The sequence below is a fragment of the Zalophus californianus genome, chromosome 8, assembly GCF_009762305.2.
Source record: "Zalophus californianus isolate mZalCal1 chromosome 8, mZalCal1.pri.v2, whole genome shotgun sequence".
Taxonomy (NCBI): Eukaryota; Metazoa; Chordata; class Mammalia; order Carnivora; family Otariidae; genus Zalophus; species Zalophus californianus.
This window is the reverse complement of record NC_045602.1, coordinates 40,253,280-40,320,318: the sequence shown is the minus strand read 5'-3', so window position 1 is coordinate 40,320,318 and position 67,039 is coordinate 40,253,280. Positions and strand designations below refer to the sequence as shown.

Below are 67,039 nucleotides of genomic sequence, written 5' to 3'. Positions count from 1 at the left end.
GTCCCAAAGCCCCTGGTGCTTTCAGCCCTAAGAAATCTCAGAGTCTTGACAACTTCCCTGCCCCGCCCCCCGCCCCCATTAGGTCTCTCCAGGTTGTAGTGTCCCTGCGGTGCTCCTTGACGTGAGCAATGTGGGTGCAAATGTCAGACTCTTTCCCCAAGAGGTTGACCTCAAGAGTTGAGGACGCACCTGGAAGGGCTGTCCCGGCGTAGGGAGAGGGTGCGAGTTCCTTTATTCTCTCTTCCAGTACCTGCCAAGAACCAGAGGTTTGAAATCAGCGGGGGAAACCCAAACGACACAACTGTAGGGGGATGTAGAATAGGGGCAGCGCGTAGAGTGTGCTCGATCAGGGAGGATTCCTAGAGGTGAGTCTTGAACAGCACTACAAGATCTAATTTTCTGCCCTGGGATTGGCCAGCAGGATCATAGGAAGGCATCCTAGAAAAGCAGTTCTCATATTTTCTTGGTGTCAGGACACTTTCACACTGCTACACATTATTGAGAACCCTAAAGAACTTTTATTTATGTGGGTTATATTTTTCCACATTTACCATGTTGGAAATTTATACTGAGAAATCTTTATATATTGATTCACTTAAAAAAACTAATTAACCATGTTTACAAATAAAACATGTTTACATAAATAACTTTTATGGGAAAAGTTTATTTTCCACAAAAAATTGCACAAGTAGTACTGTATTGTTTTATATGCAAATCTAATGTCTGGATTAATTGGAAACAGCTGGATTCTCATGTCTACTTCTGCATGTAATCTGGTGTTGGTTGAAGTATGTGAAGGAAATCTGGCCTCACAGATACTTAGTTGGAAAAAGGAAAAACATTTTAATAACGTTTTTAGATAATTGTGGGTATCCTTCTTTGATACCACCCCTAAACTTAAAAGTGGTAGTTTTTTAAAGGTTAGTCGGATGTAGAATCTGAAACCATATCAATGAACTTTATGCTCTGTCACATTAAAATTTTTGGTATATCTTGCGCTTTGAATGGAACTTTTACAAAATCATACATGTAGGCTTTGGAAAACATTGGTTCACTGAGTTATGCTGCTCTTCTAAATGCAGAGTCTGTTAAATGTTGGAGAGCTGCCGAGCTCACACTGGCGGATACAAGTTTTCCAAAATTCTAATTTTCATTTGAAAGTTCAAATTTATTCATTGGCAACAAATACTGTCTATTGTTTCCCTTCAAGGAACAGCCACACGTCTTTGATTTTTGAAAAAAAAACAAAACCTGCCAAATGTGCCAGTTTAAATAACCATAGTTTGTCCAATATCCACAAGTAAAATGATGTTTAATTTTTAAAAAAGAAAGAAAAAAAGATACTCAACATTTATTAGGAAATTGCAAATTAAAACAATGAGATAACTATTAGAGTGGTTGAAATCCAAAGCACCACCACCAACAAATGCTGGTGAAGATCGGAGCAACAGGAACTCTACTTCATTGCTGGTAGGAATGCAAAATGGTATACCCACTTTGGAAAACAGTTTGACAGTTTCTTACAAAACTAAATATGCGGGCGCCTGGGTGGCTCAGTTGGTTAAGCGACTGCCTTCGGCTCAGGTCATGATCCTGGAGTCCCGGGATCGAGTCCCACATCGGGCTTCCTGCTCAGCAGGGAGTCTGCTTCTCCCTCTGACTCTCTTCCCTCTCGTGCTTTCTATCTCTCATTCTCTCTCTCTCTTTCAAATAAATAAATAAAATCTTTAAAAAAAAAAAAAAACTAAACATGCTTTTACCATATGATCCAGCAATTGTGCTTCTTGGTATTTACCCAAATAGTTGAAAAATTATGCCCACACAAATGTATAGCAGCACTATTCATAATTGCCCAAACTTGGAGGCAGCCAAGATGTCTTTCAGTAGGTGAATGGGCAAACAAACTGGCACATCCATACAGTGGAGTATTCAGTGATAAAATGAATGAGCTATCAAGCCACAAAAGGATGTGGGGGAACCTTAAATTCCTATCCTTAAGTGAAAGAAACCAATCTAGAAAGGTTACATACTGTATGATTCAAACTGATATCCTGGAAAAAGCAAAACTGTGGTTTTAAGGCAAAAGATCAGTGGTTGCCAGGAACTGGGGGGAAGGGGGAAGGGATGAATAAGTGGATGAAACTATTAGAGACATGAAACTATTCTGTATGGTACTGTAATGGTGTCATGGTGCGTACATATGATTATATATTTGTCAAAACCCATGGATGTGAGCCCTAATGTAAACTATGGACTTTGTTAATAATAACGTATCCATTTTAGCTCATCAGTTGTAAAGCAAATATACCATACTAGTGCAAGCTGTTAATAATGGGAGAAAAATGGGAGAGTGCTGAGAGGTGTGAGGGAACTGTCTGTACCACTCCAAAAAAATAAATTCTGTTAATTTTAAAACATTACTTCAGCTCACAGTTTAACTACACAAGTGCTTTTTCTCAGAACAGCTGTAAGACATTCATCATACTTGGGTATGCAAAGTGTAGTGTGTGTATTTCCCATTTCTTCCCACAAAATAGTTAAGGGTGTGTACTCCAGTGTCAAGAATTAATAAAATTAGTGGGGTGCCTGGGTGGCTCTGTCAGTAAGCATCTGCCTTCGGCTCAGGTCATGATCCCAGGGTCCTGGCATCGAGCCCTGCATCGGGCTTCCTGTTCGGCAGGAAGCCTGCTTCTCCCTCTCCCGCTCCCCCTGCTTGTGCTCCCTCTCTGGCTGTCTCTCTCTCTCTGTCAAATAAATAAAATCTTTTAAAAAAAGAATTAATAAAATTAGTAATTTGTACTGCTTCATTAGGGATGTTGAAAATCGCATATTTTGAAAATGCAAGTGTGCAGCCAGGTGGAATACAAGGACTACTACTACAATTTGGTGCCATTGTCTCATTCCTGCTAAGTTGCCAACAGTTTTATTACCCACAGTTGCTTTTATCATGAGTGCAAATGGCAACATTTTGGTTGTGACAACCAAAAATGCCTCCATATGTTGTCACATGTCCCTTGGAGAGCAAAATCAGCCTCGCCTCATAGAGGACTATTGCTCCAGGAGAGTGCAGTGTCTGAAGGGACAATGGCCACAGGTGGAAACTTCTGGCTCTGAAAGCACAGTCAGAAAGGGAAAGAGACATTGGGAGTGATGGGGGGTGACTGTCACAGATGGGGTGGCCAGCAGTGTAATAGTCTACAAAGGGTTTGGAGACAAAAGAGGCCTTGGCAGTGGTGAGAGCTTTCTGATCCTTTAGGGAGCAATTCCAGTTGTACCTCCTGAATGTGCCTTTTCCTTGTTTTCCAGCCCTTCCCCAGAGAGGTACAGGAGTAAACTGCCACTTGGGCCATAAATAAGGTTGAGATAGATGTCAGTGCACCCCCAAAGTTTCCCTGGTTGCTTTGCAGGCTGTTAATATTCCTCTTTCACTATTTTCTCATTCTATTTTCTCTATTAATCTCCTTTTTTATTTGCAAAGTGCTTTAGCAGAAATACAGAAATATATATCCGGATTACTTAATCCCAATAATAACCCTGCAAAGCAGCTTTAATTCTTCTTCCCATTTTGCAGATGAGGAAACTGGAGCTCCTAGAGGGAAGTGGCTTGCCCAAGACTACACAGCCAGGGAGTAGTAGAGCTGATACCCAAACCTTTTGGTCACAGAGGGACTGAGAACATTCTTCATCACACCATGATTCCTTCTTTGGCTACAGTGCCTACCACCTAGCATTTTTCTTTGCAAAGTGACTGATACTCCATTTCTCCATAGAGACTTCCTTGATCTTGCACCTTGCCCATAGTACCATTTCTTTTCTTTTCTTTTCTTTCTTTCTTTCTTTCTTTCTTTCTTTCTTTCTTTCTTTCTTTCTTTCTTTCTTTCTTTCTTTCTTTCTTTCCTTCTTTCTTTCTTTCTTTCTTTCTTTCTTTCCTTTCTTTCTTTCTTTTTCTTTCTTTCTTTCTTTCTCTTTCTTTCTTTCTTTCTTTCTTTCTTTCTTTCTTTCTTTCTTTTTCTTTCTTTCTTTCTTTCTTTCTCCTTCCTTCCTTCCTTCCTTTCTTTCTTTTTCTTTCTTTCTTTCTTTCTTTCTTTCTTTCTTTCTTTCTTTCTTTCTTTCTTTCTTTCTTTCTCTCTTTCCTTTCTTTCTTTCTCTTTCCTTTCTTTTTAAAGTAAGCTGTAGGCCCAATGTGGCTTGAACTCACGACCCCAAGATCAAGAGTCAGCATGCTCTTCTGATTGAGCCAGCCAGCCCCCCTTCCCACCCCCCCACCCTGCCATATTACCATTTCTGTTCATTGTGCATTGTTTGGTGCCTTACTGAATGGCTCGTCTTGTGAGGGTGCTAGCAAGGTGGTCTCTTGACAAAGGGAAGCATTGTGATATGTATACAGGTGAGGCCAAGCCTGCAGGGATTCTGCACGGTGAAGAGGAGGGTGAACAGGTTGCAGTTCCAACTGTGGGTGCTGGAGAATCTCCCTAATGGGTGCTGGGTTTAGGTGAAGGGTCAGCTCCCGCAGGGACACCAATGTATGTCCCAGGCTGGCAGTGGCATACTAGACCCCAGTAACTCCTCAACAACCTGATTTCCACCCGGGAAATCCTCCTCCATGTCTTTCTGTTCTCCTCAGCCATCCTACTCTGGCCCTTTGTTTCTTGGCACCTTTCATGTTTCCCTACCCACCACTGCACTTAGCATCTGGAATTCTTAATAACAGTAATCATCATAGCCACCACGTACTGAGGGCTCTTTCGGTACCAGGCACAGACAGCGAGGTAAGTGAGGTTTAGAGATGTCACATCAGCCTGTCCAAGGTCACACGATTATTAAGGTATAGAACAGTGTGTCTAATAGAAATATAATTTGAAGCACATTTGTAATTTTAAATTTCCTACTGGCCAAATTAAAAGAAAAGAAACAGGTGAAATTTAACTTTTAAAATTTAACTCAATATACCTACAACATTATTTCAGCATGTCATCAGTATGTAAAATTACTGAAGAGATATTTACATTCTTTTTTGCATAGTAAGTCCTTGAAATACTTGGGGCGCCTGGGTGGCTCAGTCAGTTGAGCATCCCACTCTTGATTTCAGCTCAGATCATGATCTCAGGGTCATGAGATTGAGCCCTGGTGTAGGGCGCCACACTCAGAGGGGAGCCTGCTTGAGATTCTCTCTCCCTCTCCCTCTGCCCCCCCATGTGCGTGCATGCGCGTGCTCTCTCTCTCTCGCTCTCTCCAGTAAATAAATTTTTTTTAAGATTTCATTTATTTATTCATGAAAGACACAGAGAGAGAGAGAGAGAGAGGCAGAGGGAGAAGCAGGCTCCCAAGGAGCAGGGAGCCTGATGCGGGACTTGATCCCGCGACCCTGGGATCATGACCTGAGCCGAAGGCAGACGCTTAACCATCTGAGCGACCCAGGCGCCCCATCCAATAAATAAATCTTAAGAAAAAAAAAGAAATATGGTGTGTACTCTTCCATCACTTCTCAATTCAGACTAGCCACAGTTCAAGTGCTCACCAGCCACATGTGGTCAGTGGCTACTGTACTGGACAGCACAAGGACAGATCAAGGATTCTGACCCCCCTCTAAGGATGGTGAGAAGTGGGGCAGCCGCATTGTCTGGGAAAGCAGGCTGGTACTGTCCACCAAATTTCAGGCTTGCAAAATATAATAATCTTATCCAATTGAAGATAAGATTTCATTATAAAGTAGAATAAAACATATCAAAACAGAGGTCCAAAATTTGTTAATTCCTTTTAAAAAAGTATGTGTTAGAGAAGCTGACGTTTCCCTCTTAGAACTGACACTGATACTTCAGGGTTGGGACAGGAATGTTTGTTCCCTTTTGCATGGCCCTGTTATTCTTCTGTCTTGATAAATACCATCTGGGAAGACTAGATTTTCTGTGGCCTGGAGCCAGGTGGTGGAAAAATCCTTTGCCCTGGGGCCCTTCTCGGTCCATAGGGCAGGCCTCTGACCATTTCTCACGGGGCTCACCAACCCCTCATGGTGGCTCCTGAAGGGACTATTGAACTCTGGAAGGAAAGAAGGGACTGGTAGGCCGGCATTTCCTGGTTCCAACAGTGGACAGGCCTTCCTCTGGGACACTGTGCCAGGCACGCTGCAGGTGCTATCCTTTTACACCTCCCCACCATCCTCTGAGGTCAGCGTTAGCACCTGCAAACCCCAGAGAGTGAAGAGGTTCATTCAGGGTCACAGAGCTAGTCACCCTGAACTTTCTGACACCATAGCCCCGGATTACAGCAGTCCAGCCTTTGGGGATTTTATTTTATTTTATTTTTTTAGAGAGAGAGAGAATGAGAGAGAGCATGAGAGGAAGAGGGTCATAGGGAGAAGCAGACTCCCTGCCGAGCAGGGAGTCCGATGTGGGACTCGATCCTGGGACTCCAGGATCATGACCTGAGCCGAAGGCAGTCGCTTAACCAACTGAGCCACCCAGGCGCCCCCAGCCTTTGGGGATTTTAATACTTTCTGCCCACCCACGAACATGGGAACAGGGGTTGCCAGCAAGAAATTTTCGTATCTGTGTTCTGTTTCCATGTGAACTACCCCTGGTGGAGTACTTAGAGTTGACTTCAGTCTCTAAGATTTGAGATCAGATATTCAGGACATGGGGAAAAAAAAAAAAGAAAGAAAGGAAAGAAAGAAAAGAAAAAGGAGACAGCCTCCCTTTCTATATCAGGAGGTCCAGCCTCAGGAAACTTAGGAGGGCTGCTAGAGCTTTTTCGTCTTGTTCCTGACGAGTTCGAAGATCTTTGGTGCCGGGAGCCCTGTGGCTTTAAGCCCGACCTGGTTTGTTTGGGAGGAGACTGGGAGGGCGAGGGAGGGTGCCCGCCTACCTGGGGGAACCTGCTCGAGGTGAGGCTGGAGCGGCTCGGGATGCGAGGCGGGCGGGGGCAGGCTGAAAGTCGGAGCAAGCAGGAAGTGAAGCGAGGGCCGCCCGGGAGGAACCAGACTAGGCGAGTCCCGTCGCTGACAGGCCCGAGCCGCTGGGAGACATGGTGAGCGAGCTGCGACCAGAAAGGGGCTGATTCAAAGACGAGCCAGAGTGGGCTGGGGTGGGGGTGGGGGGATCGGGGGAGCTGGTGGCAAAGTCAGAGCGCGGGGCCAGGGCTGACTGTGGCCGCTCTTCTTTGACAACTTGGCTGCGTAAAGCTCCGAGCTGCCTGGACGGGTATTCCTGCTCCTGGCCTACTCCCTCCCACCCCTGACCTCCGTGCCGCCCCGGAGCAGGGTTTCGGTGAGGGGCGCGGCGGGGGGGGGTGATCCGAATTCCAGGCGGGGAGTTGCTGAGAGGCCCTGCATTTCCTCCTCCAGCCCGCCAGCCGCCGGGTGTTGTGACACCCCTGGGCAGCACCTCCGAAGTTCTCGGGGGCACATTCCAGCCCCGCGGCTGCCTTTCACTTTATCCCTATATAGAAACTCCAAGAATCTGTCTCCCTGCCGAGTCTAAGGAACCGGCGGCCCCCTCTCTCTAAACATGAGGAAGCAAGCTAAGGGTTTCTAAAAGAACCAGAAGTTGGTTCTCTGTGATAGTCCGTCTAGTTTGGACCCACGCTCCCCGGCCTGTTTCGGAGGTTGGGTGGGTCGGGGAGGGAGGAGCCTAAGAGTGGTTTTTCCCTCCCCGTTCAAAAACCTTATCATCAGCCAGGGGGTACTTGCCCTCCATTTCCCCCAACACCCAGGCTGCTGTTTTTATTTAATATCTGCTTAAGCAGGCAGGGGTGGCCTGGTGCCTGCACATGGTGCTATGTGGTGGTGAAAGCAGAAGTTCATGGCGCAAGGGTCCTCCCTGGTGGGGGAGGTCCTGGTGGGGGCCTTGGAGCCTGGTTGCTGTTACTCTCCAGCTGCTTGCTGTCTTGCAGTGAGAGGGGCTTGTGCCAGCACAGATATTTATTTATTTATTATTTTTTTTCAGCACAGATATTTTTAAAGAGTACCCTGGTAAATAGTGGTGGGCTTCTCCATCCTGAGATGCCAGCTTAGCAGTCCTCTGACCCCAGTGGAGGAGCAAAGCCACCCTGGAGTGGGATTTAGGGCTGTGTTTCTTTTCCTCGTCAGGGGCTCCAGAGAACCTGACAAGAAACTTGATCTAGTCTGTCTAGCATCAGCACTCACCTTCTGGGGCTTCAAAATGCATTTGTTTTTGATTACATGAGTAATACATGAAAACATTCTCTTTGTAAACAGTTGAGGCATTAAAAAAAGCTAAAGTCCATCCCAGGCCTTCCCCTCCCCTGGCCTCTGAGACTGAGTCTCAGTTCCTCCACCACTTGGCCTAATTAACCCCTGTGTTGCCGCCCAGGAGGAGGCCAGTGGAGGTGGGGGACATGACCATGTGCGGAACCTGCAGAGTGAGGTGGAGGGCGTCAAGAATATTATGACCCAGAATGTGGAGCGGATCCTGGCCCGAGGAGAAAACTTGGAACATCTCTGCAACAAGACAGAGGATCTGGAAGCCACAGTGAGAAGGGGAGCCCACGGTTGGGGGTGGGTAGAGGAAGAGAGGGAGGGAGGATTGTTGGGTTTTGGGGGGGCTGGTGTTGTTGGGGGCAAAATGAATAGGAGGGAAGTCTGTCTTTTCACTTGTTTTGGAAATTGACAAGCAAGTCCCCAGTTCGATTCTGCTCTACTCCACTGATACTGGTACTGGGGTCCAGGGAATGGCTCCAAGGACTGGCGGGGGAAGGAGGAAGATGGGTGGGGCTGACTCTTGGAGGCATTTTCTGAGACAGCTAAGATGGCCCAGTTAGCCCTCGAATTCTTAGGCTTCTCTCCCATGAAACTGATTTTTCCCTTTGAAGGCTGCCCTTGACAATCATTTGGACCTGACCTCCCAAGGACAAAAATATTGGCTCTGGAAAATCCTCCTAGGGCCTTTGGCCTTCTCTAGGAGTTACTAGGCAGGGGGGCGGAAAACTGTTAGAGTTTTGCTGAGTCTGCTTTAAAAAGAAGCTGGGAAGAGCTGTGAAATTCTTTGATCCAGGGGTCCTCTGCTAGCTGAAGGCTAGAATAATATCTCCCACACATCTTGCTAGACCTCATTCCTCTCTCTCTCTCTCTCTCTCTCTCTCTCCAGCCAGGGGCTGAAGCCAGCTGCTCAGGGAGGGAGTAACTCTAACAGAATAGTCCAACAAAGGTTGGAGGCTAAGGTTCCATGTCCACAGGGAGAGATGCTGCGGCTTTCTGAGTCCTAGGCGTCATCTTGGGTATAGTCTCCCCGGGACTTAGTGTTTCTTTCCAAAGCCTAGGCTGGGGAGCACGGCCCTGGGAAATGTAATTTCTGCAACTCGAGTTGCAGAGGAAGAGTAGCAGTTTCTCTCACCTCCAGCCTCCCTGCTGCCCTGGCCTGTCCTCCAGCTTCAGCGGTCCCCATGGGGCAAGGAGTTGTGGACCCAGGGAGATGCGGCCACCTGGAGCTTGCGCTGCTCGGCCCCAGTGTGCGCCCTCCCAAGGGCGGATTGTGCAGACAGTGTCGCATCCCTGGGTGTGAGCATATGTAAAAGGCCCCTCGATGTGCGTGATGGTGCAGGGGTAAGAAGAGAAGAGGGGAGGCAGGGGGCCAACGGGAGCCCAAGAATTCTAAATTTGAGCCTGGCCCATCAGAGTGTCATGAAGGTGTATCTGTCAAGGTAGAAGGACAGCACAGTTTTTTTGTGTAACAGTCTGTTCCTTCAACTGCTCACTTAAATATTTAGATGGATAGCATGTGGGCCTCTGTTTGTCCTCTGGTTCCGGTGGGAGGAGGCACTGGTTCACTCTGCCTTGTCCCCAACAGTCGGAGCACTTCAAGACCACATCGCAGAAGGTGGCCCGGAAGTTCTGGTGGAAGAACGTGAAGATGATTGTCCTCATCTGCGTGGTTGTTTTTATCATCATCCTCTTCATTGTGCTCTTTGCCACCCATGCCATCCCAACCTAGGGAGCCCCTCGCCCCCGTCCTCCTCTTCTGGGCACCCCTCCATAGTGGGTGCCAAGAAGGGCCCTCTCTCCCGTCATTGCCTGCAGGGAGTGCTGCTGTGTCCTCCCGCCCCTCACTCTGAGGCCCCTCTGCCACACTGTCTGCCTGAGGCACCTTGGACCCCTGGAAGGAGAGAGCTGGACTGTGGCTATGTTTCATGGGCCCTCAGAGCTGGTTGGAGAGACCCCAGAAGGCCCAGCCTGGGGCTGGGAAACTGATGGTGGCCGGTGGGCAATAAAGACCTTTCAGTATCCCTACACATGTGAGGTAATTTCTTCCCTTCCATTTTGCCTTTGGCTCTTCTATTTCTTTTCTCCCTGGGGACACCCTCTGGCTGAGATTCTCCTATTTGAGGCCCCATGGTTGGAGGGGTAGAGAGTGTAAGTTTGGAGAAGAAAGGTGGGGTCTCCCCATCCTTCTCTATTTCTCATTCTTTGTCACAGGTCTTAGGAACCAGAATTTTCTGAGGCTCTTGGCATGTGGAAAAATAAACCGTTTTAGGGTGGTATGCAAGACTCCTAAGTGTGTCCCCCTGGGGTCTTGCCATGTCCATTTATTACTTTTCTGCTGGAAGTGTTAGCCGAGACAGGCAAGGGCCTCTTTCCATCTCTCTTCTGTGGCCCTGTTGTAGTCAAGAGTGAGGGGTTGGAGGAACTGGGCCACTTTTCCTTCTTTTTGGTTCTGCAAAGTTCTTTTTATTTATTTCTTTTTAATTTTTAAATTTACGTAATCTCTACACCCAACATGGGGCTTGAACACACGACCCTGAAATTAAGAGTCACATGTTCTTCCGACTGAGCCAGCCGGGTGCCCCTGGTTCTGCAAAGTTCTATTTGTCTTTTGTCTGCCCCTGCCCTTTTGGGACTTAGCAGGGCCTCCGGGTCTCAGCTGAGGGGGCGAGCATCTCTCCTCATGGCTCGTGGCTGGGCCCAGTCAGTGTCACAGGACAGGGCCTATGGCCCTCCTTCCCCTCCACGTACAATGGGCCTCTTTGTCTTTGGGCTTCTCTCTTCTCCACCAGGTTCCACCTCATTGTCACTCTTTCCTGTCTTGGTTTGGGGAAAGGATTCTTGCCGTCTCTGTCCCTGTTTCTCCTGTGCGCTTTCCAGTATTGAAAACAACCTGTATAGAAGGGATAGGGTTGGGAGACAGGATTTGGGACTCCTCCTGGCAAGTCAGGTTCTGGAATCATACTCTGAAAACCAGGGAGGAAAAAAAAAAAAAAGGCACAGAAAAGCCCTCAGGGCAGACTTTGTCCTCCTATGTCCTCCTATATCAGACTGTGGCCATCTTCTCTCCTCAGGTCATTCCTGGACTCAGAGTCCACAGTACTGGGGTGAAACCTCTTCCTTGGGATCTAGATCGCCCAGATTGGGAATGTGGGCTGTACTGACGTAGGCTCAACCCAAGGAGGGAAGCCCTCAACCCCCTTCCCCAAGAGGGACCACAGTTGAGATGGTGGGGGTGGCATGGGGTGGGGTGGAGAACAGGTGTCTCAGACTCCGCTGCAGAGGAGAGGGGGAGAATGGGTAGATTCAGCTCAGGAAGGCTCTGGAGGGGTGGCTTCGCCCATCCTCCCTCCCACTGAGGAACAGGGTCATATGAGGGCAGGGCTGCAGCTGCCCTTGTGGTGAAGAGGGCAATACAGAACAGCCAGAACTAGCACCTTCTCCCTGGGGGTCTGTTTTCTTTTTGAATGGGGGTGAAATTCACACAACATACATTGTATAAGTGTACATACAACTGTAACAGACAGTGGTACCATTTTCTTTTTTTTTTTTTTAAGATTTTATTTATTTATTTGAGAGAATGAGAGAGAGAGAGCACATGAGAGGGGATAGGGTCAGAGGGAGAAGCAGACTCCCTGCTGACCAGGGAGCCCGATGCGGGACTCGATCCAGGGACTCCAGGATCATGCCCTGAGCCGAAGGCAGTCCCTTAACCAACTGAGCCACCCAGGCGCCCTACCATTTTCCGAAATATACAATTCAGCGGCAGGTAGTGCATTCACAATGTTGATTGTGAATAGTTTCTTTCGTTCCAAAACTTTTCTTCGGGGAGTCGGGTTTGGGTTACCGGTGAACGCACTCACCCAGGTGGCAAAGACCCGGCCCGGCTGGCTGTTCTAGGCGTCTCTAGCACAGTGCCCAGCGTTGGCACGGATACAGAGGCTCGTGGAACGAGCGATACCTCCGCTCCGGAGCCCACTCCACTGTGCGCGGGTCACAGATTGGGCCCCCGACGTGTGGCCAGCGTGCCGCGAGAGCACCAGGCTGCTCAGGCGTGAGGCCCCCAGTTCCGGAGGCTGGGGGAGCCGTGCGAAGCTGGGCCGGGTGCCGGCAGCTTTCGCTTTGCGTCGCCCCCCGCCCCCGCCCCCGCCGGCCGCGGCCCCGCCCCTCCGCTTCCTCCCGGGTATCTGGCACCGCGGCCGCTGGGCGACAGAAGAGCCCGAGCTGGCGAGGCGGCGGCAGCAGCTATGGTGAGGGCCCGGGCGGGGCGGAGCCGGCCGGACGGAGGGCAGAGGGCGATGTGGGGGTGCGCGGCGGGAGGCTGAAGTCCGAGGGCGGGGGTGTCGTCCGGGACCCAGGCCGGTCCCCCCCCAACACCACCGCGAGGTGGCCGCGGCCAGGAGCCGAATGGGGGCCAGAGCCTCCACTGGGGGCGCGCAGGCTGGGAAGGGAAAGTTTGATCGCCTGTGTGCAGTGTGCATGACTCCGGCTTCCCCCTTCCCTGAGCCAAGTGGTTACGAGCCCGGGCTTCGGAGTCAGACTCCCGGCTGAGATCCTGGTGGTGGGCACTTACTGGCTCTGTGACCCCGGGCCAGTCACTTAACCTTCCTGAGCCATCTTCTTCGCATCTGTGAAGTGGGGTCAGCAATACCTGACTTACTGGGTCCTTGCGAGGTTAAGGGAGATAAAATGGCAGAGCCCTGCCTGGCACCCAGAACCTGCTCCTAAGGAGTGGTAGGTAATGTGATGACCTCTTCAGCCCTTCCTGGACCTGTGAGAAGCCAAGTGTGGCCCGGGAGTTGGAAACCTGAGCAGATGGGGTGGTAGAGGCCTTACCAGCGCCCTGGCAGGGTATTGGAGGGCACACTCCTTTCCCTGCGGAAAGATAAAGGGAGATGTTTACCATAAAAGTTCCCCTGAAGTTATCAGACTATGGCACAGTCCTGGCTCTCTCCTAACCTCTACCGAGGGACACATTCTTAAGGTGAGTCATCCCCCACTCCAGCTGCAGACTCTGGCCTGTGTCCCCACTTGCCATCTCTAAGGCAAAGGTGTCAGAAACAGGTGGTGCCAGTAGCTTGCCTCCATCCCCTGGACTCCTGGGAAGATAGGCTGGGCAGGAAGCAGGCTTGGTGCTTTAAGCTTCTGCCCTGGAGAAACTGGCAGAGGTGTGACAGATGTGGCCTGGCTGGGGGTCGTGATGCCTGGATGGCCGCATCTCTAGGGAACCGGAGGCAGGAAGAGGAAGCGGGGCAGGAAGATTGCACTGAGCTCTAAGGCCACGCCAGGAAACTGAGGGAGGCTCCAAGAATGGGACAAAGCTCCGAGCCCACTTCCCAGCATGCAGGGCAAGGGATCAGGCAGGGCTAGGGGTGGGCTTCCAGTCAGCCTTGAGCACTTGGGGAGAAGAGGAAACTCCTGAAGTGAAGGCTGAGGCCAGGATAATTTATGGGGTTTCATCTGAGGCCAACAGTGGATCAGAGCCTGGGGGGGTACCTTGATCTTTCTCCCCTCCCGGCTCCTAGCCCCATCCCTCTGTTTCTTTCACACCTGCCCCTTTCTCTGGCCCCAGCTCTTTCCCTTTCTTCTTCCCACCCATTTCCCTGCCTGGTCTTTCTTCCTCGTCCTGTCTCTGATTCATTCAGTCAACAAGCATTTCTTGGGCATTTCCTCTGTGCCAGATGTGGTGACAGGTATAGGGGAGAGAGCAGGAGTAAATAGTGATGGGAAAGATGAAACCTGAATGGGTAAGGGCTTGAATTCATTCATCCTATAGATGGTCCTCTCTCCTGCACTGTCCGGTGCATGTGGGTTTTGAGCCACGGGCTTCCCTCATATAGCACACAAGTTGACTTGGCCGCATTAAAAAGTCTGGGGAGTCTTTGGCCAGCCAGCTAAAGGATTTGACCCTCCTTTACCTGCATTCACTTTAGCACCGTGGTTAAGAATGTGATTCTTGGAGTCTACACTGGTTCCACTCCCGGATCGGCTACTTACTGGCTGTATGACCTTGGACAGATGATTCAACCCCTCTGAGCCTCAGTTTTTTATAAAACTGGGATAATAGCATGCCTTCAATGGATTGTTGTGAGGATTAAATAAGATCAGGTGAACAAACAGCAGGCAGCACCGTGCTTAGCTCAGAGTGTGTGCCCATTGGATGGTGGCTGTTTTCCCCGTCAAGACGTAGAACCTTCTCAACAGCCTGCAGTACCTGGTGGACGTAAACTCCATGCAGATTATTGAAGGCCCAGGTGATGTTCTGTATTTAAGTTAGAGACAAGTGCACACGTTTGCAATAAGGAAGAGCTTGCTTGGCTGGGTATTTTGTAGAATTATTTAAGAGGTTTTACTGACCACAGGTATTGAACAGTTCTTGAGATCTGACTGCTTAAAAAAAAAAAAATCAGCGAGGGAAACTTTGGCTCCATCCACAATAATAGCTATTATTTATTGAGCATTTAGTACGTGTCAGGTATTGTGCTAAGCACTTTGTAACAGGTCATATGCGTTAGCTAACATGCTTGTTGCCACTTTACAGATGAGGAAGTGGAGGGTCGGAAAGGTCTCGTAGTAGGTGAGGGGCAAAGGCAAGATTTGAGGGAACCCAGGGCTGCAGTGCAGAGCCCTGGCCCTTAGCTCTGAGCTCGGGTGAATGCTGACCTAGGAAGGAGCTGGTACACCCCTTCGCTGCCCCCTGTCCTGTGACTAGGACAGTGTTGACAGCTGCAACAGGGTTTGTTTGGCACTCGCCAGGAGAGAAGGGAGACAGGAGAGTTAGGACAGGGAGGTTGGGAGAGATTTGTCTTCAGAGGAACCAAGGGTATGTGGCCTGGAAACACCGGAGCTATTTGAGGGTTTTAGGCGGGATATTCTGTACAGAGGGTAACGGTCTGTGGAGAACATTTCCCGTGTAACTGCCACCCCCTGTCTGCCAACCACGCGGCTGCTCTGCACTCCACCGCACCCCCTCAGCCCTGCAGACCCCGGGCAGGGCTGCAATGCACCCCTCTCAGCCGCCCTCCATCTCTCTGCTCTCTGCTCCCCACGAGCCTGGCAACTCCTCAAACCTTTGCTGGTGGCACCCTCCGGCCCAGGGTTCTCTGCTGCCAGCCATACTAGTCTACCACGGATAGAGAAATTCTTTTTTTTTAAGAGTTTATTTATTTTATTTATTTGACAGAGAGAGAGAGAGAGAGAGAGAGCACAAACAGGGGGAGCAGCAGAGGGAGAGGGAGAAGCAGGCTCCCTGCTGAGCAGGGAGCCAGATGCTGGGCTCCATCCCAGGACCCTGGGATCATGACCTGAGCCGAACGCAGAGGTTTCACCGACTCAGGCACCCAGGCATCCCTAGAGAAATTACTCTGAAGCCCCCCTCCGCTGTCCCCCTTGGCTCAGAAGTCTACACTAGGTCTTGTTCCAGTCTTCCCTCCAAGTTAGTGTCCTCTTCTGGACTTTCATTCTGTGTGTTCTCTGGCCCCACCCTGCCCCTCCGCCCTTACCCTCGGCCTGGTCTGTCTCTGTGGAATGCCCCATCTCCACCCCATCCTGCAAGGGCTCCTCCCCCCGGGAATCCGCTCTCTGAGGGGGGCCCCAACCCTCAGCGTTGGCACCTCACAGCACAACCCTCCACTCTTCCCTAACAGTGTCACGTATGTCTCTTTCCCCCAGCCTATAGTGAGCTTCTTAGGAACAGGCACAACTCATTCAGAAATGTTTTTTCCCGTGTCTACTGTGTGCCAGGCACTATGCTGAGTTCACTACTGCTGGAGGGAGCGTGGCCCTGTCTCCTGGTCCCTTATCTCCATCCCCATCCTGTATAGTTCTTCATTTCTCCCCATGCCAGCAGAGACCTGTGCATGTAGTTTCCTTTTTCCTCTGGTTCAGGGAGGGCCAAGGAGGGCCAGGGGGTTAAGCCTGAGGCCTCTTTGTTCCCTGGAGCGAATGTGTTCATTTTGGCCCGGTCCCACCTCGGTCCGGACAGACCTGGCTTCGCAGCAAGAAGCGCAGCCAGGTCTCCTGGAGAATGTGACCCAATGCCATCCCGTGTTGGAGCATCAGGGAACAACAGCTGTGGTTTTCATAGCGGAAAAAATAACATTCAGCATCCCACCAACCTCTAGCTGCCATTGTCATTTGGAAGCTTTGCCCATTCTCAGGTTTTGGCCTTGGCCCATTATGAAGGTGGGGATGCCTGGAATTGTGTGAACATGGGCCCTGGGGGTTTGTTGACTACCATGGTAGTAAGAATAGTGCTGATGATGGCTGACTGAGGAAAATGTACAGATGAGCGCAGCCTCCCTGCTCTCTGCATTATTGCTCCTTGTTCCCCAGTCACTGCTCCCCAGCCTGGGAGTGCACCCCTCTGGCCTGGTTTGCCTGCCCCCTCTCCAAGCAGGTTGCTTTTCTAGCTCATGGGTAAATATTGACCTACTCGGGTTTCAGATGCCTGCCCCTCGAAACTCCTGCTGGGCTGGATAAACACACTGGCATAACATCCCTTGAAAATAAGAGTTGCTTTTGGATAGGCTATAATGTGATTGACCCACTCACTGAGTCCTTGTAATGGTCAGCACTGTGCTGGCCCCCCTGGGCCACCGGGATGGGAGCAGACAAAGGTAGTCCCTTCCTCTGGGGCTTGTGGTCCAGTTGGGGAGATAGGACTCATATACAGGGAATGCCTGGAGGCTGTGTGCAAGGCAGCTGCAAGGATCCTGAATGTGAATTCTTGCCTGAGTAGGAGTGGCCCTCTGTGACCACCAGATCTTTCCCCTTTCTCCGGTTTTAAGTGGAATTCAGTCAAGTGCCAAAGTGTCTGTTGCAGACAATGGGCAATGTGGTCTGGCAGGAAAGGGAGCTTGGCCAGTGCTCTGTGGGGAGGAGATGAGAACAGGGATGGGCTGCAGGGGACTAGGCTGGGAGGAGGGAGCTGCTGTGGTTTGTGAATCTGCTGGGATTCAGCTCCCTGACTCATCCCTGGACCTGTTTCTGGACTTCCAGCTCTTACTGGGGCCTCCTGCCTTGGGTCTCTCTCAGTTGCCTGTCTAAAGGCCAGTCCCTTTCTTGCTTGTGACACATGCTCTCTTCCTCTCCCCTGTTCTCTCAGCACTCCCCACCCCTCCCACGCTTGGACCCTGTGCCTCCCTTCTTAGTCCTCTGAAATGAGCTGGGTTCTTTTGTCGGGTGTGGTTGCTGCTAAAGCTGAGAGGTCTAAGAGTTGGTCTCATCTCTGTGAGTTGGACCCCAGGGAAGATCCTGGGTAGCTGGAAGGCTGAGGCCAGAGGCCAAGGAGGCTGAGGTTTCCAGGCAGACAGGGAATCAATTTTGAGCACTGATGTGGGAGTAGGGTCAGGAGGCAGAACTGGCCTGACCAGTCAGAAGGAGGTCTGATGTTTTCAGTTTGTTTCTCTGTGTGTGTCTGTGGGGTGAGGCAGAGGTTATGATGCGTGGTGGTCCAAAGCCCAGGGTAGAGGTCATCCTAGAGCAGGTGAGGAAAGTATCTGCTTTGTGGGGCAGGGGTGGGGTGAGATCCTGGGAAGTTTCCATCCAGGGGCATCTTAGAGGAAGCTGAGATGCTGTAGCCAAGGCTGACCTAGGACCTGCCTTGGTGGGCATAGAGAGGAACCTGTGAGATCAGAGGCAAGCCACACACACTCAGGAGACCAGTCCTTCACTCTGTACATATCATACCCTTACCTGAAAGATGCTATTCCCCCTCCCCATACATGCCCCCTCCCCCCTCCCAACACACACAGTGGGGGCAAGGAGGCTGCTAGGTCTCAGGATCAGATGAGGGCTGGCTGGGGGCCTCATGCAGTTCTGACCTTGGGCTTGGTGCCCAGGCAGGGACAGAGTTGGAACGGTGCCAGCGGCAGGCGGACGAAGTGACAGAAATCATGCTCAACAACTTCGACAAGGTCCTGGAGCGCGATGGGAAACTGGCAGAACTGGAGCAGCGTTCAGACCAACTGCTGGACATGGTGTGAGGCCTGGGGAGGCAGGGATGGGGGTGGGAGAGGCCAGGGGGAGTCCTCAGAGAGAGTTCTCAGGCTGTGCTCAGGGTCTCCAGGCCCTTGGTGGGGCCTGAGGCTTGCCTGAGGGCCAGTGTGGGGCCTATGGGTTTGCATAGCCTAGATAAGCTCCAGGTAGGCCTCATGAAGTCAAAAGACCTTGGTTTGAAGCCGTGGACCTTCCTGAAGGTTGAGGGCTGGTATTGTTAACTGAAAGTGAGCCTGTAGGGGTACGAGTCAAGGGCTACACAGTGTCTGAGACCAGGAGTCAGGTTGGGAGGGTCCCAGGGTGGACGATGTGGAAAAGGGGAGCCGAGAGGCTGGGAAGATACAGATTAGGCCTTGCTGTGGGCAGCGGGGGCGGTGGGGGGTTGGGAGAACCTGGCCCTGGGGTTCCGGGGAAACCACTAACTCCCACCCTGTGTCGGGATGTTCACAGAGCTCAGCCTTCAGTAAGACAACCAAGACCCTGGCCCAGAAGAAGCGCTGGGAGAACATGCGTTGCCGGATCTACTTGGGGCTGGTGGTGGGCGGTGGCCTGCTCATCCTCCTGATTGTGCTGCTGGCCATCTTTCTTCCACAGAGCAGTGGGGGCAGCAGTGCCCCACAGGCCCAGGACGCGGGCGTTGCCTCAGGGCCTGGGGACTGACCCAGCCAGGCCTGGAGGAGAGGCCGAGTGGCCGCACTGGCTGGTCCTCGTCTCCAGAGAACCCTGGCGTTTGCTCCCATCTGAGCCACCCAACTGAGCACTGAAGAGCGACCCTGATGCGTGCACCTTTGCATCTCCTATCACGCCACAGACTGGCCCTTGCGGGCAGCCTGCTGCACTGGCCACTGCCAGGCCAGCCCCACCTGGAGCTCAGTAAAAGCTGCTGTTTGGTTAAAAGCTGCTGTTTGGTTAAAAGCTGGTATGTGTGTGTGTGAGTGTGTGTGTGTGAGTGTGAAGCTCTCCATGTTGGTTCATCCTGCTCTGCCTCCACTCTTGGGGTTGCTTAAAAAGTCGGTAGAAGGACTTCACCCCTGGGAGGGGGCCTCTTTCCTCTTCCTTCTGTACTTGATCCAACCCTACCCAGACATAGCCTTCTGGAGTGCAGGTGCAAAGACAGAGTGGCTCCCAAACCAGACCCTTCACAACCAGGGCCCTCTGAGCCTGTTTCCCTCAGAATGAACTCTATTCTTTTTCTGATGTCTTGAGGATGCTCAGAATAGGACTCCAGAAGAGGAAAGCGCCTCAAAGGTTTTTTATCTCACAAGGCTCTCACTTAAAAAAAAAAAAAAGATTTTAGGGGCACCTGGGTGGCTCAGTTGGTTGGGCAACTGCCTTCAGCTCAGGTCATGGTCCCGGAGCCCCGGGATCGAGTCCCACATCGGGCTCCCTGCTCAGCGGGGAGTCTGCTTCTCCCTCTGACCCTCCCCCCTCTCATGCTCTCTCTTTCGCTCTCTTTTTCTCAAATAAATAAAACAAAATCTTTTAAAAAATTTTTATTTATTTGAGGGAGAGCAAAAGAGAGAGCGAGCAAGCAGAAGCGGGGGTGGGGGACAGAAGCAGAGGGACAAGCAGGCTCCCCGCTGAGCAGGGAGCCCAATGAGGGACTCAATCCCAGGACCCTGGGATCATGACCTGAACTGAAGGCAGATGCTTAACCACAACTGAGCCACCCAGGGGTCCCAAGCCTCTTATTCATTTTTTTAAAAAAGATTTTATTTATTTATTTCACACAGAGAGAGCACAAGCAGGGGGAGTGACAGGCAGAGGGAGAGGGAGAAGCAGGCTCCCCGAGGAGCAGGGAGCCCGATGTGGGTCTCGATCCCAAGACCCTGGGATCATGACCTGAGCCAAAGGCAGTTGATTAACCAACTGAGCCACCCAGGCGCCCCCCGCCCCCCACCAAGCCTCTCATTTTTTAATAGACGTTTCCCTCTCTGAACACTCTGTCCTCAATTTCTCTCCTACATTCTTCCTCAAACTTTACACTTGATTACAGATGAGGCCAATAGCAGTGAAAATGGGAAGGGCTTCTCCGGTAATGCATCATTACAAAGGATAGCCTAGAGTTTGCCCTGTACGCAAGAATTTGGCCTTTTCAAAGCTCCAGGGCCACACAGGGCTAAGCTGGCAGGGCCTCAGGGTCACAGGAAAGATGACTGGGTAAAGGCCATGGAAGAAGGAAAGACTGCGGGATCTGGGCAGTCTCTGCCTGGGCTACTTGACTGCACATCAAAGTCAAGTGTGGGTGGAAGAGGAATTCAGAGTAAAGTGTGTAACAACAGAAGCAGTTCCTTGTTAGGTAAAGTGAGAGCTTCTGACGGAGAAACAACAAAGCTGAGACCTGTGTGGAGCTTTACCTCTCACAGAGCTTGTTACTTCCATGGGGCTCATTACCATCTTCTTTTCGGAAAGATGGGGAAAAACACTTGGCCCTGTAGTTGGTCAGCAACACCACTTAAAGGCCATGTGAATTTGGGCAAGCCACTTCTGAGGCTTGGGTTTTACATATGTAAAAAGGGACATAACTCCCAGAACAATTGTGAGGATTACTTATATTGTGTGTAAAACATCCATCAATGTAAATGGTTCTAGATGCCAAATAAATGATAGCTATCATCCAAATCATTTAGTGCAGTTCTCAACCCTGCCTCACATTAGAATCACCTGCAGAACTTCTAAAAATACCACCCCTAGGCCTAGATCAGTGAGTACCAGAGCTAAGATTTAAATCCAAGTCTGTGAGATGCCTGGGTACCACCCATTAGCCCCTGGCCTACACAGCTTCCTTATGGGGCCTAAATCGGTTAAATCAGACTCTTTGAGGGTAAGTCTCTGACGCAGGGTTGTTTTCCCCTAAAGCTGCAACCCCTGGTTCTCTCTCCAGGATAGTCATGGCTAGCCAGGGAGGCAAACCGCTTATTGAATTCAAGCCACTGATTTCACAGAAGCTCGGGGAGAGGCTGCTTAAGGGGCTGGAGGTCACATACATAGTCCCATGTGAGGGTAAGGCCCCAGATTCCCCAGCAGGGATCTTCCCTCCCTCGGTGGGGGAGTTCTGTCCCACCCCTTATTGTGCCTAACACAGAAGAGGTAAGTAGGAAATTTTTGTTTTGCGGGTGAGAGGGGAATCAAGAGCCAACTCCTGAACCACTTAGCAGCAGGTGCAGAAGTGCCCGGCAGAGTAGTTACTCAGGCCAAGTGGAAATGACCCGGTAAAGCCAGATTCCAAGTGGCAGTGTGGACTTCCGTGCTTGTTCCAAACGAATGTACCGGGACCGGGCAGAACAGCGGGAAACGCCGTGATTCCAGGTTGGCAGTACCGTGAGCCCCTGCGCCAGCGCCTCGCTCTCTGGAGGGCCTCTAGCACCTGCACGTCCTAGGCCCTCTGAGCCGCAGAACGGACTGACACGACCCCTACAGCCCCGACATCTGGCTTTCCAAGGCGCTGTGGACGCGAAGCTCACGTCACTCCCAGATCGCCTACCCTAGGTTCGGAGTCCAAAACAGATGTTTTCTGTCCGGCCCCAGCCACTGCCATTGGCTTTAGCCTTTGGTCACCTGATTCGTTCGAGCCAACGAGGGGCAGCAGAATTAATACTTCCGCTTTCAGTGCCCCCCCCCCAACGAGCCTCTGTGCCCACCTTTTGGGTGCTCTGATTGGTCTTCCTCTCTCAGGCCCGCAGCCTATTGGCCAGCGCCGCGGGGCCGCAGTCCAGCGGGGTGCAAAGGCTGTGTCAGACAGCCCTGCTGCCATGGCGTCCTATTTCGATGAACACGATTGCGAGCCGTTGGATTCCGAGCAGGAGGCCCGAACCAATATGCTTCTGGAGCTCGCAAGGTGGGTGCACGGTGCTGGGAGGTGGGGGCAGGTAGCAGGCTTCTAGGCTGGGGCTGGCTGGAGAAGGCGGATTATATGGGGCAGAGGTTCTGGGGAGGACGGATGAACAATCTGGAGAGTTAGTCCGGAGACGAGATTCGAGGAAGGTCGATAATTTGGATCATCCGTGGTTGGGCCGGGCAAGGGGATTGTGGGAAAGACTGGAGCTGGCGAATAGGGGGCAGTCGGGAGCGGGACGGTAGCTGGTTCTAGCAGGTACGGGAGAAGACGGGTCATGGGGCCTGGGGAGGGGCCTTGGGGGTGTGAGTAGGTACCTTCGTTAGGAACAAGCACGGAAGTCCACACTGCCACTTGGAATCTGGCTTTACCGGGTCCTTTCCACTTGGCCTGAGTAACTTCTCTGAGCCTGTTGCCTCATGTGTAAATTGGGACTAAACAGCTTGCATGCTTGGGGTTGTCTTATAGCAACTGTAAACCATTTCCCACTGTGCTTTTTATCTACTGAGCACTTTTGTGGGGTAGCTGTTAGTACTAGCTGTTCAGGGTATTTATCTGTTAATGCCTAGTGGATTGTGGGGGCAAAGAGAAAGGATGGTTTTCTTTGGTTCTGAACACGCGTCGTTCTTCCCAGGTCACTTTTCAATAGGATGGACTTTGAAGACTTGGGGTTGGTAGTAGATTGGGATCACCACCTGCCTCCACCTGCTGCCAAGGCTGTGGTTGAGAACCTTCCCAGGACAGTGATCAGGGGCTCTCAGGCTGGTAAGAACACTAATTCTTTCTGCTGTTTGGGGCAGGCGTGCCAGACCCACCCCCTCCCAAGCTAGACTGGTCTAGCCCTTCAGTTTTCCAGGTCAGGTTGGGGCAAGAATGTCCTTCAGGAGTGGGAGCCGGGAGGTAGGGCCTGTAGCAGCTCTCCTGATCAGCACTCCCTCCTAAAGAGCTCAAGTGCCCCGTGTGTCTTTTGGAATTTGAGGAGGAGGAGACTGCCATTGAGATGCCTTGCCATCACCTCTTCCATTCCAACTGCATTCTACCCTGGCTAAGCAAGGTACTGCTTCCTTTCTCTCAGCCCTCACCCTGCCCTGGGCCCAGTTTTCAAGCCTCTTTCTGTTTATGGACTTTTAGGGGATCAGAGAAGGGAGAGGGGTAGGGGTAGGAACTGGGAGCAGGGGATGGATATTAGCTGATGAAGACCAGACCTGGGCTGGAACACTGTGCTCCTTTTCTCAGACAAATTCCTGTCCCCTGTGCCGCCATGAGCTGCCCACTGATGATGACACTTATGAGGAGCACAGACGAGATAAGGTAGGGGCTGGTGGTAAGTGGAGAGGTTGGGTGGTAATGGGGACCCCCCCCAGTCCCTGTCCTCAGTGTTCTCATTTCCTACCTTAGCAGCCCTGGGTCGGCCTCAGGGTCGCTGGCTCTGGTCGTTTTCCTGGTGACTTTGGCAAGGGACGAGAGCCTAGGCAATGTACATGCTAGGGGCCTGAACAGTGATAGGCAGCCCCATGATAGTTGTCCCATCACTCCACCCACAGGCCTTCAGGTATGGCTCATGCCCAGTGTAACTCTCTCCTTCAGGCTCGCAAGCAGCAACAAAAGCACCGACTTGAGAACCTCCATGGAGCCATGTACACATGAGGTGCCTGGGGCGGAGCACCTGTCTGCCACAGCATCTTCCTCTTGCACCTGAATCCTCATTAAAGATTCCTTTACCCACCCTGCACTGCATTGCTCACAGGCCTGGGCAGGGCCTCTGCACCCTCCATAAGGTCCCTACTGCTATTGGGGAAGATAGGCGTGAACCACGGAAAGCACCAGGCTGTGTGTCCCTTCCTGCCAAGCCTGCTGGCCTGAGAGCAGTGGAACCCAGGTCAAGAACCTGGCCACTAGACCAGCCAGTGCTCGGGCCTATATGCTCATCGTTGGAAAGCAAAATGGGTCAGGGTCTGGCATCCAATGGCTACTTACAGATGGTAAAGAAAAATTAGCCTACATCTCTCTCCCCTGCAATTTTTAGTCAACCTTGGAATCCCACAGGCTTTCTTTAGCTTCATTGTGAAAATTGCTTCTAGCATTTTCAAGTTGTTCTATGAATGACCCCACCCCCGCCAATATCCCTTACCAAGGAAGCCAACTTCAAACCACACTCTGAGTGGGGGGAGGATCACGTCAATTCTTCAGACAGTTTAAAGGCCTAGAAAGGGTTTCAAGCCCTTGAGGGGTATTTGGATGGCACCAGGCATCCTTTATTCTTGGCAGCCCTGCTCTCAAAGAGCATTGGGCACTCAGGACTCTCCCTGAGGGCAGGGGTTTCCTCCCATCCTTTGCCTAGGGAGGCTTAGGCCCTCCCTTGATTCTTTAGAACATACTACAAACATGCAAATTAGAATTCTTTTAATAGATTAAAAAAAAAAAGTACTAAAATACCCATGTGGTTCTGCTGTATTATTTGCCCAAAAGAAAGTAAGGGGCAGAGTGAAGAATCCCAGTGCACCTCAGTGGGCCCAGAAGTGGGCCTTCCCACAGACTTCTGTCCCTCTTGCTGTTCCCAGCCCCCAATTTCTGCAGCAGGAAACCCCAGTGGTGTGGCCTTGGCACTGGGGAGTAGAAGGCACCTGAAGGGCCGGCTGGGTGATTGAGGATATGTGACCTTTAAACATAAAAACAACACTGCAGAGTTGGAGAGTAGGTTGTGTGTGGTCCAGGCCACCGCCAGGCCTGCTCCCCTATGGCACAGGTGGGCATGGGATGGCCACTCCTCCAGCAGCAAGGAAGCCTATATCCCAGCAGAATACTTTCTCAAAATTGTTTTTGGTACAAAATAAATGCAAAGTTAAGAGGTGGGGAGCTGCTGAGGCTGGGCCAGCCACCCTCCCCAGATCTCAGATCATGGTGATGCTTTCGGGAGCACAGTTGAGGTGAGTAGAGGTGCTACAGCTCCCGGAGGACTTGCAGGCCCGGCCAGGGGCAGGCTGCAGCGCAGCCACCAGTGTCTCTGAGGAGACTGCCCCAAACTCATAGCTGAAGGTGCCGTAGAAAATGAGGATGTCAATCACAAACACCCACTCGCACAGGGCTGCCCCGTGCTGCAGCTGAGAGCTCTCATGCATAAAGAAGACACCGCCTGGAATGGGGCTAAGGAAGTGTTCAGTAAGACACGTGGGAGCTGGTGACAGTTCTATCTTCCCAGGTAGATAGCTAAGCTGGGGCAGCCGGGGCAAAGAGCCGGGTCTCCCCACCGGGGAGGGGAGGAAGGAAACCGCACTGGGCAGTATTTTCTGGATATATGTATGCGAGGCTCTCCCCCACCCCCCGGGGTCTCGGGTGGGGAAAGTCTGGGCTAGAGGAGGAGTTCCTGGCTGCACTGTCCCGGAAGGATACTGAGGACTAGGGTGACAAAGGCGATGGCTGCCAGTACAATCCGCAGGTAGGCCATGGCCAGGTCCTGGGGGGCAGTGGCCCCATGGTAGGAGAGGGCACAGTGCAGGCAGACGAAGAGCAGCCCGGCGGGGAAGGCCACACCAGTTCCGATGTAGTGCAGAGACTTCGCATGATCCACCTGGGCCCGGAGAGAGGGGCTGATCTGTGAGGCAGCCCCCCCTCCACCACCCCTCTTTCCCCTGCCCCCTTCCCTCCCAGCCCCTCTCTCCCCACCCTCAGCCTTGAAGGGCTGTCTCTGCAAATGGGGTCAGCCTTCACAGGACTGAGGGCACAGGCAGGAGCCAGGCCCCGTTAGTAAAAGTTCAAGAGGCAGGCAGGCGGGCACACCTGGAAGTTGCCGACCACCACGAGGCCCGCAGCATTGGTGCAACCCGTGATGAGCGTTGTGGTGTTAACCCAGGAATGACGACTCTGCTCCAGGAGCTGCCCGTAGAGCAACAGGCAGATCAGGACCACTGGGGGAAGAGAGCACAGGTGGGGCCGGCACTGGGGCCCTCCTCCCCCCAACTCCCCCACCCCTATCCCCGCCAGACACTCCTGAGGGCTGAAAGGGAAGAGAAGGGCAGGGTTTCCTCAGGCTCTGGCCAGCAGGGTGGCTGTGTGGGAGCCTTTGGCTCTTGTTAAAGGAACAGGAGAGAAGTGGCCCCTCTTGCTTTAGCCCTTGGTGGGGTGGGCTACACTGAACAAGGGTTTCCTGGGCCTTCCTGGGGGGGTGGGGAGTGGGTTGGACTGGGCTGGCTAGGGGGGCTGAGGGCACAACTCACCCATGAAAGCACCCATGTTGCCAATGAGGCTGAAGAGGCAGCTCTCTGGGGGATATGTGCCACACTTGCTGGGGGCGGGGGGCAAGGACAGAGTGAGAGAGGGGCAGGAGTACTAGCACCCCCATTCTGGCCCATCTGTCTCCTGCTTTATCTGTGCCTGTTCCTTAGCAGGCAAGCCACTGATTTATGAGAAGGACCAGTTGTGTATCACAAACAACCGGCCCCAGGCTGGGCCCTCCCCCAGAGCAGAGCTCATGTGTATGATGGGTAAGGGAGTGCCCAGGATTGCTTGGCAGGGCCTGAGACTCCTTGGACTCCCTGAGATTGTCAAGGCCTGCAGCCAGTCTGGCTTCCCTTGAGCCAGAACTGGGGCTGGGCAATCAGAGGGCTTGAGCTTCAGGTGCCTCCACTTACTAGCTCTGTGATCTGGACCGATGACACACCTCAGTCTGTTTTCTTGCCTACAAGACGGTGAAAACAGGAGCTGCCCTGGTGCTGGCAGGATTAAATGGCGCCATGCACGTAGAGCACTCAGCACAGTGCCTGGCACATAGTGACTGGCACGGAGAATCGTTCTTAAGTAATCTTAATACACTCATTATTCCTGAGACTGAGGAACAGGTCTTTGCCTGAGGGGCTTGGGTCTCCCTGACCTGCCCAGTTTCCAGACTTTACCTGATGAGGGGAACATCGTCCAGGGTGCAGCAGGTCTTCGGGCCCCCTTGTTCAGCGGTGTCAGGAGAGCAGGATTCGTTGTAGGACCTGGTAGGCAGGACAGAGAGTAGCCTGGGGAAAAGGGGGTTGCCCCAGCTTCTGGGCCTGTAGCCTCAGGCCCTCAGAGACCACCCTTCCAGACTTCCCTTGGCACGGACAGAAGAGCCCACTTCCCAGAACCCGCCTGAGACAGAAGCCAAAGGGGTGAAGGGATGGTGCGAAACAGGTAGATGGGCATGGAGCCATGCCTGGGGAGGGGCAGGCGTTGCCAATGTCAGATAAGAGCAGTGAGGCCCAGGGTCTCCGTCTGGCTCGCAGCTGCCCCGACCCAAGAGGGAACAGAGATGAAGGGAGCTTTAGAGGAAGGCTGTCTGCAGAGTGCGCCATACCAGTTCTCCACAGGGCATGCGTGGCGGTTCATCACGGCCATGGCATACCTGCGGGAGCAGAACTGTCACCCTACACCCATGGCCCTCCCAGCCCAGCTTGCTCCCATGGACTCGTTTCTCTTGATTCTGGCCCCATTCAGCCTTTGTTCTTGCTGGGGACTCAAGTTAAGGTGGCCCTGAAGATGCCACACGAGAACCCACAGCATGGCCCCACACTCGAGGACCTCTGGAAGTGGCCCTGGCTGGAAGGTCTGTCAGAGTCACCCAACTGGACGGCAGTGGTGCCAGCTTGTCCGAAGGGGCTGTGTGCCCAGGCACCAGGCCAGGCTTTGGAGACAGCTAGCGTGATCATGGGTACCACGCTGGAGCCCCCAGCAGGACAAGGGACTCTGTGTGTGCCACCGAGCTCCTGTTGGGTCCTAGCCCTCCTCAGCCTCAGCCCATTTTGTCCCTTAGTCGCCCTCCCCCTCCTTACTCACACAGTCCATAGGCCCGTGATGGAGAATGCTGACAAGCTGACAGGAAGGAGGATCCAGGCGGTCATGAGGGAGGGGAGCCAGGGTGGTGGTGGTGTAGGGGGAAGGCCAAGAGGTAGGTGGGAAAAAGGGGGCCGGCCCAGCTACCTTAAGATACTTCGTCAAAACCATCAGCGGCCCAGGCCTGGTGGAGAGAGACAGGTCAAAGTCCAGGGTCCAGTGACTGGCCGCAGCCGGTGGGGGGAGAAGGTGGTCAACACCTGATTCACAGCGCCCACATTTGGGGCTGAGCCCACGCCAGAACGTGGACACCTTCTGGCCTTCACCGTGGGCCTCCGCGTTCCACCCGAATGCCACCGGTGCGCCCCAGACGCTCAGGCGGGGCCGAAACATCTGGGGGTGGGGGAGTCCTGCTCCCACGCTGGGGGGGGGACCGGGCTGGGGGAGGGGCTGCAGTCAGGGCCGTCCAAGGGGCCGCGCCAAGGAGAGCCTGCGGGCGGGTGCGGGGCCCAGCGGAGCGGCGGCCGTGCGCAGGCAACACCTGACTGCCGGCGCCCCGGGGAAAAGGCGGGTTCGCGCAGGAAGCCCAGCCCGGCCCCCGCCCGCGTGGGCGTACGGAGCCCCCCCCCCACCCCCGGGAGCCGGGAACTCGAGCCTCCCCAGCGGATCCTCCCCGCGAGGGCCCGGGACACGAAGGGGCCCAGTACGCACCTCCCCGGAGCGCCCCGCCGCTACCGCCGCCGCCGCGCCCTGCTCGGCCCCGCGTGGCGCCGTCGCTAGCTGCGGCCCTCGGAGCAGCCCTGGAAGGTTTAAAGGGCCGAGCGGCCCCGCCCCTGGCGCCCCGGCCGCGCCGCGCCGCCCGCCGGGACGTGGAGTCCGCGCCGCCCCGGCCCCCGCGCCCGCGCTCGGCCGGAGACTACAACTCCCGAGCCCCCGCGCTCGAGTGGTGGTGGAAGCGTGGGCGGTGCCCCGACTTCGGGGCCCTGAGAGCGGAGGGCTGTGGCGTGGGACTCGGGCGGAGGCTCCGATTCCGAGAAGCCTGTCGTCCTGGGTATCTTGTTTCTGCGGTGGAAGCTTCAGGGGAGCAGGAAGCTCAGGGGCCGCCCCGCTGTGATTGGCATCGCGCGCAAAGCTGGAGGAAGACTCCCTCCGCCGCTGGGCACATTTTTGCAGCCCGGACCGGCCGACAGTAAGACTTGGGGGAACCTCCCTCAGCGCGCCGCCCCTTGCCTGCCTCTGTCCTAGGCGAGGAGGGTCCGCGAAGAAGGGAGCACAAAGCCTTGGCTGTTAAGTTCAAGCGCCCGCGATTGGGCTTATGCTTCCCTCGGCTCAGCAAACTCTGGAGGGCTACTTTCACGAGATACTTTTTATTTTCAAGGGTCCAGGTACATAGAATACTGTCCAGAAGTCAGTGTCCAAAACCTGTTTCCTGGCTGATGAACACTTACTTGAAACAAGGCCACGGAGACCAATGGATATCCATGGTCACACATGGCCAGGTATTGGTAAAGAAAAGACAGACTGGAGACCCAGAGCAATTTGGGAAGAGGAAACAGGATAGTGTGGGAATAAATTACCATCGGCTTCACCAAAATGTACAGGCCAAGGGTGCCTTCTTGGACATTCTTTTCATGATAAAAAGGGTGGGAAAACGTTTCACATACCTGAAGTGTATGTGGCACTCTAAGAAGCCCGTCAGGTGCTGGCATCCCGTGACAGAGCACCAGGGCTGACAGCCGGCTACCCGAACGGAACATGGGCCCAGGCTGCCAGGAGCAGGGGAAGCTTAGGTCTGGCAGCATTGGTGCATCAAAGGTGATGTGCAGAAACGGAGCCCAGTATCAGGAGGAAAAAATGGAGCAGATAAACTGCTCAGGGGCTTGAAGGAGCAACCTTTTTTGGACCAAATGGAAGGTAAAAACGGAAACCAGAACTATTGGAGAGCCTTTTCCGAATCAGGACAAATAGTTTAAGCAGGGCCAAGAAGTTTGGTTGAGCAGGGGCGCCTGGGTGGCTCAGTCCATGAAGCGTTTGCCTTCAGCTCAGGTCATGATCCTGGGGTCCTGGGATTGAGCCCTGCATAGGGCTCCTTGCTCAACGGGGAGCTTGCTTCGCCCTCTCCCTGCCCCTTCCCCTGCTTGTACTGTCAAATAAAATCTTAAAAAAAAAAAAAGTATGGCTGTGCAGTGATCACTGTACAATACCTGGCTGAATGGATCAGTGGGGTTTTGCCTGCCATGCTCTGCGTCCCAGGACACGGAGGTGTTGCTTTCTAAATCAGAGAAGCACCATCTTTCTGCCCAGGTGTGTTTCCATTTGGAGCAGGCACCTTTTTCCCATCTGCCCAATGGTGCTGTGAACCCTCAGCATTTCCTACCTCACTGGAAGCTTTGCAAGTCTTAGTCAACACTTACTATATCCTGCTGAGTTGGGTTTGAGTTCCTATCCAACTGTTATCATGGGGAAGACCTGAGAAGGTACTTAGGACCTAAATTGGCTATTCTAACAAAGTGGGGGTAAGATGGGCACTACAGAACTGTGACAAAGAGGCAAATTTTGTCTTAATAGGATAATAGCAGTCCTTAAAGTAGAATTACCCCAAGACAGAACTCCCTATGACAGAAGGGCTCTTCATGGGTAGTTGGCAGGGTGGAGTTACTTACCAGATAAGAAGTGGGACCAGACATCTTTAATAGTCCCTGCTAGCTCTAATGCTACGTGAGTCTAGTTGTTATGCTCCAACCAGGACGGTTCTTAAAATAGTCAAGGCAAAGCAAGAGATGAGATTTCAAGTGCTGATCCTGTGCTGCTGAATGACTTGAGGGCAGGCATTTAATCTTCACTTCCCTATGTACACAAGTGATTTCAAAACTCTTGGCAAAAACAGTGCTGTAAAAATAGTTTATTGCTTAAAAAGAATACTGTTTTCGAAAAGTACCGCCTTCCAAGATTTTCAAATAATTTGCACACTTCATTCATTCACACAGCAGAAACATTGGAAATGAGAAAAGAATATATGGCTTGTTATACATTTAACACAACCAGTGCAACCAATCTCTCATCCTGGAGGCTCTGAGAAGGCAAAGGAGCCATATACTCAGGTTTTTACTTCTGGCGTCACTCTAACTACTGGAGAAATTTGGGTGGGTGCCTATGGCTTCTTGACCATCTGAGTCCTTAGGGATAGGATAGGAATTCAATGAGGGAGCTGAAAATGTTTCAAATAATTGTTAACATTCTGTGCTGATTATCCCAAAAGGCTCAAAGGTAGGAAAGTCATCTGTCCTCATTCCTCTTTTGATATGCAAAGGTCTCATTTATGCTTGTGAACCAGATGGGGATCCACTACCCTACTATCCATGCATCCTGGCAAATGCACAGCAGTTCGGATACTCACTACTTCAAAGGGTTTCTTCCAGCCCCATGGGCTAATCTCTAGTTGGCAGTGCGCCTCAGAGTGGACCATGGAGGTGAAATGCCCCTTTCAGAGGCTCATCCACAGGGAGAGTCATTTGTTATTGCCCACGTTGGTTCTACTGGCTGGCCAAGTGCCACAGACTCCTACTCTCAGTACAGAAAGCTTTACATTCTTCCTTTTCCTTCTTTCATTACATTCTTCAAAGATTTCTAGGCTTGTCAACTGGCTAGAACTCAAACTTTAGTGTTTACTCTTACACAGCCCAAAGCCCCTAAAAACCCCAGATTCCTTCTATTTATAGTATCACCCATGGTGGCCCAGGAAACAGAAAGCCTTAAAATCCAAGGCCTACCCTCAGTAAGTGAAGAACACTCATGGGCATGAGATAGGTCTATGAGACTACCAGACTTTTTTTTTTTTAGACAGCCAAGAATGCATCTAGTCAAATGAGTGTTCTTTCTGAAGCAGCCTGCCAGAGAGCTCCAGTCAGTCTGACACTGTTGCCACTGTACCAAATAGCATGGGGCAGTCCTCTGTAACATCTCTAGAGCCTGTGGGAAATGCTCTGTAACATGCTCCTTGATGGGAAAGCACTGATTTCTGAAAACAGCTGGAAGATGTCTGGAGGCAAGTCTGGTGAATAAACTGGATAGTAGCAGTACCATCCTGGACCCTAGAGGAGGGGTGGCAATAAGCAACGAGCCTGAGCTAAAAGGCTGTCAGCTGGCTGAGAAGCAGAGAGGCATTTCAGGCACATCCGGGGCTGTGGCAGCATCACCACCAACAGGCCTCCCCAAAAGGACAACCTCCCGTTTAAGTACCAGGCTTAGTGCTTCCTGTAGTCCTACTGCTTAAATTAGCTAAGAATTAGGCTGCTTTCTTGGGTGGAAAATATTTTATATGCACTTGATAAGCAAAATGCCTCAAGAAAGAAAGTTCACAAACAAGGAGTTCCAATCAGTCTCTTACCTGCGAGTGTGAGTACATGACATAAAAGGTTATATTAGGTACACACTTCCCTTCTCACAAACAGGAATGGAGGCCAAAATTTCAGGTGCCATGCCCCCAACCTCGTCTTCTGGTCTTGTTTCTGAATTCTGTAATAAATCCGTGAAACAGGCCATCCAGTTGTGAGCAGACCCAAAAAGTATTTCCAGACTAGGAAGCCTAAGAGTTCCAGTGAAATCCTATGTCCAAGTCAGAAGATCAGTTGAAGAGCTGGAAGACTAAAATCCCCAGGCCTCTGAGCTGCAGGAAGATTGGGGAGAGAGTATGGCACAGCCTCCTTGACTCGGAGACTCTGGAGGATAGTTAACATTTTAAGTCAAAAGGCACTTCTAGCCTGGCTGAGTAAGTGGAGGGCAGACTTTCTCCTCTGAAAGTAGAAACGAGCCCAGGACTGGCAAGTTTAAGGCATTTAACCTTGGGCCAGCTCTGTGGGCCAGGAACACTCTGGTCCCTGGCTCCCATCACAACCAGGCCCATCTAACTTATCTACCTCACTCACGTTGCCAGAATTCCTCTGGGCACTGCAAGCTGTGGCTCACTGGGTTCTAATGATGTAGTTTAAGTAGCTGCCTTGCCCCATTTCTGAGGTGGTAGATTTTCAGGGGTGTAGGCGCAAACCAACAGTGCCCTCAGGTGTCCTTTAAGAGAAAAGCCGCTGAGATAGAACAGCCAGACTGATCTTGAGACCCTGATGTAGAGAAAACCCCTGAGGCAGGGGGACTTTGGTTTCAAGAAGTCTTAGTGTTCATGGGCTCACTTAAACCCCATACTTTAAGTCGCTGAGGTTAGGTCAATTGCTGGAAATCTGAAGTGGCAGTACATAGGATGTCTTGTGGACTTCTCAGACAGACCTTAGCCTAATCCTGCATTAGGGAAAATGTTCACTGAGGTGAAAACAGTGATATTCCTAGGATCTTTTAGTCTAAGGATCTCAGTTTCTATACTCTTGGGAGATAGGAAAGGAGAAAGAATGGGGCAGGGGCAGGGCAGATGAGAGAGGCTCATTTTGCTGCCCATTGTACAGGCCTTTTTTTTTTTTTTTTTTTTGCAACTAGGGCTCCAAATAGGCAATTATTGCTCATGTTGAATTTCCCTTTGTACATACATTCAAAGACTGTTAGATCACATTTGGAGAGTCAGTTTCAAGCTTGTTTTGATAATTCACCTTTAGCCTGAGCAGGGGATGGTCTGTTCACAACTAGGGATGAGGTTGAAAACTGGAATCCTGTAGCCCTAACCAAGGCAGGTTTTGCTGCAAGAAATCCTTGCAGTTGAGTTCTGGCATCATCTTCCTAGGTCTCTTTATCTAGACAGTGCAAAGCCGTGCGGTATGAGAGAAACTTGCAAAAGCCATGGAAGGGGAGGGAGACATGCTTGCAAGTCAGTCTCAAAAATGAAGATCTCCCACTTTATTGGTATGAGAATTACCGGGAAAGAAAGGTAGAACCCCCAGAACTCCCCACCTCCAAAGTCCTGAGCAGTTGGGAGGTGCACAGTCACATTGGGAGGTGCGGTGGAACTGATGGATTCTGAGACAAAGATGAGGGAATGGAAAGAACAAAGAAACGGCTGAAAAAAAGATCTAGGAAAACATGGATGGAAGTGAGCAGAAGCAAGGAACAAATGAACTGTAAAACAACAAACAGGGTTCATTGAGCTGGGTGGAGCAGCAGTGGTTAGGTGTCCCACGGCATACGACCTCAGTAAGAAAGCAGCATGTTGGCATAAGGTTTCATAAAGCTCAGCTCTCCCTGGAATCTATGCTTCTAGAACACCAAGTTAGCCAAACAAAATTCTCAAATTCCAGAATACTAAGCTGGTCAAATCGGCCAACATGCAAGAAAGAATAGCCTGTAAAGCAGGCCTGTCCCTGCAACACTCTGTTCCTATGGATGTTGAACTTGGGTGTGTGTGTGTGTCTCTCAAGATCAGCTCAGACTGGTCCTGGCACCCCGAAACTAGGAGTGAGCTCCCTGGGCAGTGAATCCAGCCTGGTGAGAATGCCTTCAGCCTGGTCAGTGTCGCCTCTGGCGCTTTGCAATCTCCTCCTGGATGCGCAACTTGAGGGCCTCTCGCATGGGTGGATCCAGAGGCGTGTGTGCTGACACCTCCTCACTCACCCTTCCTGGATCATCGTCCTACGTGGAGGAAGAGTCAGGAAGCTCAGGGCCTGGCCTCTTCTGGAAAGGCCACCTGCCCTGTCCCTAGACAACATTCTCACAGAACTCCATTTGACTCACAGCTTCTTGCCAGTGCCTGTCATTTCCCAGGTGTCCCCTGTAATAGTGATTTTCAGCTGGGGGCCACATGCCCTCCCAGGTGCCTGCTGAGAATCACTGTGTAACAGGCATGAGTTGTGCTCGAAAGCATCGCCCAGCAGTCTGTGCTCCTATGTGGAGCCGACACTTCCCACTGGCCCTGAGGAAAACAGTGGCTCAGGCTCTGGCAGTGATTTCTAGCACGGCCAAGGACCTTCAGGCTGCAGCTGTTTCCACGAGGCATACCTGATACACGATAACTGAGGTGACCTCTCCGCTGTCTGCCTCATATTCTAAACAGAAGAGCTGATGGCCAGAAGGTTCTGGCTCGGAGCTGCCACTACTGCTGCTTTCACCGGACTCCTCACAGTCTGGGTTGCTTGGGTGGGTAGAGCCATCTGGAGGGATGAATCACAGTGACAGGGAAGAGGGGAAGGCTGCTGGAGCCCCTGCTCATATGGATGACACATGAAAACATACCGTAAAGAAAGCTCTGATCTTCTTACAGACTCTGTGCATGTGTGTTATGTGTTAAGTGCACAGCCAATCAATAGTTTCATTTACTTCTGTATCCCTGCTCTGGGGCCAGCACACTCATATCACGTAGTAGATACACAATGCACCTTCATCTAGTGAGTAAGTTTGGAAGGTAGTCGAGATGTGGCCAGAGTCCTACCTGGGTTCAAATGCAGGCTCTGCCATTTATTAGCTATGGGACCTTGGGCAAGTTAAGATCTCTGTGCCTGTCTCCTGTGAAACAGAAATGACAGTTTCCATCTTATGGGATCCATTGAAAATTAAATGAATTAACGTACCCAAGATCTGTAAAACACTTTTAAGTAACGCTAAACAAATTTAGTGCCATGTTAGCTATTGTGGTCTCTAGGTCCCTGGGAAGCTGGAGAAAAGGCCATTTTTAGTAGTGAGTTTGAGTTGCATTCCACACCTATGTCCTAGTCAACTATAGCTGTGCCAATCTCCGTCAGGTAGTGAGAACGCTAAAGCACAGCATGGTGGGCAGACCAGCAGACAAACAACTACTTGCTGGCTCCCAAGTACTTCCTATTAATAGTGATGCTTAACTGGGGGCCACGAGCCTTCTCTGTTCTTAGGGAGAATCAGTGAGCGAATGGGGAGCGTCGAGGTAGGGGTTCCGGGGAAGGACGACATGAACTGAGCCCTGGGGATTAAGAAGTGTTTTTTGTTTTGTTTTTCCCACGTAGAGAAAAGAATGCGTAGAGACAGAGAGCTGGGGGCCGAAAGAGCGCGCGGGCTGGAGGAGGCAGGCGGGGTGGGCGGCCTCACCTCGGCGTCGCGGCAGGTACACCTGCAGGTCGGGCTTGCGGGGCCGCGTCGGCGCGGGCGTGTGCCGCCTCCTCGCCTTCTCCTTGGCCGCCTGCTTCACCTTCTTGTCATAGTCGTCCCTGCGGGGAGCCGAGCGGGAGTCAGGGACCGCCGGGCCAAGCTAGGCTGGGGGCGGCGGCGGGGCGGGGCGGTACCGGGCGAGCTGGTTCCGTCGGATGTGGTGCACAAAGCCGTGGCTCATGTCCAGCCGCCCGCCAGGTTTGCAGCAGAGCCCCGGCCCGGGATCTGGTGCCGCTTCCATCTGGAGCCTTGTGCTGGGAGCCGCCACCAACTCAACGGCCCTAACGGCCACCTCCCGTCCGGCGAGTTCCGCGCCGCCCCTCGCCTGACTTCCGGCCCCGAGCCCTGACGTCCCGCCCGGAAAGAGCCTGTCGGGCCGAGCGTCGCGGCGCGCGGAGTTCCCGGCGCGGGTGCTGGGATGGGGCATGCGCGGCTTCCACCCCTTGTCGGGGCTTTTCTTTGTGACATTAGCAATAGGAAACAGGACTTAGGCTTACTGCTGATACATCAGAAAATTCAGAAAAACACAAAGCACCCATCATACCACTCAGCAATCGGTGTGGAGTCTTCCTTTCCTTTTTGTGGTGATAAAATGCTGTGAAACTCCCATCACCGGTTGCGTGACCTCGGCTACTGAACCCCGCGGAGCCTCAGTGTCCTCATTTGTAAACGAGGACATTGAGCACATCTACCTCAAAAGAGGTTGTGAGGAGGCGAATGCTCAGGCAAGGCACACAGCGGCATCCTGGCCGCACAGCCCCGCGAAGGCTGCCGGCGGCGGGGGCGCCCCTTCCAGCCCAACCAGCGCCCGAGCCCACCCGACCCTTAAGTGCCTCCGCGGGAGGACCCAGCGCTTTTTAGGATCTAAGTGTGTAGTTTTGGAGTCCTCTTTAAAAATGACAAAATTAGAATTTGTGAGTAATACAGCGACATACTGGTACATCCACACGATGGAATAGTGCTGGGCAATCAAAATGAACAAGTTGTTGATACACGCAACCACGTGGATGAAACTCAAAATACATTCTCCTAGCCAAAGGGACCAGGCAAAAAAGAGGACACGCCGTGGGCTTCCATTTATATAAAACTGCTCTGTAGTGACAGAAAGCAGATGTTTGGGGAAGGACAATCTTGAGGCTGGTGGGTAGTTTCCTTATCTAGATCGTGGTGATGGTTTTCAGAGTGTATACACCCATCCATCAGTATTTAGCAAATTGCACACTTTGAATAAACATGCATTTGATTGCATGTCAACTTCATCTCGGTAGAACTGTACAAGGTCCTGAGGGTCACAGGCCCTGAAGTTTGAACTTTATTAGGGTCAAGGTTGTCTCTCTGCCTGACGTTTGTATTTCCTGTGAGGCCGAGAACAATCCTCTAAACGCGGAATTAGAGTAGCCAGGTTGCTGCATGAAGGGGATGGTTTGGGGATGTCGCCTAGTTCTCTGGTGCGCAGCGACTGTGGAGACGACCTCCAGATTCTGGTTCCCGGGCACAACTCGAAGAGATCCGGGGCCCAATGACACCTTTTTTAATCCAGAAAAGTATGGGTAAGGGTGCAGTAGGGCCCGCAGGCTTTTCTCAGGTGCGCACGCAGAGGCTAAGAGGCCACTGGAGGCGCAGTACTTCCCAGAAGTTTCTCGCGGCGATGATGTGTCCTCGACGGCGACTCGTAGAGAGGCCGAGGGCTCCATAATAGCACGGCTCCTGATTGGCTACCTGCCGCGCGCTCCAGCGTGCCTGGAGCCTGCGCAGAGCGACTCGGCTGGTAGTGGCGATGTCTGGTCGGTCCAAGCGTGAATCTCGTGGTCTAACCCGCGGGAAGCGCGAGTCCGAGTCGCGGGGCAGCTCGGGTCGCGTCAAGCGGGAGCGAGATCGGGAGCGGGAAGCCGAGGCGCCGAACTTCCCGAGGCAGCCCCGTGCGTGTGAAGCGGGAGGTCGAGCCGGTGAGCGCGCGGGAGACCCCGACGCCCGTGGTCCCGGCTGTGCGGGTGAAGCGGGAGCGCGAGGCCGACGAGGACTCTGAGCCTGAGCGTGGAGGTGCGAGGTGCGCGGGGCTGGGCTGGGGCCGGACCGTGCCAGGCGCGGGCTCCACTCTCACGTGCTCCTTTTTCTCTTTCCAGCTTTCCCTGGGGGTGAGGTTGGCATGGGGTTAGGGGATTCACACTCATGGTGTCCGCGACCAGAGTTGACTGCATTGTAGTGAGGACAGTATTAGTTCTCCAAGGCTTTATAATTTTGCTTTCTGGCCTGGTTATCTGTGTATGATTATACTTTAATATTAAATCTTAAACTTCTTGCTTAGGGTCCTCTGTTTGACATATTTTTGTATTACACAGAGTCCAGAATAGCACCTTGCGCGTAGAAAATGATGAATATTCTTTGAATAATTAATAATTTCAGGGTAGTTCTTTGATTTTTCTTAAGTACCATGTCAGCTTCAGGTTTCCCCTTATTTGGAAGAGAAGTTGTTTCTTAGGTATCTTGCGGAACTGTGATAAGGAGATTGTTTTCTCTGAGACACACCAGGATCCCACTTGCTCTTCTGGCTTGTCTTTTTTTGTTTGTTTTTTCCCTTTCACTTTTGGATGAAATAGATCACAGGTACTAAGATGGACTGAATATAATGTACAGGTATAGTTTAAAGAAGAGTGAAAAATTACATCCTTAAATTTACCACTTGGCAAGAACTGTGAAGGGTTTGAGATTTTATTTGCAAATTACCTAGTTAGCCTGCCATGGTTTTCTGGATGTAAATGAAGACGGGACAAGTTCCTGTAGTGTCATTTCCCACAGTGCAGTTTGAAAAGAACTTTTATTTATAGTGGGTGGCCTTCTAGGAGAGGAACTCTGGCTTACAGAAGGTGAATCTTTTATAATGGTCTGTGAACTTGACTCCCCTTTGCACTGTAGGGAGGCCACAGACCGCCCCCCTCCATGCGTTTACTATACAAATATTCTTGACAAGGTAGTGTGGAGGCCGGACGGTGCCTCTGGTCACAGTGCGGGCAGAAACATGAGAGACCATGGAGAATTGTCTCCTAATGCTGTTCAGCATTAGAAGTGCCACATAACCAGTACTTTAGAAGCTCCCATAGACCCCTTTCCAGTTGTATCTGCCTGCCTTTCCTTGCTTAAGAATTCACTATTCTGAAATTTTTTCTATAATCATGTCTATTTTTATTTTTATTTTTACCTCCTATGTGTATCCCTAAGTAGTACTGTGTTTTACTTTGTGTTTGATATAAATGGAATCATACTATATGTGGTCTTCTGATTTTCCTTTTTTTTTTTTTATTGCTAGCCATATTTTTGAGGTTCATCCATATAGATGTTTATGGCTATATAGTGTTCTATTGATTACCAGAATATGTTTATCCATTTTATTAGTGGTGGATATTTGGTTCGTTTCCAGTTTGGGCCCTTTTAAATGTCGTTGCTATAAACGTTTTTAGTAAAGTACTCCCAGTGTACATGTGCAAAAGTTTCTCTCTGGTTTGTAAGTAGAGATTGCTGGGTCAGAGGTCTGCATATTTTCAGCTTTGATCTTGCTGTACTATTTTCCAGGATGTCGTAACAATTTACACTCCCACCAGCAGTACATGAGCATTTCCATTGCTCTCTGTTTTTGCCAACACTTGGAATTTTCTGGTTTTTATTTTTTCCTCTCTGGTTACGTGTGAAGTGGTATATCGTGCAAGGAAATTGGCATTTTCTTGATTTTTGATGAGGGGTTATATTCCTCATTTTCTGTTGGGTTGTTTGTCTTTTTCTTATTGCTTCACCAGATTTCTCTATTAATCTGCAAATGAAACATTTGTTGGTTATGTGTGTTTCAAATATATTCTCCCAGTTTGGTGCTTTTTCCATTAGTGGGCTTTTTGGTGTATTGCAGGGCCACCTGTGTAGGAGCTCATCCTGTTGGGTTTTTCTTATTTTTTTGTTTGTACTAGTAGAGTTGACCCTGAGTACAGGTTTCCCATTTTCACAGCCTGTGATGATTTTCCTTTCAGCAAAGAATGGCCGCGTGGATTCCGAGGACCGGAGGAGCCGCCATTGCCCATACCTGGATACCATTAACAGGTTAGTAGAACAGGGATGCCGAGGGCAGCAAAAAACAATGGAATCTATGCAGGAAAATTCTTTGAGCTGTACATCGAACAACACGTTCACAAACTTTATCCCTTTTAAAGCTTTCTGCCCAGAAAATTGTGCTTCTTGCCATATTTATTAATCTTTGCCCTTTTAATATAAATTGTCGGAGTGTTTTTTTTAAGGGTGGGAACATGCATAAAGAGCTTTTAGTTTATCTTGAATTTGTTTTGATGGAATAACAGGGTACATGGTGTTCTTAAAATGACAGTAGCAAATTTAAATATCTTTTGAGCACTCGCTATGTGCTAGGTACTACTTTAGGTGGCTGGAATTCAACAGAGAAAGGAAAAACAGATAAAAATATGTCCTAAAGCAGAAGTAGTTGCCTTGTCCTTGTTTTCTTTTCTCTGATCCCAGTTGGCATCTTAGGATGCTTTTCAACTTAGGCTCTAAGATCGTACTGTCTGATACATAGATTAGATACAGAACTTCTCTCAGTAATGGAATTACTCTTTACAAGGGGCTATCCATTGTGGACAGGTACAAGGCCATTTATGGCTAGAGAGGACTTGAAACATGACTTGAGGAACCCAGGTTTCAAAATTTTAATTATTTTAAATTTAAATGTAAATATCCACGTTGTAGGCTATTGCTTCCTTTAATAGACATTGCAGCTTTACTGGGATCATTACCAATTAATTAGAGTTAATATTTGAGGAGAAATCTCTTTGTCACTTGTGGATTCAATGGAAGTAAAGTTTTTTTGTCCCTTAACCTGTCCACTACTCATATAACATTACTTTGCAGTTGAATAAGTAGATCTATTTGTAGGTATTCTTCTAATATTCAGGCTTCCCATTTATCTTTATGGACAAAAATAGATTTTTCTCTTAAAAAAGGGTTTGTTCACTCTTTTGATGTCCTTCCACTACCTGTCTTTTTTTTTTTCTAGAGAGGGGGTGGGCAGAGGGAGAGAGAGAATCTTGAGCAGGCTCCATACCCAGCACAGAGCCTGACTTGGGGTTAGATCTCACAACCCTGAGATCATGACCTGAGCCAAAATCAAGAGTTGGACACTTAACCGACTGAGCCGACCAGGTGCCCCCATCCCCAATCTTTTAATTTGGAATGCCACTGGGGCCCTGTTACGTTAGTCCTACATTTAGCATTTCCTCCAGAGAAAGCAAGTGCAGTGGAAGGTTCTCTACTGGTTGTAAATTTTAAAAAGAGACGGTCATTGCTTTGTGTGTCTGGTAGAGATACCTTGACACTGCTTTGGGGCTTGGTGGGTAGGGGTGCTATATTGAATGTTTAGGGAGGAATAGTTAAGAGTTAATGTCCAGTGTTCCCCACAGTTTATGTATGGTCGTTGAACCATCTCTGAAGGATGCTATGTGACGTTGTGGAATGTGGAGCCAATGCTGCTTCACTTGGGTGCTTTCCTAGGCATCTCTCCCTATTAATTGTTTTTTCTTTTGTTTGGTTCTTTTAGGAGTGTGCTGGACTTTGACTTTGAGAAACTGTGTTCCATCTCCCTCTCACATATTAATGCATATGCCTGTCTCGTGTGTGGCAAGTACTTTCAGGGTAAGTAAATGTTGTGTATTATAAACTTGCTAAGTTTTCAGTGCCAGCTACCGGTCTGCTCCAGAGAGGTTTTTTTTTTCTTTTAAAGAAAGTAAGCTGCTGTCAGGAGTCATATCTGAGAATCCCTATCTTTGTTCTCAGGAAATTGGGATACTCTTAGGAAATCAATAGGAGATTCTCCAGTCAGAACCTGTATACATATGAAAGGGAGAAAACTAGTTGAGGCTGTGTAGGAGAACTTAAAGGCTGTGAGTTTTTGAATCTCTGATGTTTTCTGTACTCAGGTCTTTTTTTTGAAAATCCTTTTGCTCTGAGGGCATTCTGTTCTTTTCTGGAAATTTATTATTTCAGTTCACTCAGACCAAGCAAATGCTATGTACACAGTATACTGGAGGATTCAAAAGAAATGTAAACTACATTCCTTGCACTTATAAAGAGCTCATAAATAGTCAAGGTTAACAAGTAAAATGATCAGCAGACTCTATAAGATCATAAGGATTACTGCTGGACTGTTTGGCACTGAATATGAATAAGGATTATGGGAATTGAAATAGGCAAAGATCAGTGTTAGCTGGAGTGTTTATGTTTAATTCGCAGATGAGGTCAAGGTAGGACTTGAACTGGCAGGACATAGGGCGTTTGAATGGGTTAAGGGAGAGGGATTCTAGAAAGGAGTGGCAATGTGAACAAAGGTACATAGGTGCAGGACTGTCCTGAACGTGGGTGTTTGGAAATTCAGGACTGAATGGTGGTGGACTGTCATAGAATGTTCATGTGTGTATATGTACATATCTGTGCATGTGTTTGCATTTGTTAATACATGATACACACATAGATAATCTTAATTTTAGGTAATATGGCACTAACTCATACACAGCCGCACACACAAATTTCATATTTATGTGTATGAAATTAGTTTCCCTAACAATGTCTTATGCCAGCCAGGGAATAAAGGACTAATGTGCTATTCTTCCTTGCTAATTTTTTGATGAGAAGAGTTCATGTAAGAGATTCATTGCACAGATGGCATAGTACTTTGTTTTTGCTGATATTAACATGTTCCAGTACAAAATTATGAAAGGAAAATCAAATCTGATTTGTGCCTCTCTGGCATCTGCCCTACACTTACAGCCTTTCATCCTTCCCTACAGGCCGGGGTTTGAAGTCTCATGCCTACATTCACAGCGTCCAGTTTAGCCACCATGTCTTCCTCAACCTCCACACCCTCAAATTCTACTGCCTGCCAGACAACTATGAGATCATCGATTCCTCGCTGGAGGATATCACAGTATGTCCAAGAAGGGCTTGTTTGGAACTAGTTCTCTTGGGAGCCATCCCAGGGCTCCTGGGGATCTGCCTCACATGAGGTTAGGGAAGAATTTCAGTCCTTGAGTCTTGGAGAGGCTTCTTTTCCTTTTGGAGGAACCAGGGTGATGTGCGTAAGAAGGTCAGGATTCATTATTGTGGTCTATGGTCTGCAGCCTAGCTGTTATTTCTGCTTTTAATGTGAGAGGATTAAAGGAATATGGCTATCTTCTAATTGGGGTGAAAGCATTTTTGTGAAATATATTCCCTTTCACACTTTGGAGTAGGAATACGAATTGGGCCTGGTGTAGGACAGTGGATACCAAGCTGCATACCAGCTCCTGGCTAGTTTGATATGATGCGGCCAGAATGGCCAGTGCATCCCATCTGTGGTCTCTGGTGTGTGATCTGTGCCAAGAGTCACTGTACTTAAGTGGAGAGCATGAAAAGTCTTGGGTGTGATTAATGTTGGAACTGTTACTATTTTCCTTTTTAGCAAGTGTCTATATATTCGTGCTGAATGCTCTGTTCATTTTTAAGGGAAGCTTGGTGTTCAGTGTTTGAAACATTGTTTGTGTTACTTTTGTAAGTTTTATAGACCTATTAATAGTTGAGGTTAAAGTAGTTACAGTATTTGGAGAGAGAGAAACTGAAATACATGCAAGGTTTCAAAGTGAGTTAGTAGAGACCTCTGTTCAGCCCTTTATGTGATGACCCCGTAGCTCTAGGACTGGGTTCCTGCCCCTCCAGCCACAGGGAGTTCATGAGATCTCAGGTTTGCAGAGGTGCGGAGACATTCCTGCACCTGTGCTGGTCCATGCTGGCTCTGTTAGTTCCCACCTGAGACTCAGACTCCTGCTGCCTGCAGAGACTTGAGTGTCCTCCGGTTTCTGACAGTCCTTTGTCATGGAGTTGGCCAGACCTGAGGTCGGAGGAAAGACCTAGATTCAGTGATTTTGGGTTAAACAAAGAGATCCCCTTCTGTTTAAGTAATGTGGTGAGGGCCTATTCTATGTTACCTCAGCCTTTATACCTATTATTGGGAGCCCTTTAGGTGTGTGGTGAGACATTCATGACCAAAGTGTTTTCTGTTTTTGGGGAGAAATTGCTATTTCAAATGTATCTTATGAACTCTGTAGACAGCCCTACAACAACTTGGAATTTTCTTTTGCTTTGCAGTATGTGTTGAAGCCCACTTTCACAAAGCAGCAGATTGCAAACTTGGACAAGCAAGCCAAATTGTCCCGGGCATATGATGGTACCACTTACCTGCCAGGCATCGTGGGCCTGAATAACATAAAGGCCAATGACTATGCCAATGCTGTCCTTCAGGTAGGATCAGGATGGAAACGGTGGGGGAGAGTGGGGGAGGAGGTAACCTGGGAACATTATGAAGGTGAGTCAAGAAATGACTCTGTTCTGGTATAGTCAGTGGTTCTTGGAGACACCAGGTCTTGCAGAGAACTATACTTGACTTTTTTTTTTTTTTTTAAGATTTTATTTATGTATTAGAGCACGAGTGGGGCAGGGGGCAGAGGGAGAGAGAGAATCAGACTCCCTGCTGAGCAGGGAGCCTGACATGGGGCTTGATTCCAGGACCCCTGAGATCCTGACCTGAGCCAATGACAGATGCTTAACCGACTGAGCCACCCAGGCTTAACTATTCTGCACCAAACAACATTCCTGTGTCGCTTAAAGGGCTGCTGGCAAATTGTGAGGCCTTTTCTAGCCTTTGGGCTCAGGGCCTCTGGAGTTTTCAGGGAATAAAGGATAGAATGTGTGTGTGGCCTAGTAGTACCAAATAAGAAACACATGCATGAGATGATGGTTTTTTGTTTTGTTTTAATAGTGCGGATGTTCCTTGTGCTGGTTGTCTGATGTCTTGATCCTGCTGTTGTGCTTAAGCCCCAAAGTGGGGAATGCAGAAAGCCAGAGTTGTCCTATTTGCAATTAAATTTTGTTTTTTTTAAAAAGTATATGAGTAATATATACACATTGTAGAAAAATAAGAAAATGTTGGTAAACACAATTAAAATTAATCTTGATTGACAAAAAAATTAAAAAATTTATAAACATAAACATTTAGGGGTGGGTGGAAGATGTAGAAAGTATAAAGTGAAGGCTTCATTCTTTCCTTTCTCTAGTACTCTGTCCTGGGCTGGCTTAACAGCATATTATGAAAGGGGCGCCTGGGTGGCTTGGTTGGTTGAATGTCCAACTCTTGATTTTGGCTCACGTCATGATCTTAAGGTTGTGAGATTGAGCCCTGCTTCGGGCTCTCTGCTCAGTGCGGAGTCAGCTTGGGATTCTCTCTCTCCCTCTGCTCCTCCCCCCGCTCATGTGCTCTTGGGTTTTTTCTCTCTCTAAAATAAATAAAATCTTAGAAAAATGTGTATTATGAAATCAACACAGGCATACTTCATTATTGTGCTCCGCTTTGTTGTACCTCCCAGGCATTGTGCTTTTAGAAATTGAAGGTTTGTGGCAACTCTGTCGAAGAAGTCTTTCAACGCCAACTTCTTATCACTTCATGAATGTCACATTTTGATAATTCTTGCAATTTATTATTATATTGGAATTGCTGCAATCTCATAAAATGTTAGTGAATGAGGAGTTGCTCCTTATGAATGAGCCGAGAAAGTGGTTTCTTGTTGGAAACTACTGGTGAAGATGCTGTGAGGATTCAGGACGCCTGGGTGGCTCAGTCGGTTAAGTGTCTGCCCTCGGCTCAGGTCATGATCCCAGGGTCCTGGGATCGAGTACCGCATCGGGCTCCTTGCTCAGCGGGGAGCCTGCTTCTCCCTCTGCCTGCCGCTCCCCCAGCTTGTGCGTGCTCTCTCTCTCTCCCTCTCTCTGTCAAAATAAAATCAAAAAAAAGATGCTGTGAGGATTGTAGAAGTGACAACAAAGGATTTGGTATATTACATAAACTTAGTTGATAAAGCAGTAGTAAGGTTGTAGAGGATTGACTCCGGTTTTGAAAGTTGTGCTGTGGGTAAAATGCTGTCAAACAGCATCATGTGCTGCAGAGAAATTGTTCATGAAGGGAAGAGTCAATTGAGAAGGCAAACTTCACTGTTGTCTTATTTGAATAAGCTGCCACAGTCATCGAAGCCTTCAGCAACCTGATCATTCAGTAGCCATCAACATGGAGGCAAGACCCTCCACCAGTAAAAAGAGAGTGACTCATTGAAAGCTCAGATGATGGTTAGCATTTTTTTTTTTATTAGAGAGAAGGAGAGAGAGCGCTTAACCCACTGAGCCATCCAGGTGGCCGGATGGTTAGCATTTTTTAGCAATAAAGTATTTTTAAATTAAGGTATGTACATTGTTGTTTTAGACATAAGCTATTGCATACTTAATAGATTATGGTATAGTGTAAATATAAACTTTATGATGCATTGGGAAACCCAAAAAATTCATTTGACTCTCTTTCTTGCAGTATTAGCTTTATTGTGGTGGTTTGAAAGCAGACCTGTAATGCCTCCGAAATAGGCCTGTACCTGCGCTTGGGCCGCATCTTTAATGATTACATGTTAGTCCATTTCATGGATGAATTAGAGCTTAATCATCACCTCTTGTATTAATGTATCTAGGGCCTAGGTCTAGGCTGTAGGGTGTTTGTAGCAACTCACAAACCCATCAACAACACAAGAGAGGGTTCTTCATTTTGCATTGTCACTGTTACACTGTTATTTTCCCCCCATTTTGATACGTATAACATACCTTTTTTTTATTTCTAAAGTTGATTAGATTTTTTCATGCAATGTTGGGCCCTACGTGCTCATTTTTCTGTTGGTGGTTTATTTCACTGGGCTCTAAGAGATACATATTAGCCTTTTTCTGTTGTATGTGTTGCAAATATTTACTTCTAGTTAGTTCCTGTAGGAAGTTTTTATTTATAAAATAAGTAGATGAACAAACCCTCTGTGATATTATTACTGCTAGAATGGGATTGAATGGACAGAGTTACTCCCTCTGGAGGCTGAATAATTTCTCTCTGATACTTTTTGTAATGGTTGCTGAAGCCGGAGAGCAACCTCCCTCCACATCTTGGATGACTGAGCACTAGGAAGAACTTTATCCATACTCCCTTCCTTAAGAGAGTGACTGGTTTTTTAAAAAAATTATTCTTTGTGCATGAAGTCCTTGTTTGTTTATCTGAGCTAAACTTGTAGGGGCTGTCCTAATCCCGTCTGTTGTGACAGTGCTCCCTGTGTCCTGAGTTGTCTTCCTCGAAGATGCCGGGGTTTATTTAGTAGAAACCTTGGTCCTCCTTTTTAAATGGATTACCTCTCCATAGAAGGTTGTGCTCATAGTAAGCATTGTTGGTGAGGATTCACAACCCATCAGGAGGGGCCTGCAGGCAAACTGTATTTATTTTCGGTCTGTTCTGTGGTCTTCCTCCCAGTTTTGTAGCTCACACTAATGAGCATGTATTTCTTCCTGAACCAACATGGCTGGTCTTTATCTTTTTGCTTAATGAGTTAAAATGTATTTTTGTTTTTCTAAACCTTTTGACCATTTCAATTCTAACAGATTTTTTTTTTAAGATTTATTTATTGGAGAGAGAGCGAGATAGAGCAGGCACCAAGCAGAGGGGAGGAGCAGAGGGAGAAGTAGAAGCAGACTCCCCGCTGAGCACGGAGCCCTGTGTGGGGCTCGATCCCAGGACCCTGGAATCCTGACCTGAGCTGAAGGCAGACCCTTAACTGACCGAGCCATCCAGGCGCCCCATGTAAAAATTAATCATTTTTACATATATGTTCATTTTGTATCATTTTTATATATAATTCATTTTTCTTTCCTTTTATTTTATATTTATTACCATTCTCTTAGTAAATACCACTTTGGGAAAAACACCAAATTTTAAGATGATTGTAAACATAGTCACAGGCCTGATTAGAGTAAATAAAGGAAATTATTTAAAAAAAAGTTGTTCAGGGGCTCGTGGGTGGCTCAGTTGTTAAGCGTCTACCTTCAGCTCAGGTCATGATCCCATGGTCCTGGGATTGAGCCCCGTGTCAGGCTCCCTGCTCATTGGGAAGCCTGCTTCTCTCTCTCCACTCTCCCTGCTTGTATTCCCTCTCTCGCTGTCTCTCTCTGTCAAATAAATAAATAAAATCTTAAAAAAAAAAAAAAGTTCAGTGGTGAATAAAATCTAAAAAAAAGTTGGTCAGTGGCTAGGGACTTGAATACTTTTTTTTTAAACTTCCATGGGACGTCTGGCTGGCTTAGTTGGTGGAGCATGTAACCCTGGATCTTGGGATTGTGAGTTCAAGCCCCATGTTGGGGGTAGAGATTGCTTAAAAAAAAAAAAAAGTAAAATCATTAGATGTCTGGGTGATTCAGTCAGTTGAGTGTCTGCCTTTGGCTCAGGGCATGATCTCAGGGTCCTGGGAGTGAGTCCTGTATCAGGCTCCTTGCTGAATGGTGAGCCTGCTTCTCCCTAGGCCTGCCACTCCCCCTGCTTGTGTGCTCCCCCCACTTCTGACAGATAAATAATAAAATCTTAAAAAAAAAAGGTGAGATTTAAAAAAAAAAGTAAAGTCTTAACAAAACTTCTTCATCATGTCTACGTCAGTAAAGTGTCTGCAGAACTGGACCTTATGTGACTTAGTGCAGAGGATGTTTCTATAACATGAACTTTAAACCTGAGCATTTCCTTCTGACTCTTGAAGGCCATCACAGGCCCAGTTCTAGTAGAAGAGCTTGTCCCCAGGGCTGTGCACAGGGGCCCTGGATTAATTGGAGTGTTCGACTTCCAGGCTTTGTCTAATGTTCCTCCTCTCCGGAACTACTTCCTGGAAGAAGACAATTATAAGAACATCAAGCGTCCTCCAGGGGATATCATGTTCTTGTTGGTCCAGCGTTTTGGAGAGCTGATGAGAAAGCTCTGGAACCCTCGAAATTTCAAGGCACATGTCTCTCCCCATGAGATGCTTCAGGCTGTTGTCCTTTGCAGCAAGAAGACCTTTCAGATCACCAAGCAAGGTAAGGAACGAGTCTTTCATCTTTTCTGATGGTGGGGCAACAAGACTAGTTTGATGAGCAGATTTACTTGTGCTTGCAGCAAACTTTGTAGTAACCGGGTGTCTAGTTGATAGCGTGATTGGGTTCCTCACTCCTCTTTCATCAGCCTGCCCTGCTCAGAGTCCTGAGACTTGAGCTGGATAGAAAGTCTGTCTTATTTGGTAAACTAAACTGTATGGCTCAGGGGAAAACTAGGAGGCTGGGAAAGGCACCAAGCCTGAAACACTTGCCCCCTTTGCTTCTCATTTTGTCATGTTGCAGACTAGATATTCCGATGACCTATTTTGACTCTTTTCATCCCTCCAAGTCTAGCTAATTATTGCCGTGTGAGTAAAGTGGACATTCTGGAGTTCTTAGCGCCTGGATCTCATACAGCGTCCTCTTGCCTCCTCTCCGTTTACTCACCACCTCTTCCTGCTGCTCTCATAGGTTTTAGAGCTATGGGGATGAGCAGCACAGTTGTTTTCTTCCAGGAGATCCCATTCTAGTGGGGAAGATAGTTGTGTAAAAAGGTGACTCCAGGGTGTAAGTGCTGTGCTAGAGGAAGTGAAGTGTGCTCTGGGAGGGAGCATGGAGCAAGGAGCCCCAGCTAAGCACATGGGCGGTCGGCTGGGTCAGAGTGGAGGAGGAGCTAGCTGAGTTCCAGGCACAGCGGAGCTAGGTCAGGGCTGGGCACTCCAGGTAGAGAGGATGCTGCCAGTAGTGTGGACGTGCCTGGAACAGATGGGAGGCTGCCAGTAGCTGGGCGCTTGGAGTCCAGCGGACAGCGTGAGAGCCGAGGTGGGAGGGGGGACTGGATCATCTTGTTTAGATGCCACTGGAAGGAGCTTGGGTTATATCCTCACACCAGTGGGGAGTGAGTGAAGGCTTTTAAGCCAAGATGTGACATCAGACTTAAGTTTTAAAAACATGATTCTGGCTGAGGAGTGATTTAGAGGAGAAATTCAATATTGGCTTTTGGTGGGTGGTGAGAGACAGGTTTGAAGTAGAGATGATAATGGAAGGTCCTGGTTGGGTCAGAGAGCCCAGAGAGAGAGTAGAGATCAGAAGACTAAGAGCTTGACCTTGAGGAGTGCCAGCATTTAATGGCCAAATAGAGGAGGATGCTCACGGGACGGGATGGTGTGGCCTGAAGGGAAGGAGGAAAACCAGGAATGTGGTGTCCTGCCAACCAGGGCATGGTTTGGGTTGTACTAATTTCCACCTTCGACATGCCCCACCCTTCCTTCTTTTCCAGGGGATGGAGTTGACTTTCTGTCCTGGTTTCTGAATGCTCTACACTCAGCGCTGGGGGGCACAAAGAAGAAAAAGAAGAGTAAGTCATGTTCTTTTGTAAAAGAGAGCTCTTTTTTGTTTGCTTCCTTTTACGGGCACTTTGCAACTTCCCATCCTTTTCTTAACTGTTGATTTTTGGTGTCTTAGGGTAGTGTTTATGTACACGTGAGCTAAGTTTTATTCCTGAATAGGCTCCTCTCCATTTAAAAAAATTAGGATATGGTTAATCCAATGGCATGCTTAATACATGGAAATGGATATAATTATACTCTAGAAACCCTGACCCAGTTCCACACTGAGGGCTGGGCAGCATGTTGTCAGCTGCTAGTCTGGTAGTGCAAGAGTTGATGTGAGGAGGGCTCACTGAGTGTTTGCTTGGCTTCTAAGTTGACTGGTAAAGCAGAGTGAAAGCTGGTTCCTCCGTCTGGGCCTATACTTGGAGAAATGAGACTGGCCTTTGTACAGATTCTCAGACTTCAAGTCCTGTGTCCCTTAACATCCATGGTCGCATATCAGTAGTTAGTTTCCATGAATGCCAGAAATAACTCTCAGCTTAGAGACTGCCAAGCTAGATTAATAATTTTGGAGACTGAATGCAGTTTTTTATCTTGGCCTTTTCCTCGGTTCTGCTGGTGTTGATGTTTATTTTTATTTATTTATTTCTTGGTGTTGACGTTTATTGATGTGGAATTGTGGGCTGGTGCTCTTTCTACGAGGTGGCCCTGCCTCTTCCACCAGTTGTCTTCAACCTGCGCCCCTGAGTTCTGTTACTCGTGTCCTGTCCGGATTCTAGAACCCTGTTGTGCTTTCCCTCTTTGCTTTGGGTCTCTTCTGCTCTGTCCCTTAGTCTGGATTTTCTTTTATGTCTAGCACAAGGTGGACTCTGTCTTCCTTTGCACACAGCATATGGTTATGGGAAATTCTTTGGTCATGTCTTGTTTTGCTTGTGAATTCTTTGTGATTCATAAGTCCCTAGGTTTTATAAATCATTCATTCATTTCAGACACACTTAATTTTTCTCTTATGGGCCAGGCCCTATGCTGGAGGGTCAAAGGACATCTTGTGGAGAAGACAGCCATAAAATAATTATTTACACAAATAATGATGAAGGTGGTGGTATGTGTTATACAGGTACTTCTATGTTTAGTGAGAGCTTTGGGTCTTATGCTGGAAGATGCTGGTTTATTTCAGAAATTTAGAAGTTAGGACTGTATTTGGAAACACTTTCCAACCTGACGGAATTTGCATTTTGATTTCTATTTGTACAGCTATTGTGACTGATGTTTTCCAGGGGTCCATGAGGATCTTCACTAAAAAGCTTCCTCATCCTGATCTGGTGAGTGGGTTGAACCTGACTCTTGGCCTGATTTATCTTGTCTGAGGGGATTTAGGGTTGACAAAGAGATAAAGATATGTCAAGTCCTCTTGCCCCAGGATGAGATTCTGTAAAACACTGGCCAAGGGACAGTTCCTCAGGTTCCTGTCATGCCAGTGTGCCGAAGTGTGGGAGTTATGGGACGGTATAGTCCACTGGCTAAGTGGCCTGGCCACTGGGTGGTGCTGGCGTGATTTTTCAGAAAGCTCAGGTGAGCTTTCTAGATCATCTGAAAGCGTTTTAAATAGTCTGGTATTTAAATAAAATCTCTTTGAAGATGGAAGCCCATCAGTTTTTGCATTACCCTAATGAGGTAGGTGATGCTGCTGCCCATGAAATGCCCGGTCTCTTGGGCACCCTTTTCATTCACTTCAAAACAAAATGAAATGAATGTAACAAAAAACATTGTTTCTTTCCATGTATGTGGTGGTCTCTGTACTGCTCACACTCCTTCCCTCCTTTCTCTCCTCCCTTGTCTCTAGCCAGCAGAAGAAAAAGAACAGCTGCTGCACAATGACGAGTACCAGGAGACAATGGTGGAGTCCACCTTCATGTACCTGACTCTGGATCTCCCTACCGCTCCCCTCTACAAGGACGAGAAGGAGCAGCTCATTATCCCTCAGGTGCCGCTCTTCAACATCCTGGCCAAGTTCAACGGCATTACGGAGAAGGTAGCCCATTTGCACATCTGCCCTGCTGATGCTTCTTTCTCTCTTGACTTTTTCAATTTCTTTTTATATGTCAAAGTTGCCACATAGGTGGAATGCATTTACCATAAAGCATATTATCTCTATTGAGCTTCCCAGACTCCATTGCTGTTTCTAGCTGGTCACGCCAGCTCTTAACTTGATTTGCTGTGCCCTCTCTTGTAGTTCTCATACGTTCTTTTGACCCTAACCATCTGCCTCTGGGTAGGTTGGAGAAAGGAGGGGGTATTTAGGACAGTAAAAACTCAGAAAAGTAGGAAAAACTCCCATCTTTTAAAAAAATGTAGTGTTGGGGCGCCTGGGTGGCTCAATCTTTAAGCATCTGCCTTTGGCTCAGGTCATGATCCCAGGGTCCTGGGATGGAGCCCCGCATTGGGCTCCCTGCTCAGCGGGGAGCCTGCTTCTCCCTCTCCCACTCCCCCTGCTTGTGTTCCCTTTCCTGCTATGTCTCTCTTCTGTCAAATAAATAAATAAAATCTTTAAAAAATAAAAAATGTAGTGTCAGCATTAAAGTGGAAAAAAACAGGGCTAAGATAAAAATAAATAGAAATCATTTGTTCTGTCACGTTACTTTTCTTTTTTAAGATTGATTGATTGATTTGAGAGAGAGAGCATGCATGTGCAGGCCTGCAGGCTGGGTGGGGGGCGGAGCAGAGGGAGCAGTGATTCTTAGAGACAGCAAGTCCCGCTGAGAACTGTACTTGACTCGTTTTTTTTTTTTTAAGGTTTTATTTATTAGAGAGCATGAGCCGGGCGGGGGGCAGAGGGAGAGGGAGAAGCAGACTACCTCCTGAGCATGGAGCCCGATGTAGGGCTCAGTCCTAGGACCCTGAGATCATGACCTGAGCCGAAATCAAAAGCTGGCCACTTAACCGACTGACTACCCAAGTGCCCCTGTAATATTACTTCTTATGAAGTTGAAAGTGTCTTTTTATCTACTGAATTAATGTTTCTTGGTTTAATTCCCTTCTTCATGCTAGACAAATTTAATCCTTTTGGTTCTGGGAGAATTTACTAGGAGATTTTTTTTTAACTTAACGTTTCATTCCCACCCCTTTCTGCCCTTTCTCTTCATTAGTTAAGATTCTTTTGTTTTCAGATATTAAATACCAACAAAAAGCTCACTAAAAGAGGAACTTTATTGGAAGGCATCTCAGGATCTTCGGGAGACTTGAACTGAGCAGGACTTGGGAAGGACGGAACGAGAGCGAGGGGGTTGTCAGAAGTGGCGGTCCATTGATTGTCCCTTGTACAGGCTGCTATTACCTTATCTCCAAGGCCCAGCCTCTGCCACGCTGCTCTGGGTTCCCCGGGGGGAGTTGAAAGGCCTGCTTGAATCAGGTGTCCTTTCTGTTCAAAAACCCTGTGACTAGGGGCCTTTCCTTGAAAAGGCTGAGTTGTGAGGTAGGCAGCCATCCCAGCACTCTAAAACACGCCTCCCCTGACCTCCATCACTATTTCCGTCCAATGTCTGAGTCCGCTGTACTCTTAGCACACTTAGGAAGCACAACAAGCCCTGGGTATCTGTGGACATTGGCAGCTGCCTGCCTCTCTGTCTCTCTCTCTCTCTCTCTCTCTCACACACACAGACACACATACACACGCACAGAGATTGGTAACAGTGATACCTAAGATGTCTAATCTGCTGTTCAGACTCATTTCATTTTAGGGAGGTGAAAGAGACCTTAGGGTTTGTGTAGCTCAGTTTCTTTATTTTATGGTTTTAAGTGACAGAGCTGGGAATTTAAACTCCAATTTTTCATCCGGCATTTTCAGCCATGCCACTCTTGGTCCTTATTATCACTGTTCAAACTTAAGGAATATTGAGATTCTCTTGAGCCCTCAGTATTGATTTACATTTGTTTTTACTATGATAATACTTAAGTTAGTATAAATGTAAACTTTGGTATAAGCTCATTATACTTACAGCTTTTAAGCAAGTATAAAGTTATAACACATTTATAAGTTATGCAGACAAAATTTTGAAACCAATAAAAGTGATTAACAGTGCTATTACAATGTGATGCATAGTTACAGCCAAATTGTTCCTTGCTGTATGAATGTGGTACTGCTGTCCATGGTGAAATTCTTCACGTTTTCTGGAACTCCTGAGAAAACTTTGTGTTAGGCTGTGATATCATTTATGTGTTAAATCCTTCCCTAGTCTGAGATAATTAAAATGAATGCTTCTTGTGACCACTTGTTCATAGATTCAGATGTGGACAATGAAATCTCTTAGCATTTACCTGATTAAAAAAATTTTTTTGTGGCGGGGGGGGGAGAGGGGGAGGGTGCCTGGCTGGCTCAGTCAGGGGAGCATGCAACTCTTGATCTTGGCTTTGTGAGTGCGAGCCCCATGGTGAGTGTAGAGCTTACTTAAAAATAAAAACCATTAGGGGCGTCTGCCTTTCGCTCAGGTCATGATCTCAGGGTCCTGGGTTAGAGCCCTGCAGCCCTGAATCGGGCTCCCTGCTCAGTGGGGAGTCTGCTTCTCCCTCCTGACTACCCTCCTCCCCCCGCTCATGCTCTTGCTCACTCTCTCAGATGAATAAATTAAAAAAAATTAATAAAAAAATTAAAACCTTAAAAATTTTTTTCTTTTAACACAGTATGTTATTTCAGCCATGCAGAAGTTACTTGATACCAACAAAAAGATAGTTTTTCCAGTAGTGCTTATACCTATAGATGATCAAATATTTACCAGAAGGATGTGCCTATGCTGTGTGTAGTAGAGATGGAAAGCTTATTTTTCCATTGCTTCAGGTTACTCATCATGTGACAGGGCAATTTGATTTAAAAAAAACATAACAGTTTTATTGAGATATAATTCATATACCATACAATGAACCCTTTAAAGTTTATAATTGAATGGTTTTTACTATATCCACAGATACGTGCTACCACCAGTTAGTTGTAGAACATTTTCATCATTCATGTTTTTATCACCCTTTTGTTACCTCTCAACCTTCTCATCTCCCTGAGCCATAACTTCTAATCTACTTTGTCTCTCTGGATTTGCTATTCTGGACATTTCATGTAAGTGGAATGCTGTAATATGTGGTCTTCTGTGATTTGCTTCTTTCACTTAGTGTAATGTTTTCAAGGTTCGTCCATGTTGTAGCATGTGTCACTACTTCATTTTTTTTTGTGGCCAGATAATACCCCATTGTGTGAATACACCATATTTTATTTATCTGGCCATCAGTTGATGGACATTTGGGATTGTTTCTGCCTTTTGGCTACTGTGAGTAATGCTGCCATAAATATTAGTCGACAAGTTGTTCTGTGAACACGTTTTCATTTTTCTTGGGTGGTAATTAAGAAGCAGAATTGCTGGGCTGTATTGTAACTCTTCTGTTCAGCCATTTGAGGAACTGCCAGGCTGTTTTTCGAGGTGGCTGCGACGTGTTGTATCCCCATCAGCAGTGAATACGTGTTCCAGTTTCTTTGCATCTTCACCAACACTCATTACTGTTCGTCTTCTGGGTGAGAGGCATCCTAATAGGGTGTGACGTGGTAGCTCATTACGGTTTTGAGTTGTATTTCCCTGAAGACTAATGCTGTTAAGTATCTTTTCGTGTGCTCATTGGACCTTTGTGTATCATCTTTGGGGAACTGTCTATTCAGATCTTTTTGTATATGTTTTAACTGGGTTATCTTTTTATTATTGAGTTGTAGGAATGCTTTATATAATCTAGATTCCAGTCCTTTATCAGCTGTCTGATTTTGCAAACATTTTCTCCTCTTTGTAGATTGCATCTTCACCCTCTTGATAGTATCGTTTGAAGCACATAAGTTTTAAGTTTTGTTGAAATGCTGTCTAGGTGTTCTTGTGAAGTGTGTGCTTTTGTTTTCATATGTAAGAATCTGCTGTCAAATCCCAGGTCGTGAAAATTTACCCTTATGTTTTCTTCTAAGACTTTTGTAGTTTTAGCTCTTACATCTGCTGGGATACCCCCCTCCAAGGAGGGGTCCCTCACTGCTTCAGAAGTACTTGTTCTGTGCATATCTGCCTCTCGTGGTCAGGATGTTCTTCCTTATTTTGAATTCAGTGAGACTTTCGTGGTTTTATTTTTTATTTTTAAAAAGTATTTTATTTATGTATTAGAGACTGAGAGAGAGCATGAGTCAGGGAGAAGGGCAGAGGGGGAGGGAGAAGCAGACTCCCCACCGAGCAGGGAGCCCGATGCGGGACTCTGTCCCAGGACCCTGGGATCATAACCTGAGCTGAAGGCAGATGCTTAACCGACTGAGCCACCCAAGCACCCCAAGACTTTCATGGTTTTAATTCTGCAGTTTTTAACAAACCTCTTTTTCATCTGACATTTTTGTTTTCCTTGTAGAAACAGATCCCACATTGCTGTGGGTGGAGTTCAGCAGTATGCTCATGTGCTGGTGTAAACACGGCCCACAGCTGTATTTTAGTCAGCCGTGGCCATGTTGCTGTCCCTAAGCCTTTATGTGACTTCTGGGATCAGGCGTCTTCTGAATTTTTTTTTTTTTAAGATTTTTTTATTTATTTGAGACGCAGAGAGAGAGAGAGAGTGCACGAGTAGGGTTGAGTGGCAGAGGCAGAGGGAGAAACAGACTCCCTGCTGAGCAGGGAGCCTGATGCGGGGCTTGGTCCCAGGACCGCGGGATCATGACCTGAGCTCAAAGCAGACGCTTAACCAACTGAGCCACCCAGGCACCCCTGTCTTCTGTAATTTTAAGCACAAGGCAAAATTATATTTAAAAATCCAAACCAAAACAAAACTCACTCACCTACCCCAATACTCCAGCACTAATTTGATGATTTCTTTCTCATTCTGTCTAGGAATATAAGACCTACAAGGAGAACTTTCTAAAACGCTTCCAGCTCACCAAGCTCCCTCCGTATCTCATTTTTTGTATTAAGAGATTCACTAAAAACAATTTCTTTGTGGAGAAGAATCCAACTATTGTCAACTTTCCTATTACGTGAGTATTACGCTGCTTCACTTTCTCTTAGGGGAGTGAGCTTGAATCTCTTTTCATGTTTTTGTACCGTTATTCATTTTGGACTGTCTTAGAGATTGGGAACAGAGCCTACTTACACTATGTAAGTTAAGGGTTGTTGTTGGAAGGATACAAATATTTCAGGGACTTCAAAGATAGTTGTTTACCTCGAGGCGGTCCTTTCACCTTCACTCCTGTTGCTTGCGGGGCAGTGTAGTCTTTCAGCGTAGGGAAAAACTGTTGATGAAAGTAGGGCAGGACCGGTAGGATTCTGCCTGGCTTTGAAGATGATCCCGAGCAGTTAGAGTCTGTCCGTCTGTTTGCTCGTCTTTGCATCTTCTTGCATACTGTAGTTAGGCACAGACAGTGGGGATGGTTCCACATTTGCCTTGCCATCTTGGGGTCCTTCCCTGTTGGTGAGAAAGATAAATTTTGGTGTATGGTCTTGTTTTTAGTTTACCATGCAGTTATCTTTTTTATGAACGTCTATGAGTATTTAATGCAAATTGAGAGGAGTTGTACCAGATGCTTTCATTTTACTACTATCTAACTCAGAAAGCTCCTGCAAGATCCTTTTGGGGGTAGACAGTTGGTTTTCGGTTCTCAGGAGACATGGTTTTTCATACTGTGAAGAAGATATCTCTGAGAACACGGAGAAACCTGGTGGCAGGACTGGCAGGAGGAGTGAGGGTCTCTTTGCTGGTGTTTAGGTCAGAGTGGAGCCCTAAGGCAGCTTCTTGTTGAGAAGGATTTGGGTGGGTATGTGACAGAATTAACTTGATGTTTAGCTCAGCGTTGTTTTTTGTTTTTTGTGTTTTTCCCCCCAAACCCTCAGAGTAGTTTGGGAGCTGTAATGTGTAAATGCTCATCCCTTCCTTTCTTTGTCTCTCCATCCCTCTCCATTTCTCACTTGCCCAAACCATACCAAGACTGCCAATTTTCTCCTTTGAAAATGGTTCCAGTTCTTAATTCTGGTAGTGTTTAAGAGGGTAGTATCTGAAAGTAAAGAGGCCTGAGTGCTGTGCCATCCTAGCTGTGGGACTTTGGGCAGGTCATTGGCATATCTTCTGGAGTTACTCTGACATGGGTAAAATGAGAGGCTTGGACTAGGTGAACCCTCTGGGTCCTTCCAAGAATAACATTTTATTTTTCCTGGTTCCATGATCACCAAGAATCTGAGAACAGTTGAAGGGGTGAGGAGAGAACACCTTTGTAGTTAGCATTACAGGAGAATCTCTTACTTGCTTTTCCCACACTCTTCTTCCTGTTCTTCACTAGCATCTTGTCTGTGTGACAGTGAAATTCGGGGACATGGAAGCCAGTGTTCTGCTACCTTGAGTGAGACCACAGAGAACCTTTCTTTGAAAGTCCATGTAGTCGGGTTTTCTTTCAGAACTGGACTTTTGTGAATTGCCACAGTCACCAGTGTGTTTGTGGGAGGAGGGAGTGCACTTGACACAAGGGCAGTTCTGGAGGAAGGAGGACTATGAATCGATAATAATTCCTGCTCAGTCACCACAGAAATGGCCTTACTCCATTGGTTTCTTTTATATTGCACCTGGAATATGTTTATTTGGCTATCAGTTGCATTTAGGTTTTTGGTAACCGATTTCAGTAGTTTGTCCTTTGGAAAGCTTGCTTTGGAGAGGTTGAGAAAAGCCAGTCAGCCTTTTAGAGACCAGTTCTGGAAGCCTGTACTTTAAATGCTTTATGCATTATGGTTCTAGATTAGCTAAAGCCTCCATTTTTTTTTTTTTTAAGATTTATTTATTTTAGAGAGAGCGTGGGCGAGAAAGGAGAGAGAGTGATTACATGTGCGAGCAGAGGGAGGGGCAGAGGGGGAGGGAGAGGAAGAGGGAAAGAATCCCAAGCAGGCTCCACGCTGAGCAAGGAGTCTGATGTGGGGCTTGATCTCATGACCCATGAGATCATGACCTGAGCCAAAACCAGGAGTCGGATACTCAACCGACTGAGCCACCCAGGCGCCCCTAAAGTCTCCACTTTTTGAAAAGGACCCTTTTTTTTTTAATTAAAGATTTTATTTATTTATTTCATAGAGCAAGAGCAGGAACACAAGCGGGGGGGTGGGAGAGGGAGAAGCAGGCTTCCCGCCGAGCAGGGAGCCCGATGTGGGGCTCAATCCCAGGAGCCTGGGATCATGATCTGAGCCGAAGGCAGACGCTCAACGACTGAGCCACCCAGGCGCCCGAGAAGGACCCTTTTCATACCTAATTTTTCTCCTGTGTTTTATTCATAACACATCTTTTTACTGGAGATTGATCAGACTTGGAGTGATTAGGTGCTCTCTGCTTATTTGGAGGTAGATTTTTTGGAGCACAGGATTAAAGCTGCGCTTCCAGCTAATTAGGTGTTCTCTGAATTGGACTGTTCTGATTGGGAGAGGAGTATAGTGGGCTCCTTTGGCTATTTTCTTTCTTTCTTTTTATTTATTTATTTATTTATTTATTTATTTATTTATTTATTTTAAAGATTTTATTTATTTATTTGAGAGAGAGAGAATGAGAGATAGAGAGCACGAGAGGGAAGAGGGTCAGAGGGAGAAGCAGACTCCCTGCTGAGCAGGGAGCCCGATGTGGGACTCGATCCTGGGACTCTAGGATCATGCCCTGAGCCGAAGGCAGTCGCTTAACCAACTGAGCCACCAGGCGCCCTCCTTTGGCTATTTTCTAAAACAAAATGATTTAACATGTATTCATTCCCTTTTATCGCTAAACAGTTTTGGTTTAGTCGTGAAAACTTGAGTACTAATACTCCTGAAGATTCTCTAGGACTTGTTCAGACAAACAAGTCTGGACAGCTGGTGTTAAAGCTGGGGAGAGCTAGCTTGAGAACACAGCTCTTAGCAGCCAGCAGGCCTTCTGGCTCTCTGGAGCTCACGTCGATTTCTTTCAGCTCCTGTCTACATTATCCTTAACAATAAGTGTTGCAGTCTATATGGTACACACTCAGTCTGTAGAAGTAAATAGCTATCACTAACATGAAAGCTACATAATATAATTAGAACAAAGTTGTATGTTTATTACTACATGGTTTACATAGAAAGTTTTTGTATTTTTGGACAGGTGATATATTCACAGTCTAGAATTCAGAGGGAGATACACATTTGGAAGTGACCACGGACATGACCACTGTTAGCATTTCCCATGAATCCGTCATGGATGACGTTATCGGAGTTCATGTTTTGAGTGGTAGTACATCAGATGGCATGTCAGTTCTAGAGATACTAGAAATATGATACAGTCTCTCTTCTTGCTAACAGCCACTCTGTTTCCCTGTTTAACTATAGGAAAGTTCTGCACAGTTGTCTTTGTCCCGTTTTCATAGCTGACATTTATCATAGCGTTTGACTTTGCAATAACTGGTGTATACATTTATGCTTCAACTGATGGTTAGAATCCAACGTGTAAAACACAAAAGTAGATATTATTCCATGTTCAAGAATGCATCTCTCTATTTGAAAGTGAATGTTCAGATATTCAAAATAAAATAGATATTTTGCAGTCCCAATTGAAGGAACGTAGTCAGTAGTTTCTTTTGGCAACCAGAACTGAGAAATCGGGAAGCTGTGGCGTAGCCAGGGTGGCTCACCTAAAGAACAGAAAGAGGGGGTGCCAGAGGGGAGAGAAGGACAAAACCGATGTCAGAGCAGAAAAGAGGTCATGCGTCTCCCTTGGATCTTGCTTCTTTTCCAGGGCCTGGTTCTAGCCACGTTTCTACTTTATTTTGAGTAAATTCCCTTTCTGTGCTGAAGCTACCGGTCTGCCTGCTTTGCCATATTGAAATTGTGAAAATGACTGTTTAAGTGACCGCTCACAGAATCATGCGGTCAGGCCTTCCATAGCCCGAGGCTAGGGACCGGGCATCGACTGCACCCTGCAGCTGTGGGATTCCCACAGAGGGCAAAGGGTGACGGGTTACTCCTGCTGTCTCCCTTAATCCTCACCATCTCAGAGGAGATGGTGACCCTCCTTTTCATTTCCTAGAAGAGACTTCGGCGGTGTAACCTGCTCAGATTCTCACATACCTCTGAAGCGGCAGAAGCCCTCATTCCAGTTCTAATCTGAATGACACGAGGCCCTGCATCTTCTATGGCTAGACATGCTTTTACAGTGTGCTTTCCCTCTAGAGCCCGTCTTTCTAGTTTGCCTCATGTTTGTGGCAAATTATGTGAATTTCCACCAACCTGGGCTTCCATGGCTCTGCAAGCCTACCCAGATCCAGGCTGCTAAAATAGGGTTCAGTAGCCCTGTGGTCCGTTGATGTCAGACCGTTTCCCCTTCTGTAGCCTTTGTCTGATCTTGTGGCTTTATTTTCATCATCCTTAGAAATGTGGATCTGAGAGAGTACTTGTCTGAGGAAGTACAAGCAGTGCATAAGAATACCACCTACGACCTCATTGCCAACATTGTCCATGACGGCAAGCCCTCGGAGGGCTCCTACCGGATCCATGTGCTCCATCATGTGAGTGGCATAAATGGGGGTTGTTCCTTTGGCATTTCAGTGGGCAGCTCTCTTCACTTTGCCTTATCTTGAGCTTGACTTGGGCGTTCTGCAAGTAATAGAGCTGTCAGTGGTTAGTTTCAGGCAGTGGTTCTCAATTTTGGCTGCACGTTGCACTCACCTGGGGAGATTTTTAAATCCTGTTGCCTGGGCCACTCCAGGCCAGTTCCATTAGCACAGTGTAATTTGTGCCTGTTGGTTTTTACCTGGAATAGAGGCGAGGGCTGCTGTTAAATATCCTGTAGTGCACAGGCAGCCTCCATGACAAAGAATTATCTGGCTCAAAATGTCAGTCAGTTAAGAGACTGCATTAGATTATCTGGAGGTGGGAACTAGGCAGCATGCTGTTAAAATTATTTGGGAGATTCCATTGTGCAGCCAAGGTTGAGCACCACTGTCTTAGACTAGAGTCTTACCACCTGAAGTGGAATCCTCGAACTAGCAGCATTGATACCATATGAGAACTCGCTAGAAATGCAGAATCTTAGGCCCCACCCAAACCTCCTGAATCAGAATCTGCATTTTAACAGGACCGTCTGGAATGTAATTAAAGTTTATGAAGCACTGATCTAAAGGTTTCTTTCAGCTAAAAAAAAAACTGTTTTGAATTTGTCTCAAGCTGAAAATGGATGAAGCATGTACTTAAGATATATTTGGTTTCACACACATTATTAGCACAGATTGTTTTAATTTGATTAGTCTTCTGGGACTGTGGGTGTAATAACTAACTCTGTTTAGCAAGTATTTTACTTGAGCTAGAAAGTATGCCAAGCGCTTAATGTATATTCATCTCATTTGTATCTTTTTAAAGAAAAAGTATTTATTAATTTGAGAGAAGGGGAGGAGTGCCCAGGGAATCTTAAGCCGACCCTGTGCTAAGTGCAGAGCCCAACACAGGGCTTGATCTCATGACCTGAGTGGAAACCAAGAGCCAGATGTTTAACTGTACCACCCAAGCGCTCCTCATTTGTATCTTTATTATTTTTTTAAGAATTTTTTAAATGAATTATTTTTTTTAAAGATTTTTTGTTTATTTACTTGACAGAGAGCAAGAGAGGGAACACAAGCAGGGGGAGCGGCAGGCAGAGGGAGAGAGAAGCAGGCCTCCCGCTGAGCAGGGAGCCCGACACAGGGCTCGGTCCCAGGACCCTGGGATCATGATCTGAGCTGAAGGCAGACGCTTAACCGACTGAGCCACCAGGCGCCCTGCATTTGTATCTTTAAAACACACCTCTGAGACAGGTGTTAATACCTTTTTGTTTTATTTTTTATTTATTATTTGAGAGAGAGAGAGGGAGAGAAAACGCGTGTAGGGGAAGGGACAGACGGAGAAGGAGACAGAATCTCAAGCAGACTCCCTGCCGAGTGTGGAGCCTGATGCAGGGCCCAGTCCCAGGACCCTGGGATCATGACCTGAGCCAGAGTTGAGCTGGCCGCTCATCTGACTGAGCCACCCCGGTTCCCCTGGTTTCACCGTGTTCTTAACCAGTCATCAAAACAGGAATGGGTGCTTGATTATGTGATCCTGAGCTTTTGTTATGTTTCTGAACTGTTGGACTATCTGAATATCTATAGTCTGTAGTATCTGCCTTTGGCATTTCTTTGAAGTTTGGATGGTTGAGGCAGGTGAGCTTCCAGCAGTGCCTCTGCCATAATCCAGAAGCCTCTTTTCCCCCTCGTGTATGGCAGCATGAAGTAAGGTAGATTTGTTGTATTTGCAGCACTGGTTTTATAGACCAAAGGAAACCAGTTACTATTTTGAACATTGTCCACCAAGGACACTTCTCTTGGCTGTTGCTGTGTTCTCTGGGATGGAGGGCGGGGATGTGTACTTCTAGGCTTTCCCAGTGGTTAACACTGCACCTGCTAACTGAGTGTGTCTAGTCTGTCACCTAAATTCTTCTTAAAAGTGTTGGGAGACTCCATTATACTTCAAGGAATCCTCGGCAGGGATTGCATTTGCCAAGATCAGCACCCCAAAAGCTCTTTAAATTGATTGATGCCATGCAGAAGTCATGTACCCTCTTAATTACGATTCTTGCTGAGTGGTGGTCTAGCAGCTATTCTTCTGATTTTTCTCACTTTTTGCTGCGATCCTTTCCTTCTACACCATTTGGTTTTAGGGAGCAGACTAACCCATCCCTTCATACTTTTTGCAGGGGACGGGCAAATGGTATGAATTACAAGACCTACAGGTGACTGACATCCTTCCCCAGATGATCACGCTCTCGGAGGCTTACATTCAGGTGAGTTGGCCACAAACTTGGTGGCGCTGAACAAATAGGGTGTGGGGCCAGTGAGGGGAATGATGTGGGTGAAGGCAGGAAGTGGGATTGAGTCAAAGCCTCGGTTAGGCTGGGTATCTGTTGGAATGCACGGAGGAGTGAGGTGGGGCCAGATTATATGGCCCTGAGAGCCCAGGGGTGATTGCTAGAAAAGAGAAGGGCAAGGAAGTGTGAAAGATTTGTGGATGTGCAAGGAGGTTATGTGTGTGGTCAGGTTAGTTTTGCGGAGGTGTGTGGTCTGGTTTCAAGGCGGAAGAGCCTAGAATCATCAGGACCCCAACAAGGAGTCGGCTCTGAAGCTTTCCGCAGCATCCCAGGCCAAGTGAGCGCTCTTCATGACCCACAGCGCTTTCTTCATGTCTTTGCCAGAGCACCAACCTTATTATTTTAACGTCTTCTCTATTGGATCGAGAGCTCGTGAAGCAGAGTATCTTTGTTTCTCTTTACAACTGCCCTGGTACCTAGCAAAGAAGGAAGACAGAGACCAAACCTTGTTCTGTTTTGTCTTGTCGTACCATACATTGATTGACAAACACCGGGTATGTTGAACTCAAGAGTTTGATCCATTTTTCAAGGAGACTGCACCTCTTAAAGCACTCCTTTTCACATCTACTTAATGGATTAAATAAAACATCCTTATTTCTTAAGCAGTTGGTATCTTACTAGAAAAAAAGGTACAGCACATCCAGATCCAGAGTACAGAGTCATCCTAATTAGTAACTGCCACTTGTGTTCCACCGAAAATGGCAGATGGCTTCCTGGGCCCTCCTCGTAGGGGCTCCTCCGAAGCCCAGAGCTTGCGAGCCTCGGCTGCTCTGTCCCGACCGAGGGCTGTTGGAACTTCTGTGAAAGGCGCAGAGATCCAAGACGGTGGAAGTGGCAGCGCCACACCACATCCTGCTCTTTTCAGGACCTTGTTCCCTGGTGTCAAGAAGCTATAGCTTCGTAAAAAAGAATGGAGACACTTCTCGTTCTAGAGAGGACACTTTAGTGACTTTGTGGTTATAGGCTTAACTGGGAGTTCCTAGCGAGTTTGGCATGGAAAGTTAAGAAGGAGAGAGGGGGATGGGTAGAAAGATAAAAATCAAGCCAAAGGGAATTTTCTGAAAGGATTGAGTTAGTTTCAGGGGACAGACAAATATGGATGTGGAGCGACAGGCTGTCCCTCGCCTAGGGTAGAACAGGTACTTGATAAATGTGTGGATTGAATGTCAGCTCTTACATGTCTGTTGTATTCATTTCTTACAGATTTGGAAGAGGCGAGATAATGATGAAACCAACCAGCAGGGGGCTTGAAGGAGGAGTTTAGGGTTTTGCTCCCCAGGGCTTTGGCTGAAGCTGTAATAATAGCAAAGCTGTTATTTGGCTGACTGGCACATTCCCTGAGCCAACCCGTTTTGTGGGTTCGGGTTCACACCAGGACATCAGAGGGGCCCCCGCCTGGGATGGCTCTGCACCGTCACCTAGCTCTTCTGAGATCAGTTGATTATAGATTGATGCTCCTTTCTCTTTCCTGTCGAGCTCCCCTCTAGTTTCAGCAGGCCAGAACTCCTTAACAGATGTATATATCTTTCTGGGCATCTGGGAGTATCTGAAGGGCAAGATGATGTCTTTTACACATCAGAGCCTCAGGATTCTAGGAATAAGAGCATGAAGCCAGTAATATCCTTCTTCCATCGTAGGTGTTTTTCCTGTGGTTCACTTCATTTCCTGATGTGTATTTTGGAATGGATTAAATGTTTTCCTGTTTTTAAACCAGCCTCTTGTTTTATATCCTTCCCTTAGGCTCTTGTCAGCTTGTGGGTGGTGTGTCATTTGGGATGCATTTTGGTCTCTAGGTAACAAAATATCTGACTAAAGCAATAAATTCCTGTGCTTAACTAGAAGGGTGGAGGTGGGTGGTTTCAGGCTGAGGTGCAGGGCTGTGTGAGGGAAGAAGTTTTGCAGTCATCTGACTGCAGTGCAGTTCTGAGAAAGTCTCAGCCAGGCCAGTGGGGGTCCCAGAGCAAAGATTGCCAGTCAAAAGAATCAAGCAGAAATGGCTTTCTTCAAGCTCAGTCGTTGATTAGGACCAGCCTGGAGAAAGTGTGGCCTTGGCCCAAGCACTGTGACAGAGCTGAAAATGTGGGCGATGTAAAGATACAGCCTCTGGTGGCAGTCAGTCAACCACAGCATGGTCTCTTAAAGGGAGGTAGGAGCCCTGCACGTCTGTGGCTGCCACCCTTCTGGGAGTCAGCGCTGTCCCTGTTTGCCTTTACCTCTTTGACAGCTTCAGGATGTCCCTTGCTGACTCCTCTTTCTCTCTCCGGCTGTTAAAAGTTGAGATTCTTCAGGACTCAGTGCTGGGCCCTCTCCTCAGTTTGCTTTCTCCCTAGGCCATTTCAAGTCATGTCCATGGCTTCACCTATCCCCTAAGGGGGATGGCTCCCATCTTAATCCCAGACTTCTCTCTGTTCTTCAACTTTAGAGCCAACTGCCTCTTGATATATTTTAGGTGTCTTAAAGTCAGTTCAAAGCCAACGTTGTTAAAAACTGAGCTTGTGAGTTTTCGCCTCAAACTTGGTCCCTTTCCAGTGGTTTCTATGGCGCTCTAGGGTTCCATCATCCGGTTATATAATTTGGAAATTTATGCGATTCTCCTTCCCCCATCCCCACTTCCCTCATCTAATCTATAACCGAGTCCTGTCGATTTCAGGTTGTAAGTGTCTCTTGAATCTTCCCCACTTTAATCCTCTTCCACTGTCCAGGCTAAACTATAGTCAGCTTAGTCCAGGTCCAGTTAAAAGAGAGAAACCATACAGTAATTTGATCAGGGAAAACTCAATTTCAAGAATTATTGACTATAACGGGATTGAGGTCAGAACTCCAAAGAACACAGGAATAGCAGGTGTAAGGAGCATCTGCCATCCCTAGGGTTGCCATAGCATCTAAGGCTGAAAGTCCGACCTCTGGTGCCCATCAGTGGTCTGTCTAGGGCGTTAGGAAACGCTG

At 48.4% G+C, this 67,039-nt stretch overlaps 6 protein-coding genes across 11 annotated transcripts; 4 read left to right on the top strand and 2 right to left on the bottom strand.

Annotated features, from left to right (window-relative positions):
* Positions 1-6,865: 6,865 nt before the first annotated feature.
* VAMP8 (vesicle associated membrane protein 8) lies at positions 6,866-10,240 on the top strand. The gene is made up of 3 exons (XM_027623481.1): positions 6,866-7,023; positions 8,328-8,486; positions 9,801-10,240. Exons 1-3 carry the CDS (start codon positions 7,021-7,023, stop codon positions 9,942-9,944), a joined length of 306 nt encoding a protein of 101 aa, XP_027479282.1. The 5' UTR covers positions 6,866-7,020; the 3' UTR covers positions 9,945-10,240.
* A 2,119-nt stretch (positions 10,241-12,359) lies between these two features.
* Positions 12,360-19,108, top strand: VAMP5 (vesicle associated membrane protein 5). Its single transcript, XM_027620488.1, has 3 exons — positions 12,360-12,462; positions 18,055-18,192; positions 18,662-19,108. The coding sequence occupies exons 1-3, from the start codon at positions 12,460-12,462 to the stop codon at positions 18,869-18,871; spliced, it is 351 nt and encodes a 116-aa protein (XP_027476289.1). The 5' UTR covers positions 12,360-12,459; the 3' UTR covers positions 18,872-19,108.
* A 2,787-nt stretch (positions 19,109-21,895) lies between these two features.
* Positions 21,896-24,481, top strand: RNF181 (ring finger protein 181). Its single transcript, XM_027621542.1, has 5 exons — positions 21,896-22,049; positions 22,681-22,811; positions 22,991-23,100; positions 23,283-23,357; positions 23,634-24,481. The coding sequence occupies exons 1-5, from the start codon at positions 21,964-21,966 to the stop codon at positions 23,691-23,693; spliced, it is 462 nt and encodes a 153-aa protein (XP_027477343.1). The 5' UTR covers positions 21,896-21,963; the 3' UTR covers positions 23,694-24,481.
* TMEM150A (transmembrane protein 150A) lies at positions 24,435-29,962 on the bottom strand. Of its 6 annotated transcripts, none has more exons than XM_027621538.2 (8): positions 28,551-29,962; positions 27,843-28,023; positions 27,223-27,411; positions 26,936-27,022; positions 26,261-26,328; positions 25,824-25,919; positions 25,437-25,614; positions 24,435-25,179 (listed from the first exon to the last, which is right to left on the bottom strand). In XM_027621538.2, the coding sequence occupies exons 3-8, from the start codon at positions 27,359-27,361 to the stop codon at positions 24,938-24,940; spliced, it is 810 nt and encodes a 269-aa protein (XP_027477339.1). In that variant the 5' UTR covers positions 27,362-27,411; positions 27,843-28,023; positions 28,551-29,962; the 3' UTR covers positions 24,435-24,937. The 6 variants fall into 6 exon arrangements, with proteins under 6 accessions (XP_027477339.1, XP_027477337.1, XP_027477336.1 ...); XM_027621536.1 differs by lacking the exon at positions 26,261-26,328 and adding an exon at positions 26,675-26,721 and having other exon boundaries at positions 25,824-25,951; positions 26,936-27,046; positions 27,364-27,411; positions 28,551-28,762; XM_027621535.1 differs by having other exon boundaries at positions 25,824-25,951; positions 26,936-27,046; positions 27,364-27,411; positions 28,551-28,749.
* Positions 29,963-30,721: 759 nt separating this feature from the next.
* Positions 30,722-36,218, bottom strand: C8H2orf68 (chromosome 8 C2orf68 homolog). The gene is made up of 4 exons (XM_027621541.2): positions 36,023-36,218; positions 35,829-35,947; positions 34,770-34,921; positions 30,722-34,403 (listed from the first exon to the last, which is right to left on the bottom strand). Exons 1-4 carry the CDS (start codon positions 36,127-36,129, stop codon positions 34,281-34,283), a joined length of 501 nt encoding a protein of 166 aa, XP_027477342.1. The 5' UTR covers positions 36,130-36,218; the 3' UTR covers positions 30,722-34,280.
* Positions 36,219-37,665: 1,447 nt separating this feature from the next.
* Positions 37,666-65,792, top strand: USP39 (ubiquitin specific peptidase 39). Its single transcript, XM_035728875.1, is given in 14 exon segments — positions 37,666-37,785; positions 37,787-37,928; positions 39,902-39,971; positions 41,476-41,570; positions 42,722-42,858; positions 44,055-44,207; positions 48,644-48,869; positions 50,146-50,223; positions 51,452-51,519; positions 52,041-52,229; positions 57,082-57,224; positions 61,589-61,724; positions 63,923-64,009; positions 65,297-65,792. Coding segments are annotated over 14 exon segments (1,692 nt in total). The 3' UTR covers positions 65,345-65,792.
* The last annotated feature ends 1,247 nt before the right edge of the window (positions 65,793-67,039 follow it).

Excerpts from the sequence above, each read along its gene's own strand:
- RNF181 (XM_027621542.1), top strand. The coding sequence starts at position 21,964 with ATGGCGTCCTATTTCGATGAACACGATTGCGAGCCGTTGGATTCCGAG. Across the intron at positions 23,101-23,282 it reads TTCTACCCTGGCTAAGCAAG|ACAAATTCCTGTCCCCTGTG; the intron begins GTACTGCTTCCT and ends TCCTTTTCTCAG. Across the intron at positions 23,358-23,633 it reads AGGAGCACAGACGAGATAAG|GCTCGCAAGCAGCAACAAAA; the intron begins GTAGGGGCTGGT and ends TCTCTCCTTCAG.
- C8H2orf68 (XM_027621541.2), bottom strand. The coding sequence starts at position 36,129 with ATGGAAGCGGCACCAGATCCCGGGCCGGGGCTCTGCTGCAAACCTGGC. Across the intron at positions 34,922-35,828 it reads GTACCTGCCGCGACGCCGAG|ATGGCTCTACCCACCCAAGC; the intron begins GTGAGGCCGCCC and ends TCATCCCTCCAG. Across the intron at positions 34,404-34,769 it reads CCTCAGTTATCGTGTATCAG|GACGATGATCCAGGAAGGGT; the intron begins GTATGCCTCGTG and ends TCCTCCACGTAG.
- TMEM150A (XM_027621535.1), bottom strand. The coding sequence starts at position 27,907 with ATGACCGCCTGGATCCTCCTTCCTGTCAGCTTGTCAGCATTCTCCATC. Across the intron at positions 27,412-27,842 it reads ATCACGGGCCTATGGACTGT|GTATGCCATGGCCGTGATGA; the intron begins GTGAGTAAGGAG and ends CTGCTCCCGCAG. Across the intron at positions 25,180-25,436 it reads CTTTGTCACCCTAGTCCTCA|GCGGTGTCTTCTTTATGCAT; the intron begins GTATCCTTCCGG and ends GCCCCATTCCAG.
- VAMP5 (XM_027620488.1), top strand. Across the intron at positions 18,193-18,661 it reads CAGACCAACTGCTGGACATG|AGCTCAGCCTTCAGTAAGAC; the intron begins GTGTGAGGCCTG and ends GGATGTTCACAG.
- VAMP8 (XM_027623481.1), top strand. Across the intron at positions 8,487-9,800 it reads CAGAGGATCTGGAAGCCACA|TCGGAGCACTTCAAGACCAC; the intron begins GTGAGAAGGGGA and ends TGTCCCCAACAG.